The 72,089-nt window shown below is 36.4% G+C and overlaps 3 protein-coding genes and 1 long non-coding RNA gene across 7 annotated transcripts in view; 1 reads left to right on the top strand and 3 right to left on the bottom strand.

Moving 5' to 3' along the window:
* Positions 1–50, bottom strand: part of il17a/f2 (interleukin 17a/f2) — a 20,366-nt gene extending 20,316 nt beyond the window's left edge. The window contains exon 1 of the mRNA XM_087289133.1: positions 1–50. This exon is cut by the window's left edge and continues 211 nt beyond it. The gene's annotated coding sequence lies outside the window, so the exon portion shown is untranslated.
* A 1,402-nt stretch (positions 51–1,452) lies between these two features.
* On the bottom strand, positions 1,453–12,051 carry stmn4l (stathmin-like 4, like). Of its 2 annotated transcripts, XM_087288934.1 has the most exons (7): positions 11,970–12,051; positions 9,849–9,904; positions 9,630–9,725; positions 7,520–7,725; positions 5,188–5,379; positions 2,612–2,629; positions 1,453–2,013 (listed from the first exon to the last, which is right to left on the bottom strand). In XM_087288934.1, exons 2-7 carry the CDS (start codon positions 9,859–9,861, stop codon positions 2,005–2,007), a joined length of 534 nt encoding a protein of 177 aa, XP_087145060.1. In that variant the 5' UTR covers positions 9,862–9,904; positions 11,970–12,051; the 3' UTR covers positions 1,453–2,004.
* Positions 12,052–33,553: 21,502 nt separating this feature from the next.
* On the bottom strand, positions 33,554–50,559 carry gpn1 (GPN-loop GTPase 1). 3 transcript variants are annotated; one of them, NM_001003633.1, is given in 14 exon segments: positions 33,554–34,093; positions 36,000–36,104; positions 40,368–40,458; positions 40,663–40,702; positions 41,241–41,323; positions 43,010–43,156; positions 45,215–45,260; positions 45,368–45,462; positions 46,403–46,481; positions 46,566–46,603; positions 46,704–46,770; positions 47,454–47,493; positions 50,062–50,155; positions 50,357–50,559. In NM_001003633.1, coding segments are annotated over 14 exon segments (1,050 nt in total). In that variant the 5' UTR covers positions 50,390–50,559; the 3' UTR covers positions 33,554–34,001.
* Positions 50,560–51,854: 1,295 nt separating this feature from the next.
* On the top strand, positions 51,855–70,613 carry LOC141378526 (uncharacterized). Its single transcript, XR_015513108.1, has 3 exons — positions 51,855–51,971; positions 65,137–65,230; positions 70,139–70,613. It is a non-coding gene; the product is annotated as an uncharacterized LOC141378526 (long non-coding RNA).
* Positions 70,614–72,089: the final 1,476 nt, after the last annotated feature.

Raw genomic sequence — 72,089 nt, 5'->3', positions numbered from 1 at the left:
GGATTGACTCGGTTTTACAGGCAGTGTTGCCATTCCAAAACTTAAGGCGTAAGATTTAAGACTTTATATTTAATTTATGTGTTTACAAATGTGGATATTTATTTATTTCAACCGTATTTTTATGACGATGTAAGGGTTTATCTTTTATATGTCTATGCATCTAAAAATGTAATTTAGCCTATTACATAAGTACCAATCCACACAGTATTTTCAGATCAGTATTTTTTAAAATTAAAGTAATTCTAGATTAAAAATAATTCTGGTAATGAATTAAACTCTCATTCAATTTAAAGGGATAGTTCACCCAAAAAATAAAAGTCATTATTTACTCACAAATTTCAAACCTTGGAGTCTCTTTCTTTTGTTGAACACCAAAGAAGATAGTTTGATAAATGTTAGAAACCTGTAACCATTGACTATGAATGTAAATGGTTACAGGTTTCCAACATCCTTTAGAATATCTTCTTTTGTGTTTAACAGAATAAAGAGACTAGGTAAAAAATATATCCCTTTAAAAATGTCATTACAAAAGTGTTTGAAAATATAAGATATTTTTTATTTCAACCATGACGAGGTTAGTTTTTTTTTCATCTTTTTATATCTTTATCCATTAAAAATGTAATTTATTTCATGTGTTGCCAGTACACAGTATTTTCAGATCAGGATTGTTTTAATTAAAGTAATTTTAGATTAAAAGTAATTACTGACAATGAATTAAACCCTCGTTCAATTTAAAAAGATAGTTCACCCAAAAACGAAAAGTCATTATTTACTCACTTGTTTCAAACCTTAATGAGTTTCTTTCTTTGTTAAACACCAAAGAAGATAGTTTGATAAATGTTGAAAACTGTAACCGCTGACAATGGAAGTCAATGATTACAGGTTTCCAGAACAAAGAAAGTAGGTGAACTATATATCCCTTTAATAATGCCATTAAATAAGGGTTTGAAAATATAGGATATTTATTTATTTTCACTGTATTTAATTTATGATTTCAGATGATTATTATTATTGTGTAATGTACTCTATACAGTAATGTATTAAAAGCATCATAATCTAATTTATTAATATTGTTTTTGTGTGTGTTTGGAAGTATATAATATTTATTTTTAATTGTATTTTGTTTTTGATCATTTAAAATATGCATAATATTACATTAGTTATGAATAAGGATTTCTATTCATCATCCATCTAATTTATTAATGTCTTAATACATTGTGTTTTCTAATTATTTATTTTTACTGGATTTCCTTTAAAAGTATGTGTTGTTTACATTTTATGTACATGTTAACATATTTTATATGAATTATTTATTTATTTATCTATCCACATGTGCATGTAATGACTGATGCAATAAATGAAAAAAATTATACAAAGATTGTTCTCATGTATTTTCTTTTTGTAAACCTTTTTTTGATGCATAATGAGAAAGTCACAAGGACAAAAACCAAATACCAGCAGTCCTTTAATTCCCTCTGCCTCTAAAATATATATATAGATATATATAGATATATATATATTACAATTTCTGTACAGAATTATAGAGCCAAATCAGACACCAGCTGATCATGAGGCAAGTGAATGTATGTACAGCGGCAAAAGCTTGAGCATTTTTACCAAAAATAGAGCCTTAAAGACAGGACAGAAGACAAACCGACTGCATCCACATGGGCAAAGTACATGAAACCGTCCAAACACACGAAATCATCTCACACACTCTTTTTTTTTTTTTTTTTTGGCACTATTGGCATACAAGCTCAACGCAGAGCCAAACACATCTCTGCATTTCTCAGATTAAGGTAGAAAAGATTTCACAATCTTTGCTGGCCGGCCAGTTCTGCTCATCCGACAACATGGCCATCGTACCGTACAATGATATAACCATATCATAATCTGCTTTCAGAGTCATGATCTCTTATGATCCAAGCTAAAAAGCTCAGCATGTGATAGTCAGTCCTTTGGTGAATGGTCTTCAGTATGATCAGCGTGCGTTCTGAGAAGATCTCAAGGCACCTGGAACATAAAGTTCAGAGATATGCCGATTAATATCAGGACAAAAACCACACAGTCACACACCAAATTGCTTTCACGAGCTTTATGAGATGCAAGTCAACTGTGGCCACATTTAATGCTGTAAGGTTACTAACAAAAATCTTGCTTTCGATTTTACGTCACGAAATGAACGTTTAGACACATAAATACTACAATACTATAAGTACAGATGACTTTTTTGAATACACAATGTTACACAAACAGCAGTACAACATTTATACACACTATATTCATCACTGTCCATTTTCTTTTACTAATTACATGCAAACTCCTGATTTGTCGAAAAGGACTCATGCATTTTAACAATTGTAACAATCTGTCAACTTTTCTGTTGACTGATGTCAAATTCACATTCATAAAACACATTTTGTGCAGCAGCAAATTTAAGAAAACGGCATCTTTTGCTTTAAATATCGCAAAATAGGCCTCCAGTTTCAAAACGCAGCCTGGCTATGAGCTGTTTGGCCTTATTTTGGTGTAAAAATCTCCGCTAGAAACGCTCTTGATTTGAGTTATTCTATTGCCAGTCCAGATCCATTAGTTCCTTGTGTTTCCTCACCTCCTCAGCATGCTTGTCCTGGAAAAATACAAGAGAAAAAGAAAGAAAAAGATTAAATAATTGTTCAATCTCAAGTATGGAGTGTCTCAAGCATTGAAAATATCTACTAGTGACACAAAACGGAATTGCAGAGAAGGGTGTTTAGACCAATATGTAAATTTGTGCTTTTTGTTTCTCTAAGCAGGGGCGGACTGGGACAAAAATTCAGCCCTGGCACTGTAGCCACATCAGCCCACATTACCACACCGACACAGCCCACCCACGGACACGGACATTTACTATTTATTTTGGTGTACAGATGGTGAAAAAATATGACATTCTTGCCGGAATTTGATTACGTCCGAGTAACCTCAGATTGGGTCGGCCCATCTTGAAATCAGGCGGCCGTCACCAATTGGGCCAAATGCTTAACATTTATTATTATTATTATTATTTATTTGATTTTTTTATCATCATCATAATATCACATCTAGCAAGACATAAAAGCTGCCTGCACGTAAGAACAATACATATTTAAAAAAAAAAAAAAAAAAAAAAAAGACCGGCCCACATTTAAAAATTGGTCCGGCCCTTCTGGCAGTCTAACCGTCAGATACCAGTTTGGAGTGGGTTGAGTGGCGTAGGACTGGCAGGGTTACACACACCAGGACGATTTTCACTCACTCTTATTGCCAATGTTTAATATCTCATTACTAGGCCCACACGAAATCTGCACACGCAGAATTCCGCAGATTTAATGTGTGTAGTAAATGTGTGTACATTCATATTTATTCAGTTTTTAAATTAATTTCTTTGAAAATATTTATATGATTTATTTACGATGTAGTTTTAAAAGTAAGGTGTTCTGTCTTACAGTAGAGATATTATATGGGACACTTGCTTTGTTTACCAAATCAAGTGGATCTAATTGGATTTGCAGTGTAAACATTAAATACAAGTTAAAAAGGTATTACTTTTTGTTTCATATATTTTGTTTTTAGTTATGATACTCCCAAAATCATTCAGCATAAATCCGCAGATTTTTACTAAAATTTTCAGCAGAAATGGCTAAAAATGTCCGCAGATTCCGTCTAGCCCTACTCATGACTAAACAATGGGCGCCAATGTGAGTGGTCACAACAACACACCGTGGCCTCTTTTATTTGCTTGTTTGTTTTGACATGTTGACTGCTGAACTTACAGCAAACACAACTTGGTGGTGATTAAGCATAAACCGTCTATGCGAGCACACATTGCTAACGACAATGAAGAAACGTTAGTGTCAGGTGCGTAAAGTGTTGAAAATTGCCATCTTGTGTATAAGGCTATTTTTGTTTTTCATAAAGAAGCATCTAACGTCAGGATTTTTAATCTGCTCACCACCAGTGAAAATTGCTTGGGTGTGAATGCTAAAACATGTTTGAAAATATCCTGACAATAAGCCTTGATCTGGTGGATGTCTGACTTTGACAGAACAGATTACCACATGATAGAAGGTGGAGCTTCAAAGCCACACCCACTTATTACATCCATACTCTAAAAATGATGCTTGCTGTTTGTTCAAACTACTTATTTAAAACGAGCTGAAACAACACTCTTATTGAGTTTATTTTTTTGGAGGGACAGCTTAATTATTTTGTTCAATCATCTTAAATTTATAAAAACTTATAAGTTCACTTAATTTCTTCATGTCATCTCAACACAAATCGATTGTGTGGAACCCAGTATTTTCCACAGTGAATGGCAGTTTAAAGTTGTTTGCTTCTGCAAGCTGTTTTGAACTTCCAAAATGAACCTAATTTTGGCCTAATTTTGTTTCACAACTGAGGTGTGTTGCACAAAATGAGTTGAACAAGCCAATCAAATCCAACCTGATTAAGATCAAGGGGTTTTAAAACGCTTATGATATAAACAATCTTGGTCAACTGGTAATGTTTTTTTATGCAACAGACATATATGTCACTTTGCTCACAGCTGATTGGTCCACTTCAGAGTTGCGATGTCAAACTCGAAATAAAACCTGCTTCAGATTTCGAAGCAGTTCAGCTATGTAGATTAAGTTGTTTTGGCGACAAAACCAAACTCACCTTCACTCAAAAAATATCTAATGGTGCTTGTTTGAACTACTTATTTTAAATAAGTTGAAACAACATAATTCTTGAAGATTTTTTGGGGGACAACTTAATTCTTTTATGTTAAATTTACTAGAAATTCTATGTATTTACTAGAACTTCTATGTTAAGCTGCTTTTACACAATCTACATTGTAAAAGCGCTATAGAAATAAAGATTAATTAAATTTAATCAAATTTGTAAAAACAATTAAGGTAACTTAATCAATTAGTGTTGGGACAACATGAAAGAATTGTGTGGAACCCTTTTTTACAGTGATCTTAAGCCCCAAAACTCAGAGTTTGCTCAAACTAAATGCAAACTTACCTGTATAAAAGCCCAAACTGTTACATAACAGGCCTCAGCTTATTTATTTTTTTGATTAGACTGTTCAAAACCCACTGCAATTCCCTTTTGTGTCACTAGGGGTGCTGCTGCACCTTTAAAAAATGTAAGTGGTTTTCAGATATTCAAGATTGGCCGTACCTTCTCCTGAAGACGCTCCAGCATGGCGGCGATGTGAGCCTCCCTGTTCTCCTTGTTGATCTCCATTCTGTGCTCCAGCTTTTCTTTGGCCATCTTCATGAAGTTGTTGTGTTCCTCCAAGGCTTTCTGGGCCACCTCTCGCTCATGCTCTCTCTTTTCAGCCAAGTGCTTTAGAAGTTCAGCTTCCTGACACTGGGGAGAAAAACCCAAGCAGAAATATGAGACTCAGCTATAAGTACATGTATATGCAGTAATGTTCATGCTAACTAAAACATATTCAACATTTTCAGGTACTTAAAACAGTACCACTTTACAGAGGATTACATTTGTTACTGATAGTTAGATTTAAAAAACCATGAGAACACTTCTAATGTATTTATTAGTTTTTGTTAATGTTATTTTCATTATTAACACATTTTAGTAAATGTTTAAATCCAAAATCAAACAAAAAGGGCTTCAGGGGTAATTAATATGTCTGTGCTTATTGGATGAGGGATTTACAAAGATAAATAACAAAATCATAAGTCCAAGACACTCGACAAGTAAGTGAAAAAAAATTAAAGACAGTCTTTATTAAGCTTTATCAATATTAGTTAATCAACATACATTTGTTATTTAATAGTGTCACAGTCATCAGCGATCCAGCATGTGCAGATCACTAACGGACTACAAATCTGCTGGTATATGGACTACAAGTTCCAGTCATGCAACACACACACACACATCTGCTCCAAGTCTCCATTGATTACATTCCCACAGCTGATGCTGCTCATGGACTGATTAAACACACTTATATATGGCTTACATTGACACGCCTGAGTCTTGTTATATTGTTAGTGAACATTTCGACGCAGTTTCCTTGTCTTGCCGTGTTTTTGACCCTCACCTTGTTTGTTTGTTTATGTTGTCTGCTGCCTGCCTGTGCTGACCTATCGCCTGTGTTTTTGACTACGACTCTGGATTTGCCTGCATACTTCTGTTTGCTCCTAATTGTGACCGTTGTTTGCCTGTCTATTCTCAATGAACCTGTGTTTGGATCTGCACTCCCTTGTCTGCGTCCACTTCACATTACAAATATAGTTTGTGTCAGCTCATTTACATTAAATCATATTTACAAATAACAAAATCATAAGTTCAAAGGAACTCGAGAAGACAATGAAAAAGCCTTTATTAACATGACTATTATTTAAAAATGTATTAATTACCACAACTATTTAAATAATAGCCATGTTAATAAAGGCTTTTTCATTTTTTCACCTACTCGAGTGCCTTGGACTTATGATTTTGTTATTAGTAAATGGTATTTAATGTAAATGAGTTAACATCAACTATCAATGAACAGTTGTACAGTATGTTGATTAACTAATGATAATAAAGCTTAATAAAGATATCTTGCATATAAAAAGCTATATAAATATTTGAAAAGAAAAACAAAACAAAATGAAACTGAAAATATAAAAATAATATTAAATGTTTTTTATGTATTATTTATTTAAACTAATAAAAACATTAAATATTCCTTAAATAATACCAGTGATATTGCAGTAAGAGAGTTTGTTCTGCTTCTGCAAGCTCTTTTGAACTTCAAATGAACAATATTAATAGCCAAATAATAATCTAAAAACCTTATTAATAATAATACAAACAATAAATATTTCTAAAATAATACCAGTAAGCACATCCAAATGTGAAACTGTACTACACTGAACTATTTTTTCTTATATAGTTATTGTTATGTAATTTATTGTTTAATTAGTTAATGCGATGTGACTTTTGGCTTGTTACTGGGATTTTATGCAAGGTTGTAATTCTCTGCATTTTTTATTTGTTGTTGTAAATCTTGTAGCGCATAGGTCTCAAACTCAATTCCTGGAGGGCCGCAGCTCTGCACAGTTTTGCTTCAACCCTAGTCAAACACAGCTGATCCAAATAATCAAGGTGTTCAAGACTATTATAGACTATTAAGCAGGTGTGAGTTGGAGGTGGTTGGAGCTAAACTGTGCAGAGCTGTGGCTCTGTAGAAATTGGGTTTGAGACCACTGTTGTAGCCTTTGTAGCGCATCATAAATAAAATATATTAATATCATTATTATTATTAAGAGAAAGCAAAATTCTAACTGTTTTGTTTTCTCATTATTGATAATAAATGATCCATAATAATATCACTATGAATATTATTGCTAATTAAAACATAATTAAAAAAAATTACTCAGATTATTTCTACATGAAAGTCAAAACTTTAAAAATAGCATATAAAGTTATGTTTTCAATTAAAAATCTGATGTATTTCTATATTGAGTATTGACTCAGAAACCATTATAAAAGTCCTCACCTTTCTTCTCTCCTCAGCTGCGTCCAGCTTCTTCTGAATCTCCTCCAGTGAAGGGTCCCGGCGAGGTGGGAATGTGGGGTGAAACTCCCTCTGACCGTCAAAAGATGGAGGTCTGAGAATGACCTCAAAGGCCTGGCCTGATGAGCGCTTGTTCAGCTCAATCACCTCCATGTCTTTGATAATTCCCAGGTTGAGGTCTACAACATCTAACAGAAGAGCAGTAATGGTTAAAAATATTCATTCAACTAATTATAGGCTACTTGGACATAAATAAAGTTCCTGATATATATTTATATATATATATATATATATATATATATATATATATATATATATATATATATATATATATATATATATATATATATATATATATATATATATATATATATATATATATATAATATATATATATATATATATATATATATATATATATATATATATATATATATATATATATATTTATATATATATATATATACACACACACCTAATATATATATATATATATATATATATATATATATATATATATATATATATATATATATATATATATATATATATATATATATATATATATATATATATATATATATATATATATATCATTACATTAAAAAATTTGATATCTAATTTATTTTAATTAACAAAAACAATAAATATTCCTAAAATAATCCCAGTGACATTGCAGTATGACAGTTTGCAGATGTTTGCTTCTGCAAGCTGTTCAGAATTTCCAAATAATAATAATAATAATAATAACCAAATAATAATATAATTCAAAAATAATAATCCACATTTTATTAATAATAATAAAAACAATAAATATTCATAATATAATACCAGTCAATTTACAATCAATTTACATCCATCCAAGGTCAAAAACACCCATTTCCTCATACAACTCAGCATTAGCTCTGGTCTGAAAATGCACTCAAAAATATTATTTTGTTGCTTGTTCAAACAACTTGTATTTTAAATGGGTCAAAACAACACAATTCTTGAGATGTATTGGGATTTTTTACCTTAAATTTATTAAGTTAACTTAATCCATTTGTGTTAAGACAACATGAACAAATTGTGTGGAACCCAGCATTTTTGGCAGTGTTTTTTTTTCCAAGAATTTCTTTAAGCACCACATTATAGGTAATTGTAGAATTTAAGAGATTATTTTCACATTTCCTCACACTTAAGTGGTTTTTAAACCTTTATGAGTTTCTTTTTTTGTAATACACACCAAAGAAGATATTTTGAAGAATGTTGGAAACAGGTAACCACTGACCCCCATAGTGGGAAAAAATACAATAGAAGTCAATATTTACCACGGTTATCAAACAGTATTTTACAAGTAAAGGGTGAGAAAACTATGACAGATTTTTTAGTTTTTGGTGAACTTTTCCTTTAATACACTGCAGTTAAAATACAGTTTCAATGCATCATGTAAATTTTGAGATTTTGCCTTTTCATTAAGTGTCTTTCTTTTCAGTTTAACAGAAAGAACATTTTAGGTGGAAAGGATAACTTTTGCATGAATTTTACAAGTACACATTTAGGACGTCAATTCTTAAAAGTAGACTTGTCATCGTATTTGTATACTACAATTCTCTGATGATTTAAAATGCTTCTTTTATCCTCACTTGTAAGCCCCTTTGAATAAAAGCATCCGCTAAATGAATAAATGTAAATATAAATGCAATGAGCCATAAATCTCCACTTCAGAAGCACTTACATTACATACACCAAACTTCACAGAGGATAAGTGCACATGACTTGCAATGTTTACAATTCTGATAGTCATCAACCAGCTGAGAATATGTTGTTGATAAAAAAAAAAAAAAACAGATGGAGCTTAAAATATGGCTAAACAATCTGAATCTAAATTATGTTAATTGGAATTATTAGCAATTGTAATGTAATAAAACTGAATATAATATGCCATTAAAATTTGTTTTGAATTTGAATTAATTCATTTGAATTTCAATTTCGTAGCTTGAATATTGAACATCTGAAATTAAAGATTAATTAAATTAAAGTCTGATTATAGACGTATTTTTAAACTTTAATTTGTTTGTATGACTTCATAGACTGCAGACATAAAACCTACCTTGTGTTTTCTTGGTGGGCTTTTCTCTGGGCTCTGGGAGGATGCAGGAGCAGAAGAGAGACACTAGAGGGAGCTCCTTCATCTTTTCTCTGTACGCTGCATAAGAGATAGAAAAGAGTTATTTTGAGCTAACATCGCTACCGATGAAATGCCATGTGCTCACATCATTCCTTCAGCTCACACACAAGTATATCAACGAACAAGTGGACTTTCACGTACCGGCGAGAGTCATCTTTCCTTCGAAGTCCTCTGAGGTGTTTCAAACTCAGCTGATTCTGCAGAGAGAAACCATGATGTAATCAGAAACAGAGGCGATCGATTCTCTGTCTTTGTCTTCGCATTAAAGTCCAACAAAGGTTAGACATCCCACAGCAAATGCAGATTATGAATACTACAAACAAATATAGCCACTGAATTGAAAAATAAACTATTGACATGCAAAAATACAGCAAGATTATGCAGATTGCATCAAATGTTAGTTTCAAACATAACTATCTTAAACTGAATGCTATTTATACCTAAAACAATAATAAAAAAGAAAGATAATATATGTTAATAAAGATATATCCTCAGATGTACTGTACCTATAAAGAAAATGTTTGAGATGTTTTAATAAAAAAACGGCAGTAATTTTTGGTTTAGTGTTAAGAGTACACCACATACAATACTATATGCATAATATAAGCATAACATAAATACTAAAATACATCAAATAACACAAAATACTAAACACAAGCATAAAATAACACAGTATATGCATCATATAATCCCCTAAACTAATCAAGCATTAATTGAAATAGTCAGAAAAGGTAATATACTTGATTCCAGTCCTTCGCAAACGAGAGCTTGAATGAAAGAGTTTTGTACAGGGTTTATGATCATCTCTCTGCCTACGCTCTTTTTTTTCTCTCTCTCTCAGTTTTTCGTTCATCCTGCCTCTGCCCTTGCTGTGCCCACTCATTTCCCACACTCACCATCTCTAAACTTTAAGCCGCCCTCAATGCATGCATGGGCTCAGGTTATAAAACATTTTGCACACTTTTCTAGAAATGAGTGACAAACTGCATGCACACAAGGACAAAATCAGCTCCTGTTGTATTGATGCCAGCAAAATAATGATTCTTCTGGTTATTAAAAATGTATTTAAAGTGTATTTAAACTTAGAAACTGATTCTGCATCATGAGCATCATTTTTAAGTCATGAGGGACAAAATGAATGCACTTAAAGTCAAAATCAGCTCCAGTTTAGTTAATGCCAGCAATATAAGAATTAAATTTATAATTAAAAGGTTAATATCTCTTCTTTTACGGAGTAGTTCACCCAAAAATAATCATTTACTTGCCCTTCACTTGTTCGAAACCTATTTGAGTTTCTCTCTTCTGTTAAACACACACAAAAGAAGATAGTTTGAAAAATGCTGGTTGATGAAACCCATTGACTTAGTAGTATTTAATCCCACTATGGAATCTACGGGTCCCAGCAACCAGCATTCTTCAAAATATCTTATATTTGTGAAACTCATCATGAAGGTTAAAACCACATGAGGGAGAGCAAATGATGATGTCATTTTACTATTGGGGTGAACTATCGCTTTTTAAAATGTGCATCAAAGCACCAAAGGTAAAAACAGTGAATCTGCATGGCATTAAATGTGCACAGTATTCGAAGTCACGAGGGACAAAATGCACGCACTCAATATCAAAATCAGCTCCGTCTTCAGAAATATAATAACATAGACATTGAAATGCAACCAAACAAAAATGCATATGATTGTAGCTGGAAATGCAAGTCATATTCATAACCTCCCACTGCTTTCAGATCAAAAAAAGCTTGTTGTTATGAAAGCAAAGGAAGTGGCGCTCTATGAAGAGGCTGTGGCCTTTCGCACAGCAGCACATACTGTAATCTCACCTCTCTGTACCGCCCACAGTGCAGACTACAGCATGCTATCTGCAGGACCTCCAAGCTCATTATGCATTCAGATGTACTTTGCCTTAAATCACCTTAAAATGAACTACAGTCTTTTCCTTTTTTGTTTTTAAAATTGCACTATATTCAACATATATATAAATACACTCTTTAAAAATATAGTATAAACATTACATATATAATGCTAATATATATGCTCAGTATCACAAATCTAAATCTTGCAAGCAGAAATTCTGCAATGCAACACAATCCACCCTCAAAAAGTCTCACATTTCAGTACTATTTAAAATAAAACTAATTAAACTTTCGGTAAAAACTTCCAAATCACATTACGCCAACACATGCATGTCTCATTATCCTGCAAAAACATTAAAACAATAAAGCGAATACAAAAATTCTCCTTTACTCACCAACAGTTCACTCTAGTCTTCTGTCCCGAGTCTTTCCCTCACGTTCAGCCTGACAGTCTGCTGCTGTTTGGATGCTCAACCTGGCAGCATCAGCACCACCTCTGCTAGATAAAGCATGACATCACCTTCCAGCGCTCTGATTGGTCGAGAGGGATGCAGGCTCCTCATGGGCTGGGGAGGTGGTTAACTCTTTGTTGAAAGAAAAAAACGGGTTGTGAATACAGAGAAGGAAACACTCTGCAGCAGAAATGCTCATTTATAACGTGTAAGTCAGTCTGTGATAAGAAACAGAATGTAAAATAATAATAATATAGATATTAATATTGAGAATAATTTAATCGGAATTTCTAGATACTTCAGAGCTTTTAACCTAGAATCTTTTTCTGCGTTAGTTCATTTGGGTTGGGATTTTATTTCATTACGTGCACTGTCGTGTGCTAAACCAGCTCGGTCTGGATTTTGGAGCTGTTTGAAATGTCACGTCTAAAAACGGAGGAGGACAGGGATTTGTGTGTCATCTTCTCACTCGCTCACTCATGGCTGGAGTCTTGCTGATGACTGTGACATAATAACCTTGCCAACATACTCGTCTGGATCGGGCCTGTTTGAACAGTCTCTCAATAGCCCGTCTGTTGCATTGGTGCAGCGCCAAATCCGTTTACTAGAGTTTTAGCGATTAAATCAGTTTAGTTTCGTAGACTAAATATGATTTCAAATTGAAATTATATTCAGTATATGGAAGCCACTTCACTAATTTGACATTATTTAGGTTTGTTAACGCGGATTTCTCAGAGCATATGCTTAGATGGGCCTCACATGAACCTGTTTGCACTGTTTGGTCTCTCAGGTGAGGTGAAAAAACTCCCAGGGGTCTGATATGGATGTGGAATATGGCGGAACAGAACAAACTGTACCTACGTTATTTCCGAGCAGCGCTAACACAGTGACGTCAGGCACTCAACCTACAAAATGAAACGACCCGTCATGCATCACTGAAAGACAGGTTCTCTCATGTTGTAACAAACTCATGTACAAAATGTGTGCAAAAATTTTCACCCCCTCACTAAATTACACGCAATGATATATGATGAATATATTTAAATGCAAGTAAAAAAAATGTTCGAAAAAACTGTCACCAAATTATATATAATGCAAAAAAAAAAAAGACTGTATGCATTTTCTATATTCAAGTAATAATACAATTGATTAGTTTACAAGTAAACAATTAGTGCAAAGATTTTTTAACCCTCCACTGAATTATATGTAATGCAAAACAGAAGACTGGATGCATTTTGTCTATTTAAGTAATAATACAATAAATTGAAAAACAGTTTGTGCAACCCCCCCCCACCTTCACTAAATTATATGTGATGCAAAACAAAACACTGGATGCATTTTGGTTTATTAAAATAATAATATGATTAGTTTTTATGCAAGTAAACACTTTGTGCAAAAAATTTCACCCCCATCTTCACCACATTACAGTATATGTGATGCAAAACAAAAGACGAAGTATTAATACGATTAATTTATATGCAAGTAAACAATTTGTGCAAATATTTTCACCCCCCTCCCCTCACTAAATTATATGTAATGCAAAACAAAAGACTATTTGCATTTTCCCTATTTAAATAATAATACAATTCATTTATATGCAAGTAAACAGTTTGTGCAAAAAATATCACCCCCACCTTCATCTTCACTACATTATATGTGATGCAAAACAAGTACTGAATACATTTTCTCTATGTAGGTAATAATACGTTTATTTATATGCGAGCAAACAATTTGTGCAAAAAATTTCACCCCCTTCCCCTTCACTTAATTGCACGTCATGCAAAAGAAAACACTAGATGCATTTCGATATTTAAATAATAAATGTAAATAATAATACGGTTGACTTTTATGCAGGTAAACAATTTGTGCAAAAATGTTCACCCCCATCTTTACTAAATTATAATGCCAAACAAAAGACTGGATGCATTTGATCTATTTAAGTAATAATATGATTAATTAATACGCAAGTAAACAATTTGTGCAAAAATGTCCCCCCACGAATTTATAAATAATGCAAAACAAAATACTTGATGCGTTTTCTCTTTTTAAGTGATAATACAATTAATTAATATGCAAGTAAACGAATTGTGCAAAAATGATCACCCCCCTTCTTCCCCAATGTAAAGTGCTGGGTTTGGTATATTCTGGATGTGTTGACTGAAGGGGCCGCAGGGGGAGGGGAGAGAGACGGTAGAGATGATGTCATCCAGCTGTCTGTGAGCTGGAGAGTCGTGTGCATACTGAATTTTTTACATGGCAACAGAGCAAAAAAAAAAAAAAATGCAGCAAATAACATCCTGCATGGGATCAACAGAGAAAAAAAGAAGACGATGATTAGAAATTGTGGTAGTTAAGTCTTTTTGCGATATTGAGAGCTAGGTTGAGGGATAAAGGTTGGAAGGGGGATGTGATTATGGAAAACAATGTGCCTTCAAGGAAAGCCTGATCATCACTGGTAACCCTGCTATGATGTCATTTTCAGCCAATCAGAAGCGTTGTGCTGGATTCTCTAGCAAGAATGATGCAGTTTCCAGCACATCTGACCTGAAAGATGGGGATGATGATGATGAAGCTAATCATGCATACACAAACTGCACTCGTGATTTCTTTATGTACAATATTAATGTTAGCAGCAAAATAAATTAGCTGAAGTGTTTTAAAATTGAAAGAAAGCAGATTAAATACAAGTACAGTGCTTTTTTGTGTAAAAACAATTGCCGTAACAGACATGTAAAAATTAAACATCATATTTATTATTATATGTGCGTACATATATGGACTGTACTTATTAAAATACATTAATATATTTATAGGGCGATGCAGTGGCGCAGTAGGTAGTGCTGTTGCCTCACAGCAAGAAGGTCGCTGGTTCGAACCTCAGATGGGTTGCAGCTGAAAAGGCAACCGCTGCTGGATAAGTTGGCAGTTCATTCCGCTGTGGCGAACCCAGATTAATAAATGGACTAAGCTGAAAAGAAAATTAATGAATGAAAAATATGGGTGATTTATATTTTTGAAAGAAAAATTCTTATTGACAAATGTGTCAAATGTACAACAGCAAACACTGATGATATGAAACTGAAAAATATTCATTGGATTTACTAACATTTTTAAGGTAAGTTGTTGCAAACACTTTATATGGCTGAATTTAAACAAACTAATTAAGTTGAATATTACTACATTTAATTTGTTTAAGCCCATATAAATTGTTTGCAACCACTTACCTTAAAAATGGAGTAAATCTAATAGATCATTACTTTTCAGTGAATTATAAAGATATCAAATTAACGGCTGCACTTTGATCCTTAAATAGAGTAAATTATTGCAAATTATTCTTGTTCTATATATGAAATTATTTTGGTGTAAACGCATTACACTGAATTACCTTTTAGTACATGACTTCTGTAAACGATGGACAAAATATATTATTTTTGCTCTGGAGTCAAATAAATTGAATTAAAATATTTCTAAATATGAGAATATTTTGGTATGAATGTATAACACTGAATGACATTTTAGTGCATCTGTAAATCATGAGCAAAATGTATTATGTATTGCTCTGGAATCAATTAAATTGAATTAAATTAATTGAATTAAAACATTTAAAAATATGAGATTATTTTGGTTTAAATGCATTCTACAAATGTACATTTTAGTACATGTCTTCTGTAAATCATGGGCAAAATGTATTATTTTATGCTCTGGAATCAAATATATTAAATTTAATTTAATTGAAAGATTTGCTGTATTACATTTTATTGATGCTTGAAAAACTCAACGTATGTTGTTTTAATGAATCTTAGTACTTCTGTTTGGGTGTAAAATTACAGGTATTTTCCAAATACAATACTTCATGCGAAATCCACCGTCATCTGTGGTAAACACTGGTAAATATTCTGACATCAGTAAGTCATCAGTCTAATGGCTGGCGTTTCTTGTGGCAGAATGAGTGATGGGCACACTTTGCTTAAGAGGAACGTTATGGTTTACCAGCTGAGTTATAATACAACACACACAGTGATGAGCTCATTCTGACACACCCCTCCTGAATAATACAGCACGCAACAGTCAATAATTCATACGCATGCTTTGTTTTGAGTCAAAAATGCACAAATGCTGAGATTTTGTACTTTGGTTTTTAAAACACGATGATTAAGATCCATGATAAAATCTTTCTGACGATACACTGAAAAACAGTTTAGTTTTTTCTGTAAATCATACTTAAATGTATGATATATGCATCATTTTAAACTTAAAATAAGCCAATTTATGATGATACAAACTGTTACAAGTGTCTGAGATGTTTTAATGTTTATAGATTAATTTTTATTGTGTATATTTACTGTATGTACAGTATATATACACTCACTTTATTGTCCAACTGCTCGTTAACGCAAATTTCTAATCAGCCAATCACATGGCAGCAACTTATTACTCAGCATTTAAGCATGTAGACATGGTCAAAACAATCTGCTGCAGTGTAAACAGAGCATCAGAATGGGGAAGAAAGGGGGATTTAAGTGACTTTGAACGTGGCATGTTTGTTGGTGCCAGACAGGCTGGTTTGAGTATTTCAGAAACTGCTGATTTACTGGGATTTTCACGCACAACCATCTCTAGGGTTTACAGAAAATGGTCAGAAAAAGAGAAAATATCCAGTGAGCGGCAGTTCTGTGTGAGCAAATGCCTTGTTGATGCCAGAGATCAGAGGAGACTTGCCAGACTGGTTGTAGCTTATAGAAAGGCAACAGTAACTCAAATAAGCACTCGTTACAACCAAGGTTGTAGCAGAAGAGCATCACTGAATGCACAACACATCCAACCTTGAGGCGGATGGGCTACAGCAGCAGAAGACCACACCGGGTGCCACTCCTGTCAGCTAAAAACAGGAAAAGTGAGGCTACAATTCGCACAGGCTCATTAAAATTGGACAATAGAGATTGAAAAAACATTGCCTGCTCAGATGAGTCTAGATTTCTGCTGCAATATTCAAATGGTAGAGTCAGAATTTGATGTCAACAACTTGAAAGCATGGCTCCATCCTCCCTTGTATCAACGGTTCAGGCTGCTGGTGGTGGTGTAATGGTGTGGGGGATATTTTCTTGGCACACTTTGGGCCCATTAGTACCAATTGAGCATTGTGTCAACACCACAGCCTACCTGAGTGATTTTGCTGACCTTGTCCATCCCTTTATGACCACAGTGTACCTTTCAGCAGGATTACACATCATAAAATGTGAATCTCAGACTGGTTTCTTGAACATGACAATGAGTTCACTGTTCTCAAATGGCCTCCACAGTCACCAGATCTCAATCCAATAGGGCATCTTTGAGATGTGGTGGAACAGGAGATTCACATCAGGAATGTGCAGCATACAAATCTCCAGCAACTGTGTGATGCTGTCATGTCAATATGGACCAAAATCTCTGAGGAATATTTCCAGTACCTTTCTGAATCTATGCTATGAAGGATTAAAGCAGTTCTGAAGGCAAAGCGGGTCCAAACCGGTATTAGTAAGGTGTAGCTAAAATGTTTTATTTGTATTTTTTTATAATAAAGTTATGTTTGAGGTATATATGATAGCCTTGTATTTAGACCTTTAAACATAAATGTCCAAAAATTAAATCAATCACTCAAAAATCTGAACCAATCCTTTCATAAACTATTAATATGCTGCTTTTCTTTAGCAGTTTTGACATTCAATCCATCAGCCATCATTTATACAGTAGCTCAATTAGCTTTAACATTTAAACTAATAATCCTCTTGCTCTTGTGTGATGTGATTGTGTATTGTATGTGTGTTGTGGAAGAGCAGGTCATCTGTGCAGACTCTAAACTCAGAGTATGACATCACTCTAATGCTCGCGTGCTTTATGACTCATAGCTTTTAACTATGATCTGCTCGTCAGTTTCTCTCTCTGGCCTGGAATTACGGTCAAAACGGTCTGCATGCTTGTAGACATGAGCAGAGAACAATAGATGACGTCGATTACAATCACAAAAAGGCAAAATTAGAGAACCAGAGTGGTGCTTATTTTGTATTGCACCTATAATTTCTTCAAAGTGCTCCTATAATGTTTTTATTTTATTTTATCTATCATCTAGAGGACGTCTCTCAAAAGAAAAGCAGCAATTCTGAAGTGTCTGAAATGAGTTGTACCAGTAATTATAGTCTTATTCCTTCTTTGCAAAACTATATATAACAGATTTACAGAATGACAGTCTATGGTTTTCACTGCTGTCTGTGAACAGTTAGCTTGGAAGGATTTGGTTTGTTGATATGTCAAGAAGACACTGTTTTCTTTGCTGTAAATCCAAATTAACCTTGCATACGCTTCCAAAGGATTCCAGTTTGCACCCAAAATGATAGTAAAGTATTGCTGTTATTGTTTTTATTTAATATTTAGTTGAACTGAAAAGATAACAATTACAACGTAAAGACAACAGAATCAAAGTGAGGAGGGGCTTGAATAAAATAAATAAATAAAAAATAAATAAATAAAAGGAGGAAAATAGTTCTAACGAATCGCAATAAAAAACTAAAACAATTATTAATATGATATTTTAAATATGTTTAAGGTGTTTACAGCTTTACATTTTTTAGAATTTTAAAATTTAACATATATTTTTATTTCACGGATGAAAACGGCCTTTTGTCTGTGTATTTGTACATACAAATATAAAACTTTAAATATTAACAATTACATTTTTTACATAACAATGTTATTCTTGTAAAAAACAAAACTGTAGGAAAAAAAGCAGTATTTTGGAGAAGATTGTTTTGAGCTAACGTTTCAGCAAGACTAATACATTTCAATATCCTTTTAAAATCTATGTAAAATGAAAAAGTAACTGGGTAGTATTTAAAGCATTTAAAAATACATTATTTTTACTTTATTAGTTAAGATATGTTTATATGGTAAGGACCACACCTTTTCCCATTGCCATTATTGTTTATATCATTGTAATTTTGAGAGCTGAAATTCAGATATGATAAGAGGAGCTTGGATTCAGACACATGCTGTAAGTGGTTGGCCAATCACAACACACTGGGCCATAAGCTATCCAATCAAAGAAGAGCAGGATCTCTGAAAGGTGGGGTTTAGAGAGAGTGGATGCTAAATCAACTCTTTTAGGGCCCTATCATACAGCCGGCGCAATGTTTGCAAAAGTTGCTTGCTAGTTTCAGCTTGGCAAAAGACTCATTCTGACATTTCGAGCTATGCTGTTTAAATAGCAAATGCATTTGCTCCCATATGTGCGCCCATAGGCGTTCTGATCTAAAAAAAGAGGCGTGTTGAGGCACATTGCTGGCATGTTGCTATTTTGAAAAACTATAATAGTCTGTTCTATAGACCAGAACAAAGCTAGTCTATTTTCCAGCGCAGAGCATGTTAGTTATGCGCCTCGCTTACACATTGCTTAATACAGACAAGATGTAGAGCAATACGCAAATATCTTTACATATGAAAAAGAATTAAAATTTTAAGGATATATATAGGATATAATAAGGATATATAGGATACAAATGTAAAGGATAAAAATATAACAAAACATTATTTTCTAGCCTACATAAACATAAAAACCAAGCTCTCATGCATTCTTTATCTCGGGAGGCTTTTTCAGTTTATTCATAACAATTTGCTATTAATGTTATTATTATTAGCAGTATTATTTATTATTATTATTTATTAAAAACAAGCTTAGATTTCAGGTGTCACCTGAAATCTAAGCACAGCATGTGTTTTAGGATATAACAGATTTTTGAACACACTTTATTTATTATTGTTCATTTATTCGTTTTCTGGAAATTAGAACTGAATTTACAAATAGTTTTGAAACAAATCTTGGTGCTTAAGAAACAACTTAAATTAATTATTTATAGGCTAATAGATGTCTGCGTGTACAAGGTTTCCCTATCCATGAGAGTGAAAGTGAAAGTTAATAATGAGGAGGCTCATCTCTCATTCTCGTGCTGTAGATGTTCGGTTTAACTGTTTTCTTGCTACTGAAATGCTCAGTTTTTCCATTTACACTTACTTTACTTTATGTAAATAGCAAATGCGCTTATGGCGCAATGCAACTGACTCTTAAAGGGAATAGGAGATGAGACTCTGATAGGTTTATTCTTAAAACACACCTTTAACTCATGAAGAAAATAAGCTCAAACCTTTTAGACCATGAGCCATGGCACAAAGCGGATTTTCCCGTCCTTATATTAGCAAAAGTGGATTCTGATTTAGCCTTAATGCTTTTGCGTCCTGCGCTTAGATCGTCAAAATAGAGCCCTTAGACTTTGAGAAAAAGAGCTGATATTAAAATGTATAATATATATATATATATATATATATATATATATATATATATATATATATATATATTTATATATATATATATATATATATATATATATATATATATTTTTTTTTTTTTTTTTTTTAACCATGAATACATGTAAACTTGTTGTAGAGGACCTCCAAAACAAATCAAAATAAACAGTGTGTGAGGCGGCTAACAAAAGCATGATAAATGTTTCAGAGTATTTGCTACTATCGTTGCCACATGACCTCACTACTCTGCATGATGTTTAATTTATTGAGTTATCGTCCTGGAAATAAATATGGCTTGGACAAATTTAAATTTTTAATCCAATCATGTCTAAGTTTAGAATGGCATGATACCTTCTTGCTGTGAAGCAAACGTGCTACCCACTGAGCCACCATGCAGCCATATGGATCATTTTACAAATGTATATTTTCCCCAAAATGTGCAGTATACATTGGACTGATTCTGTCTCCCATAATGCAATCCTCTTGACTTGAGCTTTCATTTGAAGTATGATAATTAAACTGAGAGTAATAGAAGCTGGAATATAGTTAGGTTTTGATTTATTGCTAAATTTAGCAAAATTAAGATTGAAAACGTAAAGTATGCATTAAAATAGTTTTCTGAAATTGCAAATAGCTCTCCGCAGCGTAAAACATATGCTGGATAAGTTGGCAGTTCATTCCGCTGTGGCAACCCCTGATTAATAAAGGGACTGAGCTGAAAAGAAAATCAATGAATGAAATTGCAAATAAAACATGATTGTAGTACATTTTACAAGAGAATGCTATTTCAGTCTGTACTTCATTCTTTCATGTTGAAAAAATTTGACACTTGACATTTCTTTGTTATTAGTGAATCACAGGTACGTTACCCGTGAAAATAGTTTTTACCATTCATGAGTAAAGTCTAGATAGGATACAGATGCAGATACACACATCAATATAGCATTGTTTTTGTAACACTGTATAACAATAATTAATATTTGTACAGTACTGTGACGGTTGGGTTTAGGGTTGTGTGGGGATAGACGTTAATAAAATACAATTTATTGGATAATTTAATAAATAACATAATAATACTCTGTATAACTACAGTTTTTACAGTTCTGTGATGGCTGGGTTTAGGGTTGGGTTAAGGGTAGGCGTTAATATTATACAATTTATTGGGTAATTTAATAAATAACATGCATAATACTCTGTATAACTACTGTTTTTACATAACTGTGATCGTTGGGGTTTAGGGTTGGGATAGACGTTTGTCACCGACTCGGTCCCAGTCATTCCCCTCGCTGACCAGCAGAGGTCACCATCTCCGGACTTCTAACCATTACGTCTTCCTTCTCACTCAGATCCCAGCACACCTGTTCTTCATCTCACTAATGACCCACGTACCACATATAAGCAGCTCACACACACACTTCATTGCGAAGTCTTGTTTAGCCCCGGCCAGCATTTCTGAGCGTTCTATCCTGCCTGATCTCCCGTTTACCACTTCAGCCCGTTCCTCGACTCTGCTCTGTCTTCTGCCTGCCCTTGACCTAAAGCCTGATTACACGGACTCTGATTCTCGCTGCCTGCCCCTGACTAAAGCCTGTATTACGGACTCTGAACCACGCTGCCTGCCCTTGACTCAAGCCTGGTAATCACTCTGCCTCTGTTATCTGCTAATCATCGTTGAGTTGTATTTTGTATGTTCGCACAACCGTGCGAGGTGTTGATGTTTAAGTGTGACTTAATAAATACTGCAAAATGGATCCCTCCGTGTCAGTCTCCCCGTTACAGAAGACTTCGCCCAACACGGATCCCGCAGCCATCCAGGTTTTGTCTCACGAAGTCACCACACAAGCTCAGGTATTGTCAACACACCAACAACAACTAACACACCTAACTCAGTTAACAGATGAACTGGTGAAATCCCTCCAAAACCTGCAAGCTGCTGCCACTGCACAACCCACCGCCAACTACTCTCCAAGTCCACTTGTTGTTGCACAACCCCCGATGACTTCCGGAGTTCGATTGGCTTTTCCTGACAAGTTCTCAGGTAACCCAGCAAAATGTAAAGGCTTTCTATTGCAATGCAAACTGTTTATCGCCCAACAACCCCATCTGTTTAAGGACGAGAACGGGAAAATTGCTTTTGTGTGCTCACTGCTCACTGGGAAAGCGCTAGACTGGGCTACTGCAGTTTGGCCAGACAGTACCCCGATATTTCCCTCGTTTAATGACTTTCTCAAACGTTTCTGCACTGTGTTCGATCATCCGGAGGGTGGTCGTAACGCTGGCGAGGAGCTATTGTGTATCCAACAGGGAGATCGCTCCGCAGCTGAGTTCGCCCTGCAGTTCCGCACCTTGGCAGCGCAAACTGGCTGGGCTGATGATCCGCTTGTCACGCTCTACAGAAGGGCTCTAAAGCCAGAATTGCAGCGAGAGATGGCATGTCGTGACGATGGGAAAACTCTGGATCAACTAATCGAGCTTTCCATAAGGTTAGACACTCTCCTCCGCACTCGCAATCCGCTCTGCTCTATTGCTTCCAGTCCTGTATCCCCTGAAACCTCCGCTGAACCCATGCAATTGGGTAGAACCCGTCTGAACCCAGAAGAGCGAGAACGACGGAGAAGAAATCACCTGTGCATTTACTGCGGACTTCCAGGTCATACGAAGGTTTTATGTCCCCACAAGCCTCTCCCTAAAACCCTCTCGGTGAGTGCAACCACTATGTTCACTACCACTAATAATGTTGTGAATCTGCCTGTCACTTTGAGAAACGATGGAGAAGAGATTGAGACTATGGCCATGATCGATTCAGGAGCCGCTGGTAACTTTATTGATTACACGTTTGCCACCACTCACTCCATTCCTTTAACCTCCTGTGATTCCTCCATAGCCATCACTGCTGTAGATGGGCGCCCTTTGGGAGAAGGACGTATAAAATTCCAGACCCTGCCAATCTTGCTTCAAACTGGCTCTCTCCATGAAGAAGAAATTTCCCTTCTTGCCATCAACTCCCCTAAACACTCTGTGATTCTTGGGTTACCATGGCTACAACAGCATGACCCTCAAGTCTCTTGGAGATCTGGTGAGATCATAAAATGGAGCAATCAATGCTTTACCCAATGTCTGCATCCTGTTTCCCCTATCCAGATCAACACAATTAACAAGACCGAAGACTCTGAACTCCAGCATGTTCCTGATGCGTATCACGATCTAACTGAAGCATTCAATAAGCAGAAGGCTACTAAGCTCCCTCCTCATCGTGATAATGACTGTGCCATTGAGCTGCTACCCGGCACCACGCCCCCTCGTGGTCGCATCTTCCCTCTCTCACAACCTGAAACTGAGGCTATGAAGAAGTACATCTCTGAGGAGCTAGAGAAAGGATTCATTCGACCATCCACTTCTCCCGCTTCAGCAGGGTTTTTCTTCGTTAAGAAGAAGGATGGCAGCTTACGCCCTTGCATTGATTACCGAGGCTTGAATGAGATCACAGTCAAATACCGCTACCCATTACCATTGGTTCCTGCCGCCCTTGAACAACTCCGATCCGCCCAGTATTTCACTAAGTTGGACCTCCGTAGTGCCTATAACCTCATCCGCATACGACAAGGAGACGAGTGGAAAACCGGGTTCTCTACAATTGACGGCCACTATGAATATCTCGTTATGCCCTTCGGCCTAGCAAACAGTCCTTCCGTGTTCCAGGCATTTGTAAATGAGATATTTAGAGACATGCTCAACAAATGGGTCATAGTATATATTGACGACATCCTGGTCTATTCCAATTTGCTATCTGAGCATATCCAGCACGTTCGGGCAGTGCTCAAACGTCTCATTAAAAACCAGCTGTATGCAAAAAGCTCCAAGTGCGAATTCCACCAGACCTGCATCTCATTCCTTGGCTACATTATCAGTCCAGAAGGCGTGGCCATGGACCAGCAAAAGGTTGACTCTGTGACACAATGGCCACAACCCGAAACCATCAGGCAACTACAACGATTCCTGGGCTTTGCTAACTTCTACAGACGCTTCATAAGGAACTTCAGTTCAGTCGCTGCCCCACTGACCGCCATGGTCAAAGCTAATAATGCTCGCCTTAAATGGAACCCCGACGCTGTCCGAGCATTTACCCAGTTAAAGACTCGCTTCTCCAGTGCACCTATTCTGCGTCATCCTGATCCCGAACAACCCTTTGTCGTCGAAATTGACGCGTCAAACACTGGAGTTGGAACCATCCTGTCCCAGCGATCCCTAGTGAATAAGAAGCTCCACCCCTGTGCCTTCTATTCTCGCAAGCTTAACTCCGCTGAACGGAACTACGATGTGGGAAACCGAGAACTCCTCGCCATGAAAGCTGCGCTAGAGGAATGGAGACACTGGCTTGAGGGCGCAAAACACCCTTTCATCGTCATCACTGATCACAAGAACCTAGAATACATCCGGTCTTGTAAACGTCTGAATCCTAGACAGGCAAGATGGGCGCTGTTTTTCACCCGATTTGACTTCCAAGTCACCTATATCCCTGGTTCGAAAAACATCAAAGCAGATGCTCTGTCCCGCCTCTCAGACGATGAGACCTCTGAAATCCCTGACGAGCCTATAATCAAAAGCCCTCTAATTGTCGCTCCCATCCAGTGGGATATAGATCAGGAGATTCTCCAAGCCGCCGAAAATAATCCTTCTCAGCAGCCCTGTCCGGAGAATAAAATCTTTGTTCCCCCGTCGCTTCGAGAAAGACTCATCTCCGAGGTACATGACCACCCCAGTTCCGGTCACCCAGGCAGCACAGCCACTGTGCAAATGATTCAATCCCGCTACTGGTGGTCATCCATACACAAGGATGTAATCAACTTCATTAACAAATGCTCACCCTGTCAGATGTCCAAACACTCCCGTCACCGTCCAGCTGGATTACTCCAACCCCTGGAGGTGCCACATCGTCCTTGGTCACACATCGCTATAGATTTCATCACCGATTTACCCATATCTCAGGGCAAAACCACCATCCTCACAGTAGTGGACCGATTTTCGAAATCCTGCCGCCTTATTCCCATTTCCAAACTGCCCACAGCCATGGAAACGGCTGAGTTACTCTGCGAGTGTGTGTTTCGGTACTATGGTCTCCCCGAAGACATCGTATCGGATAGAGGTCCCCAGTTTACATCCCGACTCTGGTCAGCATTCTTCAGAAATCTCCAAATCAACGTCAGCCTAACATCCGGCTATCATCCCCAATCCAACGGGCAGACAGAGCGCTTGAACCAAGAGATCGGTCGATTCCTCCGCACGTATTGTCACTCGACCCAGAACGAATGGGCCAAATTTTTGATGTGGGCAGAATATGCTCAGAACTCCCTCAGAAAGGCATCTACTGGATTAACCCCATTTCAATGCGTGCTGGGCTTCCAACCTCCGCTCTTTCCCTGGTCCGGCGAGACCTCTGAACTCCCTGCGGTGGATACCTGGTTTAAAAACTGCGAAGAGGTCTGGAACGCAGCTCATACTCATCTCTCTCACGCCATAAGGCGTTTCAAGGAACAAGCCGATCGACACCGACGTCCTGGTCCCATGTATTCCCCAGGACAATGGGTATGGCTTTCCACCCGCGACTTACGCCTCAAGCTGCCCTGCAAGAAACTCAGTCCCAGGTACGTGGGTCCTTTCCAGATAGAAAGACAAATATCTCCTGTTTCGTTCAGACTGACACTCCCTAATCATTTTCGTATTTCCCCAACTTTCCATGTCTCTCTGCTCAAGCCTGCTGCTGGTCCAGCCGAGACGGATAGGGAGGTGGCAGCCGGTGAACAGGGTCCCCCGCCTCTCATGATCGATGGCGAAGAGGCTTACCAGATCCACGAGATCCTGAGATCCAGACGCCGGGGCGGTCAACTCCAATATCTCGTTGATTGGGAGGGGTACGGTCCGGAGGAGAGATCTTGGATTAACCGCAAGGACATCCTCGACACCACACTACTGGAAGAGTTCCACTCACAACATCCGGAGATGCCGGCCCCTCGCCCCCGTGGAAGACCCCGGCGTCGAGAATTGCCTCACTTCAGGAGCCGTTCGTTGGGGGGGGGGCTCTGTCACCGACTCGGTCCCAGTCATTCCCCTCGCTGACCAGCAGAGGTCACCATCTCCGGACTTCTAACCATTACGTCATCCTTCTCACTCAGATCCCAGCACACCTGTTCTTCATCTCACTAATGACCCACGTACCACATATAAGCAGCTCACACACACACTTCATTGCGAAGTCTTGTTTAGCCCCGGCCAGCATTTCTGAGCGTTCTATCCTGCCTGATCTCCCGTTTACCACTTCAGCCCGTTCCTCGACTCTGCTCTGTCTTCTGCCTGCCCTTGACCTAAAGCCTGATTACACGGACTCTGATTCTCGCTGCCTGCCCCTGACTAAAGCCTGTATTACGGACTCTGAACCACGCTGCCTGCCCTTGACTCAAGCCTGGTAATCACTCTGCCTCTGTTATCTGCTAATCATCGTTGAGTTGTATGTTGTATGTTCGCACAACCGTGCGAGGTGTTGATGTTTAAGTGTGACTTAATAAATACTGCAAAATGGATCCCTCCGTGTCAGTCTCCCCGTTACAACGTTAATAAAATACAATAAATGGGAAATATAATAAATAATATGATTAATTCTTGTTAACTTCCGCAACCGTATCTGATCAAGCAACAACAAAACCTTTTATTTTAATTTTTATTTTTTTGCAAAGGAAGTTTTAATTAAAAGTTAATTACGTTTAATTTGATTATGAACTTAAATATTGTCAATTTAAACATTGGTTTTAAATATTTTCAATTTAAATACTGCACAAATACATTGGAAAAATGGTCAATTGCATTTGGTTTGCATATTATAAACATAAACATTTTTAAATAGTTGCAACTAGGCATGGGATGATAACCGTTTTCAAGGTATACCGCGGTTTTAAAACCGACAAAATTTTCTGCTATGCCGTTCCCGAGGCACGTGGAAGATTTTTTATTCACATTTTTGTTTAGTTTTTTTAGGACAGCAATATCTCCAGCAGAAAAGATATCAAAGTATGCCGTTTTAAATTGTAAAGAAATCTGTGTTTTTTTTTTTAAAAAGAAGACAACTGAGGTTAATAAGTATTTTTCATTATTTAGCCTGACATGTTTACTGCTCCAAAATATTTTAAATGTTTCTTAAAATAAAATATTTCGTGCTCAAAGGGGAAAAAGTTTTTGCTTTTTACCCAGACATTTAAAAAGAATATATATTACAGCAGAAATCACAATACCGTCAAACTGCGAAACCGTGATATTTTTATCCAAGGTTATCAATGTCAGAATCTTATGTCATATCTTATATGATATAGTACATAATATAATATAAAAGTACTCAATAGTTTTCATTATTAGCTATGTTTTGGGCAGTTTTAAAAATAATGTTACAAATAAAATTAAAAAATCAGTAAATTGTTTCTTGTGTAAATTTAAACACACACTACCTGACAGAAGGCTTGTTGATCCCAGTTATAAGAGAAATTAATAACTTGACTTCTAGTAGATTATTTGGAAAAGAGGCAGAAGGTGGATTTTTCTGATGAATCATCTGTTGAACAACTGCATCCCAATCATCAATAATACTGCAGTAGACCTATTGGAACCAGCATGAGCCCAAGATTCTCACAGAACTCAGCCAAATTTGGTGAAGGAAAAATCATGGTTTAGGGTTAAATTCAGTATGAGGCGTGCAAGAGATGTGCAGAGTAGACGGTAACATCAACAGCCTGAGGTATCAAGACATTTGTGCTGCCCATTACAGAACAAACTACAGGAGAGGGCAAATTCTCCAGCAGGATAGCGCTTCCTCTCATACTTCAGCCTCCACATCAAAGTTCCTGAAAGAAAAGAAGGTCAAGATGCTCTTGGATTGGCCTGCCCAGTCACCAGAGATGAACATTATTTAGCATGTCTGGGGTAAGATGAAGGAGGAGGCACTGAATGAAGATGAATCCAAAGAATCTTGATGAACTCTGGGAGTCCTGCAGGAATGCTTTCTCTGCCATTCCAGATGATTTTATTAATAAGTTATTTGAGTCATTGCAGAGATGTATGAATGCAGTCGTTTAAGCTCATACACAATATTCTTTTTTCACTGCAGCATGAATTTATATTCTATACTGTACATATTTTCTGTTAAGTGACAAGACTTTTGTCTATGCAAAGTCAGACCTTACTGTCCTAATTAAATAATTAAAAAATCAATGCATGATCATATTTATTATCTAGAGGCATTTGCCTTTCATATAAGCCACTTCTGATACCAAATGATCAACTAGAAGTCAAGTTAACATTTGTTGTTCCTAAAACTTGGATAGGCGACAAGACTTTTGTCAGGTAGTGTATTGTTGAAAATGAATTGGTACTTTTACAGTAGTTCAGATAAAATTGTTGCATAATATGCTAACATATTTCAATGTGCAATAGTAACAGGCATTAACTCTTGCACTTAAAAAAGGTTTGGTGTAGATACAAGTTAGACATTAATTACTAAGAAATAAGAATCTTTATTTGCTTTGAAAAAATAATTTAGTTTTACACTGAGCCAAACTTACTAGGAATCCATTATTATTGGCCACGAGGTGCTTGTACTGTGTAACACTGAACCACTGCCATCAAAGCAGTGCACTTATTTCGGTAACACTTTACAATAAGGTTCATTAGTTAATGCATTTACTAACATGAACTAATCATGAACAACACTTGTACAGCATTTATTAATCATATTTGAACATTTACTAATGCATTATTAACATTTAAGTCCATGTTTACATTAGTTAATGCACCATGAGGTAACAAGAACAATGAACAACTGTATTTTCATTAACTAACGTTAACTAACATGAACAAATACAGTAGTAAATGTATTGTTCATTGTTTGTTCATGTTAGTAAATGCATTACTTAACATTAACTAATGAACCTTATTGTAAAGGGTGACCCTTATTTCCTAGCCTACGACTGAACAATTACAAAACAGCTCTTTGACCTTTAACATTGACTAAATGGCACAGTTTTATAATAGTATAACATTTGAACACCGGCAAAAACCAGTTATGACTGACTTTTGCATCTAACCAGGCAATGTTCCTCCTTCCAAGACATGCAATTATAGTAGGCGTCCTGACACTTCCCGCTTCCATTCAGCTTTCTCGTTTGATGATCGAGGATTTGTATCTATGTATGTGTGTGTGGCAGAAGCATGCAAGGGTGTTAGGATGAGGCGCTGTTAAATTCAACCACACAGTGACTCACGCTCTGTGAGAATCCAAAGGCATCTGCCATTGTTAGCTTTGCCACACAACCTACGCGCCTCAGAATACGATGAGTCACAGACAGGCAAAGTGCGCGCGCATCTGTTCACGACTACTCTATTCTGGAAACTATATATAGGCATATATAAATATATTTTAAAACTTTTTTTTTTATGTGAGTGATAAATTTGGCTGTATCAATGCAAACAGAATGGCAGAAATGTGTGTTTTTATTGAATGTTTAATATTTGTGCATTTCACATAGGCCTAGGTCAGGGCTGGACTGACGCAAAAAAACGGCCCTGGCATTTTGGGCCAGAGCGGCCCACTAAATTCAATCAAAATGCCATCTATCTATGCACGTCCAATATTTTTATCAACTCATATTCTATAAAACACAAAAGCCATATATATGAAATTAATAAATAAATACAAACTTTAATCTCAATTTAATTTCTGTATACTGTCCATAAAGATATTTGTTGAGTTCTAAAAAATACACTATTCATTCATTTATTTTTCTTCGCATAAGTCCCTTATTTATCAGGGGTTGCCGCAGTGGAATGAACTGCCAACTATTCCAGCATGTTTTATGCAGCAGATGCCTTTCCAGCCACAACCCAATATTGGAAATCACCCATACAAACTCATTCACACACACTCATACACTACAGCCAATTTAGCTTATTTAATACACTATTCACTCAGCCTATATTTCAATAATAAACATAACAAAAACTGCCTGCTAATGCATGGGTAAATCTTCAAAGGGAACAAGTAATAATAATAATAATAATAATAATTTTTATTTATATAGCGCCTTTCCAGAGCTCAAGGACAGTTTACAAGGAATGCAACAAAAAGATAAACAAACATACATGAGGTCAAATATAACAAACATGAATAACACAATCAAAACCTAAGAGACATATGAGCAGGATAGTGGTGGATCAGATTAAGTGGTCAGTTTGGTAGATCAGATGCAAAGCATTCAGAAAATAAGTGAGTCTTAAGTAAGGATTTGAATTCAGAGATATTATTAGCAGAGCGAAGTGAGTGTGGTAGAGAGTTCCAGAGTTTGGGTGCAATAACACTAAATGATCTGCCCCCCATAGAAGAGAGGCGGTACCGAGGGACAGCAAGAAGGCCAGAGTCAGCAGACCGTAAAGAGTTGGGGTGTAGGGGACAAGCATGTGTACTTTTATAACCTCTTTCATCCTGCTTGCTGTTTCACTATCTAAACAATGAAAACATAATACAAGTCAAATTTGTTTCATTTTGATATTATGATTAACAGACACCAAACAGCCTCGTGTAGCTGCATATGTATATGAGCATCACCTTCACTCTGCATATTTACAACAAAACAGGGCTAAATATAACTGTCTCCTTTCATTTCCATTGAAAAGAATGAACTTTACCCTGTCTCTTTTGCAGAATATCAGTATAACGTACATTAAATTTAAACGATAAAGGTAAGCAATCAGTCAATGTGCAATATCAGTGTATGTGGTTACATAAATTAATATATTAGCTTATCTTTGCACTCAGCCAAAACAGTTAACTGAGAACAAGTGATTCAAAAGACATAAGAGTTGTTAGATAGAGACAACAAGATGAATATCACGTTTAACAACTATAGTGAGATCAGATCCAGCAGATGAACTGTCTGACATGTACTATACTCTCACCTGGGGTTTATGCTCACCCGCTGAACTACTGGCTGAAGGTCTTGGCAGAGAGTGTGTGGTCACGTGATTTGCGCTTTTAGCTGTGTACTAGAACAGTGGTTCTCAAACTGTGGTACGTGTACCACTAGTGGTACGCGGAGGAATGAAATATGTCATGTACATGCTACACACATTTCTAAATTGATCAAAAATGATGTAAATAATATGCCATATATGACACATAGCCTATATTTCTGAGGTAATATACCACGTTTTTTAACTGTGCAGAGTTGTAGCTGCTTTACTGGGCCTACTATGCTACTGTACTCAATGCTGCTTATGTTGGTGGTACTTGGAGAGACAATTTTTTTCTGAGGTGGTACTTGATGAAAAAAGTTTGAGAGCCACTGTACTAGAATGAACGGAGAACTTTTCAGAATCGCTAAATGAAACGCCGCTGTATTTCCCGCCATTTCTCTGCGCCTCCCTTGCGTTTCTTCTCTCTGACTCTCGACTATTTTGACAAATACACACAGACGACGCACGCTCACACGGAGTCCAAAAATAGGAGTTTGTGATTGGGCCAGCCCAATGTCAGTAAAGAAAAGAACCAATGGGCTGCACAGTGTCCAGCTCCCGGTCTTTCTGTCCGGGAAAAAAGCATCTACTTTCAGATAGTCACAGATCACAGCAGCGTCAATTAATAAGGCAGAAAAAAACGATAGGCTGCTAAGCCTTTTATGGACCGATCAGATCATAAGACGATGATCAGCCCGGCCCAAAAAGTACGTCGGCCCACCGGGAAAGTGCCCGGTTTGCCAGATGGCCAGTCCGCCCCTGGCCTAAGTTAAGTACAAAAAAGGGTCATAATTAGTACCTTCAGCTGTTCCCACTGAAACTGAAGAGCAATATTTCATCTCAGTGCGATTTTAGCAAAAGTCCTCCATTCATTTATTAATCTTCAGGACCACACTCGAAACCAAGGGGTAAGAAAATTTCCCAGAATACACCAGCTACAACGGCAGGATAATTGCACCCGCAAGTAAGGAGATCTACAAATTAGTTTTTTTTGTCATCATTAAGAATTTTTACAACAAACAAGCACATGTTTTAATATATTCATAACCGAGCACGTGTTTTACAGTTATGCTTTAAAACAGGGGTTCTCAACCTTTTGCAAGCCGGGCCCCCCCAAAGCTTTCATTGTAAAGGTTCATTGTAATTGCAATTAATAAAAATACTGCATAGGAACTATCTATTGATTTATACAAGTTAAAGCTATTAATATTAACTACAATGTAATAATTAATTAATCGTATATTAATAATATGATAAATATGCAATAAATGTGCTTGTGCATTTTTGTTTTATTTCATTTGTTGATGTTCTCTCACAGATGGAAAGAGAACAGAATACTTGAACTGAAGTTATTAAAATAATAAAACATTTTTTAGTAAATAATACTAACATTTTACAAATTACACGCTCTTGAAATGGAGATTAAATAGTCTGAATGCATATGGAAATTGTTGCAACCTGGCTCAGAGGAATACAGAAATCATCTTTGTTGGCTTTTTATGGTGGTGATTTCGAATTTTTACAAGACATTTTAATTAAAAATGCAAAAAAATACACTATACTTACATAAAAACAATGCATTTATTTTGTATAGCATCGTTCTACAAACAAAATGTGGTTTTACAGCACTATAACTGATGAACACAACAAAAACAATATTTCTGGAATTAGTACCACAAAACTATTAATGACAAGCATCCATTCAATCTCATATTTAAGTAGATGACTCAAAATAAAGTTTAAATTTAAATGAAATGACTAAAAGTAGATCGTACAGCATTGAATGTCTTATTTAGCAGATGAATGCAATTCCAGCATGTAAATAAATACTTTTAATACCTTGACAAAAAATACAAAAATTAAAGTTTCCTTCGAAAGGTGAACCTCTTTTACCTTTTCAATACTCGCATTGAGAGAAATTGAAAGCCGAAGGTCTCTGCTCGTGGTATTTCACACATGTGAAGGTCTGCAAGAATCTTAATTCATGAAACGCGCGAATCAGTATCCCACACTCTCACTACACCCACAGATTCTGCCATATGGCTGAAAAACCTCTTCTGCCCACTTCCCATCAAAATGAACACGCTGAACACTTCCAGAAGCACAGTGAAAAGACAAAGCAGAAAGATTGCAGCGAGGCAGATCATGGATAAATATAAAAATATTTATTTTGTATCATAGAAACATGAACTTTATAGGTACAGAATTTCAGTCAAATTGCCGATTTTGGCTTTAATTCCAATTTTCTTTGGAAATACCACGTTTATGAACAGCCGAGTAAGATCGTAGAATGCACATGAACTAAATATGCAAAAGAAAAACAACAGACATGCTCAGTGTAGACACAAAAGATGCAGATTTAACTACTGCAGTCCTTGATGGAATTTTTGATGGAGTTTTTTTATCATCCTTTATTAATGTGCAATTCTGAAATCTCAGTGCAGACAAGTTAATGTTGCAGCGGGGCGAACAGGCAGGTACAACAGTCCAAATGACCCACTTAAATATATTTAAGTCATCCAAAATAAGGTTAGAGTTAAGGATCAAACTCAGATGCGTGATGGATTGGTGTACATACATAGTGACCATTTCCTGCCCTCAGTTGGTCTTCCTGTTGCGCACCTCCACTATTTCCCTTCTCTCCTTCAGAAAGTTCCCGAAAGCACCTGCCTCTTTACTCTCTTCTGTGACTGTTGACAGAAAATATGTGTTAACAGGGTTCAATAGCAATTGTTTATTTGTTGTTTATTAATTGTTTATTTATCAGGGGTCGCCACAGTGGAATAAACTGCCAACTATTCCAGCATATGTTTGATGCAGCGGATGTCCTACCAGTTGCAACCCAGTACTGGGAAACACCCCCCCCCCACACACACACACACACACTCCCACACACTCATACACTAGGGCCAATTTAAGTCCAGTTACGCCTTTCATGGCACTACATATGCTTTGTTATGAATTACTAAGATGCTTGATTAAAAATGAATTGTGCTTTAAAGAGCCCCTGTTATGCATTAAAAAAGGTCATATTTTGGTTTTACTTAACAGTCTGATATGCATGCTAGGTTAAAAAACACTTTTATTAAATTTAAATATGCATTTATTTTTACCTAGTTATCCCAATGACTCTCATATGATTTGTTCAGCGATTCATTTGTTCCCAAACCCCTCTTTAGTGCGATGCTAATCTGTGCGGATTGGTCAGATGACCCAGTCTGTTGTGATTGGTCAACTGAGTTCAGTGCAAGAAAGAGAAAAGCGCCCACTATAGCTTATTAACAATTTTGAAGTAGTCAGAGTGCAGAGTGTTTGTGTGAGCTTAATGCAGGAGTGCATTAAAGCAATGCAGTTAAACACCAGCATATTGCTCTATTCTTAACCATGACACACATTTACTATTAATTCACACTGTGGCAAAAGCAGATTTTGAAACTTGACGGCCACACGTGTGTAGGAACAGCTGATGGTGGCCATAGCAAACGCATTTAAATCCGTAAACAAATCGGCACGTCTTGTGTTTTTAACGCGGTTTTAGAGGCGATATGAGAATATATATTGAAATAACCAGACACAGTACAAGCAGTTACAAGTAACAAAACACAATTAAATACACATTTTGCATGCTAAAGAGAACATGGAGGCAACCATTTTAAGCTACTTAAGCTACTTAAACTTGTGAAATGGAGAAAGGAACTGATTCATGAATTGTGTACTGTAAGTCTCATACATCAATAGTCTGATCATTCCTTTATCAAACTGCTAACGAATCCCCTGTTGTAAGCATGTAGATTGCTGAAGCACTCGTCAGAAAAAAGAAGGGGACACAGCACAAGGCTAGGGCTATAATGCTGAGGTATTTTCGCAAAAATAAACTTCAACCACTGAATCTTCACAGCCTCATCTTTGAGTAGGGAAAATAACATTAACTTTCCCTCACACTATAGAGCACAGCGTCACTGCGACATGATTCAGCCAGGATTTGCTACAGTGTTCTCTTTTTCTTTCTACAGCGTGTGTGGGCGGGGCCAGGGGGTTTCAATTTACCTGGGTATGCGCACGCAACAAATGGGCGTGGGTTAAATTCCGTATTAACGTCACGCCGACACCATCAAAGATTCAATACCCCGGCAATTCATTTGAACCACTCGGAGTCGACTCTTTTTTTAGATGAATCAAGTTTTAAACACTGTTCACATTCAGATTTAAGCCTTTGCTGGATACTTCACTTCACTTAGAGCTGTGTATGGAAGGTCATTTTCGAAAACGCATAATAGGGGCTCTTTAAAAATGGTCCTTGAATCTGCTGTTCATGAAAGTGTGGGAACCCTGTAAAGTGTTAGCAATTTTTTTTATGAACCTACATAGATTTGTGCAGAAAGCAGGAATCTAAGTACTGACAATTTGTTTCAGCAGTTTATTATCACTTCTCCCTTTTGTGAGATAAAAAAACTCCCTTTATCTGTACATTGATCTCTGAAACTTTGCTGGCTTTTTACATTCACATAAAGCCATATTGCACACAGCAAGGAATTTAATATCTGATAAAGTGTTACAGAGACAAGTGTTAGGTGCTCTTTGAAGGATCGGTCTCACCTGTGTGATCAATATCATCAGTATCGCTGTCTATTTCTTCCTCAGCTTCGTCTGGGTTTCCGCGGGTGAAAATGAGGTCACTGGGTCCACCAAGATCTGGGGCTTCTGAACAATGACATATCCAGATGTACAGATTAACGGCCTGTATTTTACATACGCATGTAAATAAACTATACTTTTATATGGACGCATTTCACTGATCAACAGCAGCAGTTACAAGTACAAATAGTATATCTTTAAAATAATCCCATTTTCAAATAAATGGCTATAATTCATCCAAAACGTTTTATTACAGAAATATTAGAAAGATTGCCTTCAACGTTAATAATTACTAAATCAGCACATCAAAAGGTTACACTTTATTTTAAAGGTGATGTCGTTACATTGCAACTATTTATTTACTTCTGAAAAATATTAATCAATTACATGTACTTACTATATGATTAGAGTAAGAATGCAGGTTTGTTTTAGGGTTAATTCCATGTTATTATGCATAATTCATTGTAATTACTATAGTGAGTGCGTGTAACGTGTGTACCCATAAAATTAAACATGTGTAACCTTAAAGTGTTACCCGTCAAAATGATTTCTAAAAGATCAAGAAACACTGAAGAGCGGAGCAATAAAGATAAAAATTCATCTTAGTGAATAAAATTGTTTAAAATATAGTGCTTTCAGAAAAATTCAGATGTATGAAACACTGCGTACGCGGAATCCCACGCATATTCTCTGCACGCATATTCACGTGCACGAGCGCAAAACCCCTCCCTGCCTCCTCCCCCGTATGAATATGCTAATGACTCTACTTTGGCAAAACCAAATGAAAAATAAATGGCAAAAGCAAGCAAAACGAGAAACTCTGAAGAGAATGTGAATTGGAAGTACTGCTTTCGGAGGTAGACCGGAGAAAAATTGTTATTTGGAAGTTTGTCTTTCGGAATTCATAACAAAAGAAAAAAATTGAGTGGGAGAGTTTAGCTGACGCGGTGAACGCAGTGGGGTCTGAACATCACACTGTGAGTGAATTAAACTAGAAATGGTACAGTGTAAAGGTGTAAAATTTTGTAGCGTCTAAAGCAGCGTGAGTGGCGTTGCTCATAAAGCACATGGTAACATGTTTTGACACGCTCGATCATGAAACCGGTTCGAATCCATCGTTTGATGAACTCATTCTTCTTTCCCCCCTCTACATATTAGATTTTGCCTACTCTTCATCATGAGGAAGACAAGTAGGAATAATTAATAAGTGTGTGTATTACATTAAGCGCATTTGAGCATCATATTTTATTTGCACATTTATTGAATGGAAATTTTTCTGATTCATGTATGCAAATTGGTGTTCAGATGGCGTCTTTATAGCAATGTGTGTGCAGTCGATCGTTCCGATTACATTGGGAAAACCGGCGATTGCAGCAAATTGCGCTTTAATGTTTGTCTGGTTAACTGTATGGCATGGAAACCTTATAAACCTGCTAGACAAGCGGATGATCCCGTCCCATACAGCTGCTATTGAACGGCTTAAAAATACTTTGTAGTGTGCAATTTAACATAATTGCCTCTAAGAGTCGCTAATGGAAATAAAACAAACACACGCAAGAAATGCATGTACGCCAGACATGAAGTTGGCGTGGACCAACGCGCATTCTCACGTTTATTTCATCGTTAGTAAATCCAAACGTGAGCGTGAAATCTGCCGTTGATACATGAGGCCCCAGCTGAGTAATGCCTCATTCACACTAGCAGCAACATTGTAGCTGCCTGTCGCTCTGGGTGGCGACCTGTTGCAAACGCAGGTCTGTGTAGGTCTACAACATGGAGAATACAACCGGCCTCTTAGCGAGCTGAGAGAGGGTCATGTGAGCTCGACTGGTGCTCCTTTTGGCTGTCGCTCAAGAAAGTCGCTCTTTATTTGCATAAAGTTAAAGGATTCTTAACTTTGTTGCGTCGCTCGACCTGGATAAAGACTCGATAGGACACATCGCACTTCAGGCCGGCCATATGCACATCAATATAGCAGCATTTTTTATGACACTGTATAACAATAATTACTATTTTTACAGTACTGACAATTGGGTTAAGGGTTGGTGGTGTAGGGGTAGACATTAAAAATTACAATATATTGGGAAATTTTAAAGACAACATAAATAATACTCGGTACAACTACTGTTTTTACATTGCTGTGATGGTTGGAGTGGTGCTAGATGTTAATATAATACAATTATGGGATATTTAATAAATAATATAAATCCTTTTTGCCAACTTCTAGCTGTAACCATATCTGATCTAGCAACAACCCTTGACACGGCCACCTGGTCGACCAAGGGTCGCTGTCACTAGTGTAGATGGAGGTCGGCGGAAATCGATCACTCTCCACTGAAATAAACGGTCACATGTCGCTATTTTTTATTTCATTTTTTTTTTGCTAATTTTTTTTCTTTAAATCTGTATTGTTTATCTTTTATATTAAACCAAACAAAAACATTTAAATATAACAGGTACACATTTACATTATTTTTAAAAGCTTCATGCAGGCCTTTGAATGAGATGTGCAAGACACTGGAGTCCCACACACAGGAGCTGTTTTAGGAAAAATTTGATTTATGACAAAATGTCTTAAAATACAACAATTTAAGAATACAATCCATTGAATTCTTAAAATATATTGCACACCGAAAATGTAACAGCTACCCTGCTTCCTACCTTCAAGCGTGCATTATTTTCTAAGAATTCAATGGCATGTTGTAAATTATTCTTTAAATCATATTTCATAATGTTACTCCCTATACTGGATTTTTGATAGTTAATAGTTAATAAAAGTTCAAGCTACTAAGTTATATCTTTGATTAAGTCAAAGCAGCCTTGATTAGTTTAACAGATGTCCTTTAAATAACACTGCTACATACATTTACACTACCTGACAAAAGTCTTGTCATCTTGTAAGAGCAACAAATAATAACTTGACTTCAAGTTGATCATTTGGAAAGTGGCAGAGGGTCTATTTCTGATGAATCATCTGTTGAACTGCGTCCCAATCATCAGAAGACCTATTGGAATCCACATGGAGCCAAGATTTTTACAGAAATCAGTCAAGTTTAGTGAAGGAAACATCATGGTTTTGGGTTACATTCAGTATGGTGGCGTACGAGAGATCTGCAACATTAACAGCCTGAGGTACCAAGACATTTGTGCCGCTCATTACATTACAAACCACAGGGGAGGGCAAAATCTTCAGCAGGATAGCGCTCCTCATACTTCAGCCTCCACATCAAAGTTCCCAAAGGAAAGAAGGTCAAGGTTCTATAGAATTGGCCAGCCCAGTCACCAGACATCAACATTAAGGAGGAGGCACTGAAAATGAATCCAAAGAATCTTGATGAACTCTGGGAGTCCTGCAGGAACGCTTTCTTTGCCATTCCAGATGACTTTATCAGTAAGTTATTAAAGTCATTACAGAGAAGTATGGATGCAGTTCTCCAAGCTCATGGGAGTCACACACAATATAAATTATTTTTTAACTGCACCATATATTCTCATATATACTTTTGTCTAGGCCAAGTCAGACCTTACGGTCCCAATTAAATAATTAATAATCAAGGCATGATAAGGCAAAATAAGCATATTCTAGAGTATTTGCCTTTCATATATGACACTTCTGATACCAAACGATCAACTAGAAGTCAAGTTATTATTTGTTGTTCCAAAAACTTGGATAGGCGACAAGACTTTTGTCAGGTAGTGTACATTTAGCAGACGCTTTTTTCCAAAGCAACTTACAATTGTATATTAAGCGATTAAACGAGAAGAGGCAATACACACAGTATAGTATAGGTATTATAGTGCTAATTATACAAAGGAACTGTTAGTGCTCTGATAATTAAGTATTAGAGTAAGTAGGGGGAAGTGTTTTTTTAATAGAGAGAAGTGTGTTTCCACAGGTGGTTTGTCAAGCCCACTCACCTGTGTGAAGCTCACTTCATAAATGCACAATGTTTAAATACATGGAGGGATTGTAACAAAGCGTCCGGTGCAAATATGCAAAAATGGGTGCAAGTGTCAGTTGAAATATGATACAGTGTGTTATCTACAGGTGGTTTGTCAAGCCCTCTCACCTGTGTGAGGCACACTCAGAATAGAGTAATGTTTTGAGGTTGCCATGTGGTGTGGGGGAGAGAAAAGGGGGTCCTGGTTTTGTTCCCAGATACATCACAAAAGAGATGGGAGTTTTAGTTGTCATTTGAATGACATTTATTTTCTCATCTAAAGATCTGAAGTTATTCGTAAAGCGTTTAAAGTTGATGAATGACTTTTCAACTATCTTTCTCTCTTTTTTTGAATGAACTGAGACGTGACTGTTCTGAATGAATGTACCGGTAGGAGCTGCAGTTTCCATGGGAACCGCTCCCATGTCTTTCCGAAGGCGTTCCAACTGCTCCTGTTGTTTCTGACTCTGAGCTTCGGCCTGAGCAAGAGAGGAAAGTATTAATAATAGTCACAAATGACCTTTTATTCTCATGGAACAGAAAGGGGACATGCGGTTGCACTTTTTTTTGTCTTTCAAATGAAAAGGAAAAAAAAAGGTTTAATAATATATGATGGAAGGATGTTTGCAAGACATGGCCAGTTGATTCATGACTAGCAGCCCACACCAGTCATCATTACTCACCAACTCTCTGTGCAGACGTTCATATTCAGGACGATACTCGCTGCAAGACAGAAAAACACACATCGAGAGCTTGTAGAAAACCATTGACTTATTCTTCAATATACTGTTTAAAAATGTCATATTCGAGGAGAAAACACACTTAATGCACAATATTAAACATGTACAAATAGACATCACCTATATACTAACGGCAGGTTAACCATGTTTTTATATAATAATTTTAACTGTTAAAAGCTATTAATTACCAGTTAATTACTACATCCAATCAGCTTGCAGTATAAAAACCAAGCCACACCCACTGTTGTCTCATTTATATGTTATAATATTATATATACACACACACATATATAAATATATATATATATATATATATATATATATATATATATATATATATATTTTTTTTTTTTTAATATTATATTTATTATAAGACCACGTGGACACCCTGTACTTGCCAAGCAAATATTCAACTTATTTTGTTATTCTTTAATGTTGTTCCAGTTTCAGTTTATAAGCGACTTTTTAAAAAGTTGATAGTTTAATAGTTTCATTTTAGCACAGACAACTTGGATACCTACGTTTCATATTCTTTTACAGCATCTGCAACCTGTACGAACAACTCATCAAGTCCAGACCCCGTCACTGCAGACACACCGACAACCTGCAGGACACAAAGAGAAGCTAAAACCTGCACATAGAGCTGTCACAGAATAAACCAACCTGACTCAAAAGAGAAATTGCAACTGTGACCTTAAAGCTCAACACCACATTTCAGACACTGAGGCCCGGTTTCACAAACAGCACTTAGTTTAAGCCAGGACTAGTCCTTAGATAAATTAGGCTTTTTAAGCCACATTTATAAAAATGGCAGTAGAAAATATATTATTGGTGTGCACCTGGAGACAAAAAATAAAATAAAAATAAAAAATCACACCGAGGTATTTTAAGACATCTCACCGCAAGTTATTTTAAGTTGAGACAGTTCAAACATGCAATTTAATCTTGACTAGTGTTAAACCTTGTTTGTGAAACCAAGGGTGAGAGTCATAAATCTGTGCTCATGTTATGTGCACAGTGCTTCAAACCAAAGCAAGCATATCAATATTAAGTTTACAATTACAGCCTTTCTAGGAATTATACGTCTAGACTCCAGAAAATCATGAAGAATTAAAGGAACTGTTGACCCAAAGGTGAAAATTACCTTATTATTTACACTCCCTCATGTGGTTTCAAACCTGTGTGTGATTTTTTTTCCTTCTGTTTAACACAAAGGAAGAAATTTTAAAGAATGCTGGTTGCTGGGACCCACTGACGTCCATTCTATAAAAATTTCTATGGAAGTTAATGGGTTCCAGCAACCACCATTCTTTAAAATATTTTCTTTTGTGTTCAACATAAAAACCCAAATAGGTTTTGTACAAGTGAATGGCAAGTATGCTGACGGAATTTTTATTTTTCGGTGAACTATCCCTTTTTCACACTTGGTCAATTAAAGGTTTCCTTAGCATTTTTTCCCCCAAAAACAATGTTGATATTTGAAAGCAATCAAAAAACACACCCACAACCCAACCGGACCATACCCCTTTTTAATATCCCAATAATTAGACACTAATCATGCCCATTACTGCTGATTGGATGCAAGTGTGCTTTGGTTAGTGTTTCATAACTGTGGCAAAAATTTTTTTTAAAATTGCTTAGTAGTGCACTAAGCAACTGGCTATTAACCATTCAAAATAGGGCTGCACGATATCAGAAAAATCTGGCATTGTATTTTTTTGTTATTTTTTGCAATATATACTGCAATATGAATACAGTTTCACCAGATTACTTCAATATCTCTATTTGGGAAAAAAATCTTGAATTTAGATTGATTGGGCGATTTTGTAATGGTGTGAATCATGTTCAAACAAACTTCAAGCAAGAATAATTACAACTGAGCAAAGAAAAAAGTAAAAAAAAACCTGCTTAATGGTTTCCTGTATAGTCTGTATAGTCTTCATTGTATTAATAAATATTAGGTATTCAGTAAAATCATTCTTCGTTAAGGTCACAAATGTTGTAAATATTTGTGCCTTGATGCTTTAAATTCTCTTGAAATGCATTTAAAACACATGCAAGTGATAAAGATTCACTCTGTTATAATTATACTTTGCAATGACTCCACAAATCTCATGTATTCTCACTTGTTGTGCTGATCAACGATAATCCCTCAACATTGCATATCCTGCGATATGACTATTGCAGACAAACACATTGCGTTATCAATACTGAAACGATATATTGTGCAGCCCTAATTTAAAACATACATCAGCAATCCAGTTTAGCTACTGCAGTGTATTGGACTGACCCTCAGGTTGGTGTAGAACTCATCCAGAACGAGACTCATGGAGCGCGTCAGGTTACTAACGTATGACGTCTCCTGATTCAGGGCATCCTGGAAGACCTCAAAGTCCTGCATCCACTCCACCGCGAAACTGTGATCAATGATGTCTGTCTGTTTCAACACAACAGTTTACAGTTATATAAAAAAATAAAAAAACATGGAAAAAGCAAACATGCTGCTGTGGGGATGATGCGGTGTTATCTGCTAAAATAATAAACCCTAACCTTTGTTTTGTCCTAGAATTCTGTATACACCATTCGCCCTTTGGGTCAAAAATGATCCATCTTCACTAAACCTCTAAAATTAAGCACCTTAATTTAATTTCAACCCTCCATTCTACTTTGCATAAAGAAACAACTTCATCTTCATCACAAACTCTTCAGTGTGGAGTTTTTCTATCGATGTTTAATCTTTGGGCATCATTTGTATTTAACTCAAATAAAGGGCACATTTTCTAATGCTAAAGGCACCTCAATATGTGTAAAGTTTTTAGCAAGACAGTATTCACAAAAGGATGTGTGTGCATTTTAGCAAAGTCCCTTTAAGGCTGGGGTGTAAAAACTCGCTCCTGGAGGGCCGGTGTCCTGCATAGTTTAGCTCCAGCTCCCTTCAATACGCCTCCCTGGAAGTTTCTAGTATAACTAGAAAGAGCTTGATTAGCTGGTTCAGGTGTGTTTAATTATGGTCGGAACTAAAATCTGCAGGATACCGGCCCTCCAGGACCGAGTTTGGACACCACTGCTTTAAAGCAAGTAATTTTACTTGGCGGCTATCTTTGAAACACCTCTTGGGCAGTATGCTTCTGCATTATATATGAATAGTGAAACATCAAATTCTCCCAAATTGCTTGCCAAGCTTACGATTAAATGTTATATTAGGAATCACTTCTAAAATTAAACAGCAACAATCTTTTTAGTTTCATTTCTAAAAGTTCGAATCACAAAATCTGCAGAAAACACACGTCTGGTCTGAGCCCTCCCCTGTAGAATCCTCAGTCGATAGCGATTGCTGATTGGCTCCTGTACTAGAAGGCAGGGCTTCGTTCGCCATATTAACCTTTACACTTTTGCCCATTCAAAACTATACAAGTGAGTGTGTATTCTGTAGTCTTTGATTGTAGTGTGCACGTGTACCAGTAGTTTTTGTAATGTTTTATAGGTTTATTTATTGACTCGAAGGACAACCGCTGTACCCTAAATGATTACATCTTTATAAAAATGTGATAATGATTTTTAAATTTTTTTTTTTTTACTAATGTTAGGGTAGTTTTAGAAAAAGTCACCAAACGATAAGATAAAAATACATTGTTTTGATCTTTTTTTTTCACTGTTAAAATAGTGCCTGGGTCATTTTTGACCTGTAGGTCAACAGGAGGGTTAAAAACATTTATATATTACAGTTTATTTCATTTATTATTCTTTTTTTTAATCAAACTTTACCATAAAGTTCCATTAGTTCACGTTAGTTAATACATTTTCTAAGAATGAACAAAACTTGAACAGCATTTATTACTTAGTTAATTTCAAAATTCACTAATGCATCATTTCAACAAAAAGTTAGGCTTGTAAACATAAAGATTAATAAAAAAATAAAAAAATAACCATGAGTTAACAAAAACTAACAATGAGCAACTATTTTCATTAACTACCACTAACAATGATAGACATATACTGTAATAAGTATAATGTCCATTATTTATACACTTTAGTAAATACATTAACTAATGGAAACTTATTAACTGTTAATACATATTATTTACATAAATTAATTTAATTAAATATTAGTGCAAAAATAAAATTGCAGTATGAAATAAAATGATCTCAATTAATTTTAATGTACAATTCATGCTATTAACAAACCATAAACTAAGATTTTTAGCTTGATAAACTTTTAATTAGCTGCTTATTAGTAAGGTGGTCATTGGGTTTAGGTATTGGTCAGGATTAGGGAGGTAAAACAGGATCATACTTTATAAGTGCTTATAAACATTTTTTATCTTAATAATAGCCAGTAGTAAATGATGTAGTAAATGAACTGTTACTTAAACTAAAGTGTTACCAATTAAATATATATCCTGCCATACAGTTGTCTAGATATCAGTATGAGCATTTGCAAATAAAAATGTCCTCATGGTTTGACCAATAACGAATAAGAAGACTTTTTTCTTACCTTATTCATGACGACTATGAAAGGCAATTTGGTCTTGTAGAGAATGCTGAAAGAAAAGAAAAAATATGAATGTAAGCGTGTGAATGTAAGACTCAGAACCTCCATGGCAGCACTCTGAAAAATGTTTTATGCAGTTTCATTTAAAAAAAAGACCTGCAGGCGTAGAGCATGTTGGACATAAAGGTGACTGGATTGACACTTCGAGATGTATCCATCACATAAATGACCACACAGGGAAAAGAAGAGGCCTACAAAGAATAAATATTTGAGAAACATCATTATTATTTTATAGCAAATATTTTGTTTGCTATATTAAGTGATGTAGGCATAATGGTAAAGAGATATTTTCTAATTTAGGTGTCCAAATCTAATTCAAATATACAAAAATGATTTTAACTGCATAGAAAGCATACTACATGAAAGCAAAGTGTGTACTTTTTTGTATCATATATATTTTTGTACTATAACATTTTTATAATATATTGTACAATAGTACTATAATATGTTTTTGCAAACAAAATATGAAAATATGGCAAAAATAATGTTCCACTGTCATTAAGCATAACAGATACTGTATTTGCATGAAAATAAAACAACATACTTCAATGTAAAAATAACTTAATGCAGATAAATCAGTAAAATCTACTCACTTGAATATGAGTGGAAAAATATAAAGATTTAAAAATAGTATTCTGCTCCTGCACTTTGATCCTTAAATAGAGTCTTTTAATGTCATCAAATGATCTTTTTCTAAAAATGCCAAAGGAGATTTTTGCGGTATAAACAATTATTACACTGAATGATAGATTTATTGGTGTCTTCTGTGAATTACTGTAAATCAAAATGTGTAATAGTCATTATTATTTTTTTTTACTCCAAACTGGACTTTATTTGCATTAAAAAAAAAAAAAAAAAAATATATATATATATATATATATATATATATATATACACACACATACATACACACACACACACATACATACACACACACACACACACACACACACACACACACACATATATACACACACACACACACACACACACACACACACACACACATATACATATACATATACATATATATATATATATATATATATATATATATATATATAATAAAATAGAAATAAATGAAGGAAATTTAGGAAATAAACAATAACAGTGTTAAATAGAGTGACGTACCAGTGCTTCAGTTATGATGGTTCCAGACGCTGACCATGTGAACACCTCTATTTGCCCTGGAGTGTCAATCAAAACATACCTGAAAAAGGAATATTTCACGCATAAGATGATGGTATTGTAAACAGAATATGACTATTCTTAAATATAGAGTACAGAAACTTACTCGTGATTACTTTGCTTTTTCTCAATAAACTTCATGACCTAATAGAGGAGACACAGAAAGGGTAAATGAGAGCGGAGATACGTGAAAGTAAATGTGTAAAACAGCGACATCTGCTGGATATTTCAAATATGGTTCTACCTGATCAAATCGGGTTGCAAACAGATTCAGAGATGTGACGATTCCTCCATTTGGACCTAAACCATATCTGTTCTCGAGTCAAAGACAGCTCGGTTTGAATAAAATCATTTTAAGCTATTAACTTCAATGGCTTGAGCCATTTGTTATACACTGAATTATTTTTAGAATTTTGTAGATGTTTCCTCACAAAATGTAATATTAGTCACACTTTACAATAAGGTTTCATTAGTTGGTGTTAATTGATGCATTTATGAACATGAACCAATATTGAACAATACTCGTACAGTATTTGTTAATTATAGCTCAACACATACTAATGCATTATTAAAATCCAAATAAATACTTGTTAACATTAGTTAATGCACTGTGTTAACATGAACTAACAATGAACGACTTTATTTTCATTAACTGAAGTTAACAAACACAAATACTGTAATAAATGTATTGTTCATTGTTTATTCATGTTACTAAATATATTAAGTAACATTAACTAATGCAACCTGTTACAAACATATAATACTACTGAAAATAATTATGTTATAAAAAATAAATACACTAATCAAATTTACATTCATTTTGACATATGTAACTCTTCCAGGCAAAGAAAAATCAATCGTACATTTCCCTGATATGAAAACTAAAATATTGCTAAAACTGATCACGCGTAAATCTTAAAAATAGTCATTAAAATACATGTCTTGTGAAAATATGAGAGACTATAAATCACATAATTTCAGTCTGAAAGGATACTGCTTCATGACTTCCTTGTAATTGACAGTGTCTCTGATATCTGTAAAGAAAAGAGACCTTTGAATACAAAATGCAAACCAATCATGAACCATTTATTAAAATGCAAAAGTGTTTTAAGGGACAGTTCACCAAAGAAAAATTTATTTACTCATCCTTTACTTGTTTTAAACCTGAGTTTTTACTTTTTTTTTTTTTTAACACAAATTAAGATATACTGAAGAATGTTGGGGGAAAAACAGCCATTGACTTCCATAGTAGGAACAACAAAATAATATGGATGTCAATGGCTGCTATTATCCAACATTTTCAGAATATCTTGTTTTGGGTTCAACAGTAGAAATTGAGTACATGTTAGTAAATGTTAACAAGTATCCCTTAAATTGGCAAAAACAACCCAGAGTTATTAATTTTTTGCCTTTCCATTGGCTGATCTTAAATCTCGAAAGAAAATGTGGTGCTACATGCTGCAAAAGATTAAATATAATCTAAATGTTACATCAAAAACCTTCATAGAGGCTGAGGTGGAACTGGCTCATTTTAAAATTTCTGGCCTCGCCACTGTATCAAAAACAGTTCTGGCTTAACAGTGTTGCAATTTTTTTGGATGTTAAAATGTTCTCAAAACTTCAACAATAGCTCATTAAGTCCAACAATATCATAACTCATTAACCTAATCCATATCATTTTCCATATATTAATAAAGTCAGCGTGAACCAGAAGTTCCTGCAGATTCTGATTCACTTTTTCCAACTGAAAAAAAATATAGGATATTTTAGGACATGCAGACGCTTGAGTGGACATTTGAAGGAGACTCGCTGCTTTGGTCAAAATCGAGGGATCATAAGTATGTCCGTATAAGCTTCCCTTGTTCACTTGAATTGGAACACACTTTAAAATGAGGATTCCCCCAAAGGGAACAAGGGAAGGGAAGTCTGTGAGTGTGTGCCTAATGACCCTTTCACATTGAGTGTTTAGGTGCGGTATAGTATTATATACCTTTTTTTTGTGCATTTCCACTGTCAGAGGTATCAAAACAAAAACAAGCCTTGCTTTCTACATGCTTTTGGACGACCTCGTGAACAGTAATGGAAGACACAGCAGATTCTGTTCTTGCTTCTTGGCATGTGGCTGTCACAAAAGGATGGCAAGCTTTGTTTTAGTTTAAGCTTGGGTATTTGCATTATTATTACTTTGTAGTATCTGAGCTGTGTATTTAAAAATGCCTCTTCTTGTGTTTTCATTCTCCTGGCTTGTGGCAAGTGCTAGTAAACCAATAGCATTTGGCTGCACTCTGGCTTCCCCCTTTAAGTGGTGGGCACGGTTAGTTTTTTTTGGTACCTTTGACAGTGGCCGTTTCTCAATATGCGTTCTTCAGCGGTCTTGTGTCCTTGTGTTACATCATCATCGACTGCCAAAGTTCAGTTCCAAAACTCAAGACCTCAAGACCAGAGGACGAGTGAAAGTTTGTAGATGTGTTCTTGGTATCGATGCAGACTTGAGCACTGACCTCGCTCTAGAAGTCCCAGAAGTCATAGTGACTGAAGGTGGGAAGTGCAGCATTTTATATAGATTTATTATTAAAGTTCAGAGAACTTATTTATCTCAGGAGTTTCCCTAAATGAGACAGTGAAAGTAAGCATTAACATGAAAATCTTAATAAAGGCGTAAACACATTAAGGGTGTTTATTTGCTGAAATTCGTATTAAAATCTGTTTTATTTGTATTGTGTAATGTACACTTGTAAGGTCTATATTGTGAAAAGGGGAAAAACAATAAATCGTTGTTTGAATGCTGTAATGTTTAAATAATTTCCATTAAAAATGCATGAAGGTCATGAGACCATCAGGAAGAACACAGCATCTCATTTCTTACAGGACGTGTTCCGTGTTCTCGTGGTCTCCTGAGTTCGTTCTTCTGAGGTGACCTGGCAAGACCAGTCTTCGCAAGAACGCAAGTCTGTTCTCTGCGTTCTTGAAATTGAGAAACAGCCAATGAAAATGAACAAAAAAGCACTGTTCCAAACCATAACACTCAGTGAAATCTGGCCAAAAGGTGACCCATACAGAACCGAACTACACCACTCAGTGGAAATGGGCCAAAAGTGATGGGTACAGAATCATAACACTCAGTGGAAACAAGGCATAAAAGTGGAGTGGAAGGCAGCCCAGGATATGATCCATGTCACTAGCTAAAATTGCTTATTTTTCTAGATTTGACCATTCTTTTGAAACATTTGGGCACAATTTTGTAAAAAAAAAAAAGTAAAAATTCAGCAAAATACAAAACATTGTTCTAGTATTTTTTTTATTTTAAAATATCGTACGTCTTGTCACATTAAACACGTGCACACTAGAATATTTTGTGTATTATTTAGTTTTTATTAAAAGTGCTAAACACACACAAAAACAACGCGATTATGCATGTTGACAATAATTCAACAACTTTTATCAAATTAGTCTGGCGTTTCTTAAAACAAAACAAAAAAGTAAACAATGTACTAATCCTGTCATCGTTGGTCTCTGTAAGTGATTTTCGCGCCACCTGCTCTGGATCAACAAACAGCAGCGTTTAGTTATATAGAAATACGGGCAACGTTAACGTGACTTACCGATGTTGGCAGGAAAAGGGACCTCGTGAACAGCAGGATCTAGATTGATGACATATGGAGGAGTTTTCTTGGAGTGCAGGTAAGCTGTGAGCCTCTGGAGAAAAAAAAGAAATGACTTGAAATTTGTTAAAATCTGACTCGAGTTAATGCGTAGTATTGGAGTTGGGCGACTGTCAGTTTATCTCATCACAATTATCACGAATAACATTGGCAGAATCGTAATCTAGTCAAGTGAATGTTAAATCATTATAATTTAAGACATCTGTTATCACCATCGTATCGCTGTCAGTCTTACCTGCACAAAAGTAGTTTTTCCTGACCCTGCCATGCCCAGAACTATGAGACACACCGGTTTCGGTTCTGTACTGTGTTCGTTAGACGAACTCTGGCTCGGTGTCGGTTTATCATCTTGATCTCTATTTTTAATGTTATCACTTTCGCATGATGCTCCATCGTTGTTTTCTGCTGCTGCTGTCGCCATGCTGCTACACTTACCGTAAAGTAATGTTTACTGACGTAAAAAGACGAAAAACATTCTGGCGTAGCGACTTATGACCACTAGAGAGCAGCAGAGTCAATAGGATTTGTTTGCTCTTTATAAAACGTGACTAAATGACAAAATGATCAGCAAATTTATAAATATAACAGGGGGGTTCGAGTGGTTCGAACGTAAATGTGTTTCCCAGTGATGGGTTACAGCTGGAAGGGCATCCACTGCGTAAAACGTGCTGGATAAGTTGGCAGTTCATTCCGCTGTGGTAACCCTAGATTAATAAAGGGACTAAGCCGATAAGAAAATGAATGAATTCATAACAATTATCAATATCCATATATGTCAGCATTTTGCAGTAATGTGGAAAAATACAATTGTAAATTTACAGCACAGAAATTATTGTGTGTGTGTGTGTGTGTGTGTGTGTGTGTGTGTGTGTGTGTGTGTGTGTGTGTGTACAATGGGTCTTTACTTTAAATGGGTGTGAGCATTTCCCCTGCAAAAAAGTGACAATAATCTAATAAATAAACAAACACAACCCAGCAGACACACAACATCATAAGACGTTAATATTAGGTTAGATTTAGGTCGCCAGCGTTCAAGGACAATGCTATTTTGACCTCCAATAATGACGTGAAATGTTGATATTTTGTTTATTTTAGGTTGTGTTGGAAAGTGACCAAAATCCGACGTCGAGACAACATCTTAAACCAACGCCATATTGGCGTCAAATATTAACATTTATCCCTCAGGTATGACAACCAAAATCCAACATAGACGTCACATTGGTAGCGTCCACACAACGTCATGTAACATCATTAGACGTTAATGTTTTGTTGTTTTTAGGTTGCGTTAGAAAGTTAGCAAAATCCAATGTCGGCCCGATGCTGAACATTGATGTGAAAATATTATCTAAGTTAGTTAAAAAAAAAAAATAGTAATAATAATAAGCAAATGTAAGTATGCATTATTTGTCTTCATTTATCTATGCACATTTAGAAGAGTAATAAAAGTGTATTTGTCATAAAATATTGAATTTTACTTATGACCTCAAAAATATGACCTCAAATGTTTCTTTACAAGAATTATCTACCTAGTATTATTAAATAAGTAAACATGTGTCGTATGCATTTTCTCTGTTACTGCTTTTGTCGTTAACTGAGAGACCTGAGTCAGATTAAAAAGCATTTACTGGCACCGCTTGTATATACCAAAAATAGCTCTTATATCTATCTTGTCTGTATCAACACAAACACTGACGACTTGTGTTTTTTTCCATACGGCTCTGCTCTTCTTCATGGCAGTGCTGCATTAATACAGTCTGAGAAACAACCAGTGTGAACAGAGACCTCAGATGGTTTATACTAGACATTCTTCAATAAGAGCAGAGCTGTGGGGAGCCAGGTTAACACCATCTGTGAGTCATTTTTACAGATATATTCAATGATTTCTTGCATAAAGATGTCTGAAGTAAATAATTGTGCATACAGTGTTATGAAAGTCTTTTGCTTAACTATTTTAAAGCTAGTTTTGTTTAGAGTTCACCTACCATAGGTCCAGTGGTGGAAAGAGTACTGAAAAATCATTCTCAAGTAAAAGTACCATTACTTATCTAAAAATGTAGTGCAAGTAGAGTAAAAGTATCTGTTTTAAATATTACTTAAAGTATGAGTAAAAAGTAGCCCTTTCAAAAGTACTCGAGTATTGAGTATTACGCTGTAAAAAGCTGATGCGCTTACATGTAATTAGTGTGTGTTTAAACGTAACATTCTGTAGTGCATCTAGTTGTTGCCCAGCAGAAACACAACATCATAAGACGTTAATATTAGGTCAGATTTATGTTGTGATGTCAGGTGACCAAAATTCAATGTCTAGCCAGCGTCTAAGAACAACGTTTTTTTTTGGTGTCTAATAATGACGTGAAATGACGTTGATATTTGGTTGATTTTTAGGTTGTTAGAAAGTGACCAAAGTCCAACATCAAACCAGCATCTTAAACCAACATCATATTAATATCAAATACTAACATTTATTCATCAGGTATGGCAACCAAAATCCAACGTCTGATAGACGTCATAGTGGTAAAGTCCAAGTGTTGAGTTCTGACCTCAAGCAGATTTTCATTTCCAAACAAAATGCAACGTCCCCATGATGTTAGGGTACAACGTCAATCTGACGTTATGTTGACATTTTGTGCCTGCTGGGTGTTTAAGGCCACTTCGTTCATCATACAGTAAACATCTGTCATCTTCTCATGCATCTAAACAGTCTCTGGGTCACTGTGTGTAAAGATTTTGGACATCTTCTTGGACCCTTGGACAGGAATCACAGGACTGATTTTTAAAATCACCATAGACATGAAAAAATAAAGTAGTGATTTCAGGTTGAAGGAAAGTAGTGGAGTAAAAGTACAGATACTGCACAAAAAATGTACTCAAGTGAGATTAAAAATACACATTTTTAAAACTACTTAGTAAATTACAATTCCTGAGAAAAACTACTCAATTACAGTAATTTGAGTATTTGTAATTAGTTAATTTACACCACTGAATATGTCTACATCCATGCATGGTCCAAAAAATACTTACATTTTCTCATAATCTACATCGCTGCACAGACTATAATAACCCTCTTGATGTTTTAGGCCGTACTCACACTATGTACAGTTGCCTTGAACCGGGCCAAAGCACGCTTGTCCCCCCTCCCGTCTCCCCCGATGGGCCGCACTCACATACAATCGGGCCTGGGCACGCTTACGTCATCGATGCTGCGCTGTTCAGCAAGCGTTCTCGCTCAGCACAGAGGTTATATCGTTTAAGTCGTATGATATGCAGTGACAAGCAGTCAAATATTTCGGCAAACAGTCCTTAGGGATGCGGGGACACGCAGTCAGATATTTCGCCGAACAAATCCGCCACTTTTGACGCTCATAAACAATCATAAAGTCCTCGTGCTGCAGGAATGAGGAGGTCTGCTGAAGGTGCGCAGCTGTCGTGCAGTGAGGGGTTTGCGTATTTAATAAACTACGGCAGTTTGCGTTCGATGAACAGTAAGATCGATTAATTAATCCATATGAAACAGTCCCTTAAAAGTCACGTCTTGCTTTCAGTTTTGGGCTTTGGCGCGTTTTGCACTCACACTACAAGCGTACCGTGCCAAAGCCCAAGTGAACCGTGCTCAGGCCCACCTCTTCCAACCGGGCCAGGGCCGGCTAAGTGAACCGTGCCTGGGCCCGATTCAGCGCACGTACACTTCTCAAACGATCCGGGAAACGGGGCTGGGCATGGTTTGGATAGCATAGTGTGAGTAGGCCTTTAAAGAAGTCCTTAAAGAGGGATGACACTTGATAAAAACCGTCTGCAGAAACATTATTACCTTAAGACTTTAAGACATTCTTTCGGGTTTATATCAAACGTGAGCAATTTGGAGAGAAATGTGGAGTCTGTGTAGGAATACGTAACGTCATTTACCCAATAGCCGATCACAGGCAGTGTTATGCAAAATAGTGTGGTGCTGCTGTGCATGTTTCTAATATTTTCTGCTTTTATTCATACTGTTGTTATTATACTGTTGCTATTTGATTGATTATCGGTTTCAGCTATTTGTCATGTAAGAATTACACAGAGCTTTTCTTTTAATGAAATGTGGCGGTTATATATTTTTTTCTTGTTGTCATTGGGAATTGTATCATGTTTAATGGGGTTTGTGCATTGCACATTATTTATGATTTATTTGTATGTGCTTGTCCTTGTGCTTTTTGTTCACAGTAAATATACAACAACAGCGTTCATGGGGCCCTCCAAGAAACGTGGGGCACTAGGTGACCGCCTATATTGTCTGTTGAATAGGCTGCGTTTTGCCTTCGTAATAGTAGGGAAGTATGCATTTTTCGAACACAGCCAATCACAGCAACTAAGAAGCACAGGCATGGAATTATGCAGGCATGGAATTGACTCTTGGAATTATAGGGTTCTATCTGCGTTCTGAATGATTTTGAGATAATGAGCTTTAAAGTTTTTGCATTCCATAGCAAGCAGCATGTGTGTAACATTAGTTACTTTTTTATTTTTTGAAATAAAAAGTCTTTATATAAACAACTTATAAAAAACATTTACATTTAGTCATTTAGCAGACGCTTTTGTCCAAAGCGACTCACAAATGAGGACAAGGAAGCAATTTACACAACTATGATAGCAACAATGAATAAGTGCTGTAGGCAAGTTTTGGGTATGTAAAGTGTAAAGCCTGGTTTATACTTCTGCGTCAAGTGATCGGCGTAACCAACGGCACATGCAACGCGCATAGCTGTGCATTTATACTTCTGCGCGCTGTCTCTATTGGTCTGCATTAACACTTCTGAAACGCTAGTTGGCAGTGAGGTGTTAATGTGTGTCTGTGTAGAGTTTCTTCGCCTGTGTTTTGTTCTTTCTGAACGCTTCCGGGATGTACAAGTGGCTCAAACTCGCCCATTTTGAGGCAGGAACCGGCGGACGTGCAACAACTATGAGGTAAACACAAAACAAAACTTTCCATCAGGAGCTCCTTCGCGGGACTCCACACTTGTAAACAATCGCTCCATTGGGCTCGCACCGCTCGCGCGGCTCTCGGTCCCGCCCAGACTCGTCAGCGCTACCAAGCCGACCAATCACAGAGCTTGCGCTACACATTGTTGTGACGTGTAGTTAAATTTTTTTGAGAGGTGCACGTCAACGACGCTGACGACCACGGCGTAGGGCTATGCATCAGCACCACAGCATACGCGTGTGCTTGACGCAGAAGTATAAATCAGCCTTTAGAAGCAAAACATTAGTAATTTTTTTTTAAATTTTTTTTTTTTTTGTAATACAGTTAGCGGTAGAACCAGAGAAGCAATTGCAGATTAGGAAGGAAAGTGGAGATACATCCCATAATGTAAATAAATTGTCATTTAATAAGATTTGTAGCTCCACCCTCTTTCAAAAGAATGGCTGGGAGTACAATCTCATTTGAATTTAAAGCAGCAGTGACCAAAATGGCATGATTTGGATCAAAGCCTAAAAGGGGCAGTGTCAAAGAGTTTAAAAAATAATTTGTGGGGTATTTTTAGCTGAAACTTCACATATGCACTCTAGGGACTCCAGAGACTTATTTAAAATTTAGTAAAAAAAAAAAAAAGGGCATAATAGGCCTTTTTAAAAGACCCCTTGTAAGCTTCTTCTTGTAGTTGGAGTAAATACAAATACATTTTATTTATTATTGTAAATTACAAATAACAAAATAACTACCAGGCAACCAACTGGAAGAACTATCCATAAAAAGAAAAGAAAAACACACAGAACTGTTGACTTTCTTTTTAAAAAGCTACTGACAGACAAACTTCCCTCACATTTCAGCTGCTTCCCTAGCAGTGAATCTGATGACAGATTTATTATTGTTTACTGATCTCACTTTTCAAGAGTTTTAGAGAAAGCTGCTCATGAGCATTGTTATTTAGTCCATTCTGTCTTGGGATGAGGACTCTGATGTCCCTTTTGGCCAACTTTCAGCTTTCGGGTGAAATGTCAAGAACATGACCTGCCATTATCTTCTGTGAGACTAGTTTTCACCCACCATAAATAGCATTTTGCACAATGTCTGCAGATATCATTTTTCAAAATAAAATGCATTGTTCATGGAGGACAGTTCAGATAAAAGACATTGTCTTTACAGGATAATGTTACCTTGAACTTAAAAGAAAAAAGTTTTTCGGAATCAGTCTTGTTTTTCCGTAGAAATGCACAATTCATTTTTTACTAAATTTGTAACCTAACTTACTACCCAATAATATAACATATTTGCTTGAGATTAATTTCACATACAGTTGAAAACAAATTACACTGTATAAAATGCTGGATTCAAGTTTTTACAAGGGGCGACATGGTGGCTTAGTGGTTTGCATTGTCGTCTCATAGCAAGGAGCTCTTGGGTTTGAGTCTCGGCTGGGTCAGTTGGCATTTCTGTGTGGAGTCTTTGTGGTGTTCGCATGGGTTTACTCCGGGTGCTCTGGTTTCCCCCAGTCCCAAGTTGTGCTATACTGTAGGTGAATCGAATAAACTAAAGTGGTCATAGTGTATGAGTGTGTATGGGTGTTTCCCAGGTTTGGGTTGCAGCTGTGCATCCACTGTGAAAAACAAATGCTGGATAAGTTGGCAGTTCATTCCGCTGTGGCAACACCTAATGAATAAAGGGACTGTTCCAGGGGTGGCCAACCCTGTTCCTGGAGAGCCACCTTCCTGCAGATTTCAGTTGCAACCTATATCAAACGTTTAATATGGGTATTAATCCGGGGTCGCCACAGCGGAATGAACCACCATTATCCAGCACATGTTTAACGCAGTGGATGCCCTTCCAGCTGCAACCCATCTCTGGGAAACATCCATACACACTCATACATTATGGACAAATTAGTATACTCAATTCACCTGTACCACATCTTTGGACTGTGGGGACCCACACAAACTCAGGGAGAACATGCAAATTCCACACAGAAACGTCAACTGACCCAGCCCAGGCTCGAACCAGCGACCTACTACCTACTGTGCCACTACGTCCCCCATAAAAGAACTAAATCAAAGGAAAATTTAAGTGCATTAAACATAAAACTATTAATTTGTCTCCCCAAAAACTTAAGATTAGTGTTGTTTTAACTTTTTTAAGCAAGTAGATTGAACAAAACTGCCTTCACCCTTCTGTGAAATTTTTGAATTCTTTAAAATTAATATTTCCCTAGTGCTTTTTAAAAGAGAAAAGATGTTTTTCACAGTATTTCCTTTTATATTTACTTCCTGAAAAAGTCTTTTTAATTTGGCTGTATGGGGAAAAATGATTAGAAAATATGGAAAACTGCTGAAGTCAATATTATTAGCCCTCTTAAGAAATGTTTGTTATTTTTTTGAATTGGCTAAAAAAAACATTATTGTCCAATGACTTGCCTAATTACCAAACGTGCTAATCTAATTATGTTAAGCATTTAAATTGCACTTAAAGCTCAATACTAGTAACCTGCAAAATAACAACTAAAATATTATGTGCTGTCATCAAAACTAGAATAAATTAGTTATTACAATTAGTAGCACCATCGCCTCACTGCATTAAAGTCGCTGGTTCGAGCCTCGGCTGGGTCAGTTGGCATTCCTGTGTGGAGTTTGCATGTTCTCCCTGTGTTTGCGTGGGTTACCTCACGGGTGCTCCGATTTCCTGAACAAGTCCAGAGACATGCACTATAGATGAATTGGGTGAGCTAAATTGTCCGTAGTGTATGTGTGTGAATGAGTGTGTATGGATGTTTCTTAGAGATTGGTTGCAGCTGGAAGGGCATCCACTGTGTAAAACATATGCTGGATAAATTGGGGGTTCATTCCACGACCCCAGATTAATAACGCCGACTAAGCTGAAAAAAATGAATGAATGAATATCTTCCAATGAATAAAGAAAAGATTTATAGTCAAATTCTGAAACATAATTTGGTTTTAGTCTGCAAAGCACTAATTGGATTTCTTCCAAATATAACATAAAACACATTGTTATTTAGTCTTTATTTTGCATGAAATAACAAAAAGGTGCCATGTTTTAAAACATTTGAATTCATATAAATGGATTAGATATAAATCTTTGACATCAGTGAAATTTGTTCTTGTTTTGAGTAACAATCACAAGATGTATCTTTATTTCAAACGAGATGCCCAAACTAGGGCCGGGGGCCAAAGTTGGCCCATGCTAACCTTTGATTTGGCCCACCATCCCATCTGAGAAGAGAGAGAGAGAAAGAGAGAGAGAGAGAGAGAGAGAGAGAGAGAGAGAGAGAGAGAGAGAGAGAGAGAGAGAGAGAGAGAGAGAGAGAGAGAGAGAGAGAGAGAATGGGCTTTGTGTTGTAGTTTACTTTGCTTGGTGAATGAATCTGATTTTTAAAAATTTAAATACAGTACTGTCACTTGACGGATAAAAGACAATGCACAAGACAACAGTGAGCAAATCAGGGCATGTGCAGCGTAGTGCATTTAGCATCAAACTCCATTGTGTTATTCATGGGATTGTTTATTTTTTTACTGTTCAATAAGTTTATTATAAATTTAAAAAATGTGCTGCATTAGTTAATGTAATTTAAAGCAATGTTTTGTAGCTATTTTGAAATATTAGAAAATTACTCATGGAAACTTTAATGTAACATGGTGTGGTATTTTTACCTTCGGCCCACTGCCCTCAATTAAGTTTGGTTTTTGGCCTGTCATGAGAAAACGTTTGGATACCTCTGATTTATTCATTCATTCATTCATTCATTTTCTTGTTGGCTTAGTCCCTTTATTAATGCGGGGTCGCCACAGTGGAATGAACCACCAACTTATCCCTTAACCCTTCCAGCTGCAACCCATCTCTGGGAAACATCCACACACACACTCACACACTATGGATAATTCAGTCTACCCAATTCACCTGGACTGCATGTCTTTGGACTTTAACCCACGCGAACGCAGGGAGAATATGCAAACTCCACACAGAAACGCCAACTGAGCCGAGGATCGAACCAGTGACCTTCTTGCTGTGAGGCGACAGCACTACCTACTGCGCCACTGCATCGCACCCCTGATTTAACTACATAATTAGTTTACTTACCATTGAAATAAATTAGCTTGTTTTTGCAAACAAACTCAACCCGTCATTCAAGATTGAATGTTTTGGCATCTGCTCTCTAAACTCAGCAAAAATCATAAATGCCAAAAATTAATGATTTCTTTTGGAGACAATGCATCGGCGGCTTTGTTTAAAAGATCATTTAAACTCTAAATGTGCTTTGCAGATGCGCTGGATTGCAGGGAGACAGATATTGATGCTCCTTTCACAGACCCCCCTGGTCTCCATCCTCGTCTCTAATGCTCTGAGTAATGGAAAATGAAATTGGGCATGTGGTTTAAATTCATTACGAGCTATCCAGAGTGGGAAAGAAGATCCCTCTTGGCTGAATCCGATACTAAACGTTTTATTCCTTTCTTTCTTATCATTTTATTTCAGTGGAAGAGGCCATGTGATTTTTCAAATCCTGTTTTACACTTAGTTTTTTTTTTCTATTGACTGGACAAGGTTAACATGTAAAATTTTTCCTTCAGAGATGAGGCCTTTTGTCAATGTTTACGTTTTAAATAAGTGGTAAGATGTGTGGGATACATTGAAAAAAAAAATAGTATAAAATACAACCTGGGTGGCACGATGGCTCAGTGGTTAGGGTGCTTGTTAGAAAAGGAAAACATCACTAAAACTTACTTCATATGGAAGCATATGAGTAGCATAATTCAATTCAAAATGTAATATGCAAAATGGCAATGCAATATGTTAAATGGCAATGTATTTCTGTATTTGAATTTGCTTTTTCCAAGACATATGAGCAATGTTTGGTGCAGAATGAAAATGTAAATTAAATTACATTGTTTGCATTTCTCTTTTCAAACACTGTTTTACTATGTAAATTGTATCCACATTTTAAAGCTTTATACGTAGCAAAATTAAATTGAAAATGCTATACACAAACTGAATTTGATGTGAATAAAGTACAAGCAGAAACTGTAGCAAAATTATCATTTAAATGTTATTGGTCCTAAATGCATTTACACTCGCGTCTAGGAAATGCAGGATTACATTTTCAGCATAACAGCATGGGATGTGTGTAGCAAAATTAGTTTTGAAATGTAATACGCAAAATGATAATGCAATATGTAAATAGCAGTGAATTTCTGTATTTCAGTTAGCATTTTCCAAGACATATGTGCAATGTTTGCTGCAGAATGAAAATGAAAATGAAAAAAAACAATGCATTTTCATTTAACACATCGCGACGAATGAAAATCGATTTGAAATTGAAAATGCATTCTGGCCTGGCCACGCCCACAGACGGCCGCCGTTGCTGCAAGGCGGGTTTTAGGTTATGTCGTCACAGCTGCAGCGAGGACTATTTGGGACATTTGGCAGCATAAACATGGCGAAGTCTGTTCCTCAGCGGCTTCGTGAAGCTGCACGAGCCCTCGAGCGTGAACTGGGAAACACTTTAGAAAACCAATCACCTCCTAGCTCAGTAAAGTTGGTCTTAGGTTTGATATTCGCGCACGCAGTTTTAGGGATCATCTGCGATCTGCAGTATGGCTTGATGGCTCAGTTCATTCTGCTGTGGTGACCTCTGAGAGATAAAGCCAAAGGAAAAATTTATGAATGATTAATTGATACCATTGCACAGTTCAAACACTGATACAGTGGTCATTTTTAAAAGTGATGCATTTCAGAAAGTTGTACTGCTTCTTTCAACATTCCTTCTAGTGTTCAATCTTTTTTTTTAAATCTTGCTAAAACCAAAGATTATTACTGTCAAATCAGTGTTTATCACTGACTTTATCTCCTCTGTGAAAACAGACCTCATACGACCTCTTTATGTCCGAACACTTTTTCCCATGAGAAGCACGAGACATATAAATCACCAATATTTGCTTCATTTATGATCAAAATGATTGAGCAATGATAATCGCCATGCTTTCTATCTGTAGCTTCAGTAAAATGTGGTTTAGAAAACACCCTAACCCTATAGGGATGCTTGCCGTAGTGATAAATCTTGTGCTGAATGAAAGTGTAGGTTTGTGGATGGCATGACACTCGTGCAGGGTTGACCGTGTGGTTGTAGGTCATGAACTTAAACCACATTCAGGTTATGTCAGTGTCCGTTTGATCTCAGACTTATGGTCTCTACGGGCCTCTCAAAGGTCTTGGTGGTTTAATCAGATTTTTAAGACAGTGAAAGCAAACATGTTGTCTAGGGAAGAATCTAAGGGAAAATGAAAAGGTTTTGCTGGTGACCTTTAATCCTTGTTCAAAGAAGGACCTCCAAAAAACCTTTAAGAAAAGCAGACGTATATCAACACGAGTCTACTGAATGTCAAAAACGGGTCACAGGCTCAGCATATTGCAATATGATTTTTTTTTCTCTTTTTAAGGCACCATGCCATTTGTTTCTACATTTGTAAATCAGTTTTACATTAATCAGTTTTTCATACTTCTATAAAAATAGTCTTTCTGTTAAAAAACATCACATTATTTCAGTATGTTACTCCTTTCTTTGAACTGTAATTATTTGTGGACATTTTTTGTTACTATCAGAAATTAAACATGTTCAAAGTCTTTTTTTCAGTCAGTGCAGTAATATCTAAATATCTTTATAATAAAATACATTTGGACTTGTGTAAACTTTAATCTGCTTCTTTACAGTGAAGCTAAATCTCTTTGAATCCATTATTATTTTTGATTTTCATTTATATCTACAAAAACAGCTAATATTTCATATGTAATGTTTTGCTAAATTGTCTAATTTATTACGTTTTAGGATCACAGTCAATTGGACATGTTTTTAATGACTAAAACTAGATTACAAAACTAAACTATTCATTAGACTATTTTCATCAGTCCAGCCTAAGTGGATGATGCTGGATTAAAGTTAAAATGTGTTGAGCATGTGACTTTATATTGCTTTTGTAGCGTGAACACTTGTAGGTAGTCAAATGCATTCGTTCATTCACCTACTCTTTGCATTCTAACCAAACATGTGATCATTATGGGACATGCATCAAAATAAGTGTTCATACCCTGCTGTATTATACCAAAACGCATGGATTATGATCAAATTTGTAGTTGTTACCCTATGTTTGTACTTAGCGAACTGTAAAAATATTCATATAATAGCAGTCTTGCTTACTTTGTGATTTTATGTTTTGGTTTGATTTATTTATGCTTTTGAATTGCATTAAGTAACTTTGATCATTCCTCCAACAATTTTTAAATTGTAAAGTTTGAAAGTAACAGAAATAATTTTAAACCACTTAAATTGATTTTACAATTTGAAAGCATTTTAAACCATTTGAAATGATATATCGTCTGAATTGGCGTTACTGTACAAAACATGGTGATAAACTGTCAGTATTCTTTCTGATATTTGTTTATTTTTCTTTCTGAAAACTTTTTCTATTGTTATTTTGACTTTTATTTCTTATTCCTTATACTGTTTCAAACTACTAAAATAATAATAAACAATAAAAGTCACTTAGATAAACTACAGAATTAAATTTTCATCATCAAAAGTAGACAGAACAGAGATAATTTATTTAAAAACAGTTAACATTTAATTTGACAAAGCTATACATACAATATTGTATATAGCTATTTACTGTAAAAAAAGAAGTTAACAGCTATTTCTTAGCCACATGCAGTATTTTAAATAATTTGTCAAACGCCAAACATAATTGTAATACCTACCCTTTTTATTCAGCATAACTTATTTAAATACAACTGATAATTTAAAAAATACAATTGTGATTTGACTAAATATAATACTATATTTATATTTATTTATTTATTTTTATTTTTTTACACTACCGGTCAAAAGTTTGGGGTCAGCTTTATACATTTTTTTCATGTTTCTTTTTAAGGAAAATTGTTCAGTTCATCATGACTACATTTATTAAATGTAAAAAAATAAATTTAAATAGTTGAATATTTATTAAAATACTAATTATAATTAATATAATATAATATAATATAATATAATATAATATAATATAATATAATATAATATAATATAATATAATATAATATAATATAATATAATATAACATACTAAATTATAGAGAGAAATAACAGATGAACAGAGACTGCATCAGATCATGAAGCAGATCAATGTTGATCTTTCTTTTGAGTTGTCAGTGCAGAAATGAGCAAAACAACAGGCCTAACACAACATATTATGAGATTAAAAAATGGAAAAAATATCAGATGGTAACTTTGATCAATTTTCCTAATGGATAAACAGCTCTCTTTAATATTTCTGCATGCTTTCACTTTCTTATTAGACAGTCGCAGCCAAAGTATACTTTTGTGACAAGGCAGCACTGGCCTGATTGGGCCAGTAACCATTCTATACACTGGTTCGAGCATCTCGCACCAGGCCCCGGGATATTAGGCAGTCCTTATTGTCAAGCCCTGCTTTAAGAGTTTCTTCCATTGAACACAAAATATGATCAGTTGGATGTTATTGGAAGCTTGTAATCATTGACCTTATACTATTTGTTTTTCCAATAGAAGTCAATGGTTACAGGTTTCCAGCTTTCTTCAAAATATCTTCCTCAGTGTTCAACAAAACAAAGAAACATAAGGGATTGAAACCACTTGAGAGTGATAAATAGTAAATACATTTTCAGTTTTGGGTGAACTATCCCTTCAAGCTGCCCTGTAATATTCATTCATTCATTTATTCATTTATTCATTCATTCATTTTCCTTCAGTTTAGTCCCTTTATTTTTCAGGGTTCGCCACAGCGGAATGAACCGTCAATTTGTCAAGCATGTGTTTTACACAGCGGAAGCCAGCTGCAACCCACTGGAAAACATCCATACACACTCATACACTACAGCCAATAGTGTACTTACCTATAGTGCATGTTTTTGAACTGTGGGGGAAACCTGGGCACCAGGAGGAAACCCACATAAACACTGGGAGAACATGCAAACTCCTGTGGCGTAGCGGACGGGCCAGCAGGGCAAGCACCGCGGGGGGGTCCCGCGTGATTTGGGGGCCCTGCGTCGTCGCAATTTGAAAATCTGGCAACCGCAATAATCAAACCCCTGGGAACAACTGTGGTCAGAACCAAAGTTCACAGGACTGTGTTTTCTGAACTCCTCTGAAGCGGTGGACTACTTCACACTGATTGCTTGCTGCCGAACCGCGTCATAGCTCATTACCATAAAGTTGACTTGATCTCAACTCTCCTCGACACCCACACCGGAGAAGATGCGCCGCGATGCTCCTCGCCTCCGGTTCTCATTGAAAATGAATGACTTCCGGTTTCTTTGATGCTTTCGCCACTTGTTTGTGATCGCTCCTCAGTTTGTGAACGCTACCCCGGGTTGTCGCTCCACCCCGCCCCCCTTCCCTGAGCGCTCCTCAATTTGTGATCGCTTCCTCGCTCCACCGACTCCCCCCGTCCCCTCAGTTTGTGATCAACCCCCCCCAAGGGGGCCCCATCAGTGATCCCTGCAGGGGGCCCCCGCATTTTGCGCTACGCCACTGTCAAATTTCACACAGAAACGCTAACTGACCCAGCCGGGTCTCGAACCAGCAACCTTCTTGCTGTGCGGCGATAGTGCTAACCACAAATGAAGACTTGTAATGCTCTCAGTTCTATTAGTATGACGGAAATAACATAACAGCTGCTCTAATATGGGAAAACAACATAGTAAAAACAAATGGAGCAGGTTTTCTCATGAATCTGACACCTACTGTTCCATGGACGAGTGCTCTCCACCATCAAGAGGAAATTACGTGTTTACATGTAGGGATATTCAACCATAGGGGGAGTCGGGTATCATATGGCACCTCTTAAGGAAGCAATTAGACATATTTTATGCTGTGTTTTCTCAAAACGCTCAAGGTTAAACAAAAGGAGTGTGCGCTATACACAAAACAAGGGTTGCTATGAAGACAAATGCATTATATACATTGCACGGCCTTCACATGCAGTGATTGCAGATTTCTTTTCATTGCAGGTCTATTACGGTTACATTTGGCTGTTTGCCGACTATGACTTCAGTGCTTCCATCATGAGCTGGGAAAGTTTGGAATCCCCTGCCTCAGACAGAAGTATGAACTTGTTTCATTACGGCATTTTTGAGGTTATGATGGCGGGTGTTTTTTTGTACCTTCTTTTCGGTATCGCCCCTCTGACATCATTACAAAATGATGCAGTGGGAGAACAAATATTACAGATATTGAAATATTACTGTTCTTTTTCTTTTCTTTTTTTTTTTTTTAGTGAACTAACATATAAATTTGTTAGGAAGGTGTTTTCCTTGTGGATTTTTTAAATGTTTTTTTTAATACTTTGGCTTAGTACAAAACTTTGTAATAACTTTTATACTTTGACTTATTACAAGTCTCTATTGTTTCTCCAATACGATCGATCCTTTCCTCTCTTAAAAGCAGTTTTAACAGTTTTAATCTTACTTAAATAAACCTCATGGACAACAAGCAATCTGGCTTTTAGAAAGGCCAGTCAGACTGCCCTGTTCTCAGTTGTGGAGGATCTCAGACTGGCTAAAGCAGACTCTAAATCATCAGTCCTCATCTTGCTGCTGTCTACGCTTGAGTCACTGGGCTTTGCAGGCACTGTATATTCAGCGGTTCAGATCTTTCCTCTCTGACAGGTCATTCAGGGTGTCTTGGAGGGGAGAGGTGTCCAACCTACAGCATCTAAACACCGGGGTACCACAGGGCTCTGTTCTTGGGCCACTTCTCTTCTCCATCTACACGACATCTTTAGGATCAGTCATCCAGAAACATGGATTTTCCTACCACTGCTATGCTGATGATACCCAGCTATACCTCTCTTTTCACCCTGATGATCCCTCGGTTCCAGCTCGCATCTCAGCCTGCCTGTCAGACATTTCACACGGGATGAAAGATCATCTTCAGCTTAACCTCACGAAAACGGAAATGCTTTACGAAAATGAAAAGTTTCTGCCAACCCGACTCTACATCATAACTTTTCAATCCAGATGGATGGGGCAATCATTACTACATCCAAAAGGGTGAAAAGCCTTGGAGTAACGATTGAAAGGTCCGACACTTCCTATCTGAACATGCAGCTCAACTCCTTGTTCAAGCTCTTGTTCTCTCCAGACTGGACTATTGCAACTCTCTACTAGCCGGGCTTCCAGCTAACTCTATCAAGCCTCTTCAGCTGCTTCAGAACGCAGCAGCACGAGTGGTCTTCAATGAACTTAAAGAAGCATGTCACTCCGCCACTCACCCGTTTGCACTGGCTGCCAGTTGCTGCTCGCATCAAATTTAAAGCTCTGATGTTTGCTTACAAAGCAACTTCTGGCTTTGCTCCTTATCTGCTCTCACTTCTGCAGATGTATGTGCCCTCCAGAAACTTGCGTTTTGTGAATGAACATCGCCTCGTGGTTACATCCCAAAGAGGGAAGAAATCCCTTTCCCGAACTTTACACTTTACATACCTGAAACTTGCCTACAGCACTAATTCATTGTTGCTCTTATAGTTGTGTAAATTACTTCCTTGTCCTCATTTGTAAGTCGTTTTGGATAAAAGCGTCTGCTAAATGACTAAATTTAAATGTAAAAGTAAAAAATTCCAGCTGCAACCCATCACTGGGAAACACCAATACACACTCAATAACATCAATAAAACACGTACACTACGGCCAATTTAGCTTACCCAATTAAACTACGACACATGTCTTTGGACTTGTTGAGAAAACCCATGTTAACACATGCAAACTCCACACAGAAATGCCAACTGACCCAGCCGAGGCTCCACCAGCAACCTTCTTGCTGAGAGGCAATTGTGCTATCTGCTGCTCCTACGCGTCACCCCTGAGGTGATCATGTCATTTAAGTTTTTTCGAAACCGTTTCTAAAATATAACTTCTAGGTATTGGTTAGGAAAAAAAACTCCTTTTAATATGAAAATATTCCTTCTATTGTGTGTCGTTGCTTTTATTTAGAGCACAATTTAGATCAGCCCTAAATCAGCCTTTAGGCTCAACAGTCAGGCACATTTCTGTTGGTCCACAATCTGGCAACCTGCGCTTGCGTGTGTTTTGATCCAGGAATGCAATATCTAGTTCAGCCACTGGGTGTCAAACTTACATACTGCACCTTTAATGCAGCGCTTCTTGTCCGGTCTGAGAGCCACTTTATATCCAATCAGGCAATGAATATGATTGATTTTTAAAGAAAGATTACAGGTTGTTTTTCCTTTTGTCAGCTTGAGCTGACTTATTGAAAATTAAAAGTCCCTGAGCATACACCCCATTGAGCATGGATATGTAGATTAAAGTGACATTTGAAAGCATAAGATATTGACATTTTGTCTTTACACACTCCAAAATTGTCAATATTATTATTATTATTATTATTATTATTATTATTAATAATAATAATATAGAGAGTTTGCTGCTTGACAATGGTGGTCGTGGTCACTCTGAAATGTTACAGCTAGGCATGATAGCAGTTAGCATTTATGCTTACAGCATCACATTTGACACTGAAAGATACAAACCACAGACAGTCTCATGTGCGCCAAATCTCTTTCTGGTTGACTCTGTGCTTTTTGTTTTGCAGTAAGCACTTTCAGCGGAAACAGCTACATGAAAAAACCTGTAATGATGACACATTTATTGCCATCCGCTAAAGTATCCTCACCTATACGCATCCGTACCAGCTTGTAGCGTGATCTGAAAATTCCTGCACAGCATATAGGAAACCATAATTCCCTCTGTTTACACAGTTAACCTATATGTACAAGGGCCTTTCAACAAGACTATTGGTCACACGTGACTGTCAGATAGGAAAAGGCATGTTATAGAAAGGCTTTTCAACACGCCGTCTCTATTACTGCACCTTTACTTTTACACAGTGACAGACAGGAAGCACTCAAGCTATCCAAACAGATGTGGAGTAATGATGCAAACTTTATACGCGACAACCTTTTGTTAATAACAGGGAATTTCCTCACAGCTGCTTGCAGGGACTTTCTCCACTGAAAGCAAAAGAAAAACAAGACACCCAATGCTTTTTTTTTTTTAAATAGAGTGTGTTTGGCGTGAAATAGAAATGTTTTGACTGAGACTTCCCCTTGTTTTTGGTCTCAGGGGTTTCTTGGATCTCATTCTCTGAGCTTGGGAGGGCCGGGCTGTAAGTTAACCTGCACATAGACGTGTTTCCGAAGGTTTTCCCGCTTTTACACGAGACCCTGGTGCATAAAATGTGATTATCTTTGATCGGAACACATCTGACATCAATGTAACTTTCTTTTAAAGGTGGTTCAAATTCGTGTTTTGTTTTTCGTTTTATGATTAGATGTGGCAGTGGGAGTTTGTGTTGCTATTTAATACTTTATAGTGGCAGGAATAGTTCATCCAGAATATGAAAATTCTAAAATTTTGTTAAGACCTGTGATATTAATGAACATTTGGAGTAATTAGTCTAAAAAGTAATACCCACAATGGATTGTATGGTGAAACCCTGTTTATGAATTCAAAGTCCAGATTTACTTAAAAAAAATATATGCAGTTTTAGGAGTTTCCCTTTCAGTTTATATACAAACTAAATCTGTAGATTAACATATCAATCTTGAGATCAGGAAGGATTTATAAGCAATATTTAACTTTTTACTTTCTTATTTTAATGGCTGTGTTTTGAGACTTTTCTTTACAGTTCATTAAAACTAGCTGGCAAGTTTTGTAATAATCAGAAATAGACATTTTATATTTCACAAAACATACATTATTTAGGTGTGTGTACTATAAACACAATCATATACACTTACCGGCCACTTTATTAGGTACACTTTACAAGTACCATGTTAGACCTGCTTTGTCTTCATAACTGCCTTAACAACAAGGTACTGGAAATATTTCTCAGAGATTTTAGTTCATATTGACATGATTGCATCACGCAGTTGCTGCAGATTTGTCGGCTGCACATCCATGATGTGAATCTCTTGTTCCACCACATCCCAATGGTGCTCTATTGGATCAAGAATTTGGTGACTGTGGAGATCATTTGATAACTCATTGTAATGTTCAAGGAACCAGTCTGAGTTGATTTGTGCTTTATGACATAGCGCGTAATCCTGCTGGAAGTAGCCATCAGAGGATGGATACACTGTAGCCATAAAGGAATGGACATAGTCAACAACAATACTCTGGTAAGCTGTGGTGTTGACACAATGCTCAATTGCTACTAATGGGCCCAAAGTGTGCCAAGAAAATATCCCCCACACCATTACACCACCACCACCAGCCTGAACCATTGATATAAGGCAGGATGGATCCATGCATTCATGTTGTTGACACTAAATTCTGACCCTACCATCTTGATGTCACAGCAGAAATCAAGACTCATCAGACCAGGCAACGTTTTTACAATCTTCTATTATCAAATTTTGCTGAGCCTGAGTGAAATTATAGCCTCAGTTTCCTGTTGTTAGCTGAAAGGAGTGGCACCCGGTGTGATCTGCTGCTGTAGTTCATCCGCCTCAAGGTTGGACTTGTTGTGTTTTTACAGATGCTCTTTTGCATTTTACAGTTGTAACGAGTGCTTATTTGAGTTACTGTTGTCTGGCCATTCTCCTCAGACCTCTGGCATCAACAAGGCATCTGAGCCCACAGAACTGCCGCTCACTGGATATTTTCTCTTTTTCAGACCATTCTTTGTAAACCCTAGAGATGGGTGTGCGTGAAAATCACTAAATAATCGTTCTATATTATGTAAAAATCTATTTATTTTGATGTGATTTAATCATTTGACAGCACTTATTTATTTATTTATTTATTTATAAATGCAGTTTTATTTGTATTGTAACATTATACAGCACAAGTTTTTTTTCCCCTGATCTGAAAAAGAAAGCATAAGAACAGACACAGAACTGTCTATGAAGTGAGAATTAGATCCACATATCAGGTCAGCAGGTTGTAGGAAGTGATTTCTCTCTGTGTGTGTGTGTGTGTGTGTGTGTGGAAGTGAGAGAGTGAACTTCTGCCAGGAAGAATAGGAGAACAATAGTTGCTGAAATGTAAGACATCCTCCTCTGCCAAAAAGCGTATCAGGACCACACCTATGGTGGGAAAGATGCTCAGGTCAGCCGTTCTCAGACACATCCACCAGTCAGATCAGTCAGGCCAGGATCCAGTGTCCTTGGGTAAAAATACTTGAGTCACAGAGGTTGTGGCAAACGTCAGCGGATGTCCTCAGGCAAACCAGAGATCTGGGGAGTCACTTCCACTTTGTGCAAAAAGCCTCTGATAACAAAATACAAAGCAATTAACTTCCATCTGGTGTTTTGCTGTGATTTATTACATGGCAGTTCCTGTTGCTCTGAAAGTAATCGTTCTTGACGCATGACCCCAAATTGATCTCATATGACTCTATTCATTCACAATTTAGTGATTCCCATTCATTGCAAAATGCTTTCATATTAAAGTCATTATATTGCATACAGTACTTTGCCTTATTCAATACAACATCTTCTTTGTTTTTCTGTGTTTTCTTTTTTTAAGGATATTTGATAGTGGCTTTGTGGTTTTATTTAGGAATATTAACTCATCATCATGTGATTTTTATTTTTTTTTACTTTAAAGTAAATATAAGGAACAATATTCAAGTTTCTTCTACATTGCACTGTGAGTTTCACAATGTGTATACCAAAAATGACCAATCTAAAATAAAATAATTATAAAATCATCATAAAAGAAGTCTAGGTCTATGATCGGTGTATTATATTGTCATTTTATGCCATTTAATAAGTAAAAAAGATATTAAAGTAACCTTCTAAATTGACCGTCACAGAATGTAAGTATAAATGTGTCAACATAATGAACAAAAAAGAGATTTTCATAAGAAATAAATCCCTACATAAAGCTATCGAACTCCTATAGGAAAAAATAATACAAATAATCAGGTGACTTTATTTTGATGGTTCCTATTGCACATTTTGTTGACTACATGCCAATTAATGCCTATTTGAGTATTAGTAGACTGTCTGATTATTATGTGCTGATACTGCTCCTTCAACAGACATTTAACTGACTCGGTTACTTTGCAAGTTCATGTCAACTTAAACCTAACCCAAACCTAACAGTCAACTTCTAATCTAATAAGAATTAGTTGGCATGTAGATTTAGTGTAACCTAAATTCAACAAAATGTGTTAAAGGGACCATCAAAATAAAGTAATACCAAAATTTATAGTCAGAATATATGTTCAAATATATGCTCCGGTTTTCCCACAAGTTCAAAGACATGTGGTATAGGTGAATTAGGTAAGCTAAATCATCTGTAGTGTATGTGAGGGAATGAGTGTGTATGGATGTTTCCCAGTTCCCAGTAGTTGGCGGTTCAAATCCGCTGTGGCGGCACCGGATTAATGATGTGACTAAGCCGAAAATAAAATGAATGAATGAATGAAATATATAATTTAAATAAATACATTTATTAAATGTTTTTAATGTTGATTTATTTAATAGAAATGTACAACCGTTAAACAAGAACAATATAAAAAACGAATAATGAGAAAACAAAGAAAATCAAGAAATAAAAAATAATACAAAAATACAAAGTCATACTGAACCCGAACCAACAGATTGTACATTAAGCAATGTACAGTTTAAGCATGTGACAGAACTGTAAGTGAATATGCAGACACAAAGACACAAGTCAATCCTGAAAGTGAAAATAAAATAAAATCAATGCTTATAATATATCTAGCTTATTTAAATACAGTATTTTATATTCAATATATATAATGTAGTATAACTTAATGTAATATTTATTAAAACCATATTATGTTATATGTTTTAATTAGATAGTAAGAAGGTCGCTGTTTGAGCCTCGGCTGGGTCAGTTGTCATTTCTGTCTAAAGTTTGCATGTTCTCCCCGTGTTCGCGTATGTTTCCTCTGGGTGCTCTGGTTTTCC

Source organism: Danio rerio, chromosome 17 (assembly GCF_052040795.2).
Source record: "Danio rerio strain M-AB ecotype USA chromosome 17, GRCz13ab, whole genome shotgun sequence".
NCBI classification, from domain to species: Eukaryota; Metazoa; Chordata; class Actinopteri; order Cypriniformes; family Danionidae; genus Danio; species Danio rerio.
This window is presented reverse-complemented; position numbering and strand designations above follow the sequence as displayed.

Coding starts and splice junctions, on each gene's coding strand:
- gpn1 (XM_087288952.1), bottom strand. CDS start 50,542: ATGGCGACAGCAGCAGCAGAAAACAACGATGGAGCATCATGCGAAAGT. Junction 40,703..41,240: donor GCTGTAAAAGAATATGAAAC/GTAGGTATCCAA, acceptor TCTGTCTTGCAG/CGAGTATCGTCCTGAATATG. Junction 40,459..40,662: donor AACGTCTGCACAGAGAGTTG/GTGAGTAATGAT, acceptor TCTCTTGCTCAG/GCCGAAGCTCAGAGTCAGAA.
- stmn4l (XM_087288934.1), bottom strand. Junction 7,726..9,629: donor GCCCACCAAGAAAACACAAG/GTAGGTTTTATG, acceptor CTCTTCTGTTAG/ATGTTGTAGACCTCAACCTG. Junction 5,380..7,519: donor CAGCTGAGGAGAGAAGAAAG/GTGAGGACTTTT, acceptor TTTTCTCCCCAG/TGTCAGGAAGCTGAACTTCT.